Source organism: Nannobrachium achirus (genome assembly GCF_963921795.1).
Source record: "Nannobrachium achirus genome assembly, chromosome: 10".
Taxonomy (NCBI): Eukaryota; Metazoa; Chordata; class Actinopteri; order Myctophiformes; family Myctophidae; genus Nannobrachium; species Nannobrachium achirus.
In genome coordinates, this window is record NC_137819.1 from 45904439 (window position 1) to 45976527 (window position 72089).

A 72089-nucleotide genomic window follows, 5' to 3' on the forward strand; every position below is an offset into this window, starting at 1 on the left:
TAAACTGTGGAACTACAGCTCTGAGATACTGCATGATAGTTTTATTCACCAACTTATGTGAAGCATTGAGCTTGCACAGACATCATATGAACTATGAATCATGCTTTGTTTAAGAAGACTTTTGTTGATAATAGTCATAGTCATAGTACTGGTTCCCAAACATTGGGTCGGGACCCATTTGTTGGTCACAGACACATTTTTGTGGGTCCCTTCATTTTTCGTTTCTTACATTTAGTTTTTTAAATGTTATTATTCAAAACATTTTCAAAAAACATCCAGAAAAAAAGCTAAGCTTTTCATGATTAAAGTCATTTTTTCTAAGATATTTCTAACTAATTACTTTCACTTAACTACAGTACTTAAGTACAATTTTGAGGTATTTGTACTTTACTGGAGTATTTCCAATACTTTTACTTCTACTCCACTACATCTCAGATGATATCCAAATATTGTACTTTTACTCAACTACATTTATTTGACAACTTTACTAGTTACTTTGTATATTGATTATTTTTTACAAAACATACATTAACCACTTCAACCTGGCATTGCGACGCATTGTGAGCTTGTAGATCTGCTATTTTCAATTTTTTTTGTACATTTTATACATTTGATTGGGAAATGTGACATAATGAGTACTTTATAGTTTTGTACTTAAATATATTTTGATACCAATACTTTTGTACTATTACTCAAGTAAATTTAGAATTCCAAACTTTTACTTGGAACAGTGTTTCTACATTTCAGTATTGATAATTTTACTTAAACAAGTACTTTTTTCCACCACTGCTAGCTATAATCACAATTCAAAGACTGAAAGTGGCTTTCATTTATAAAAAGCGTACTTTGATAATATTTTCTTTAATGGTCTCCGACACTCTCTTTGTTCATATTACAAATTCTGGGAGAGCACAAGGCAGAGGCAATCTAACTTAAGAAACACTTCAAAAAACACGTCAAAAAACAGCTATTTAAAACTTCAAGCCCTCATGCATATTTTTGCATAGCTCAATTCACCTTCTTATTTCACCCACTGTGAAAGATTCTCATAATGTGTACAGAATATGTAATAGTAACAATACCGAAATGGGAATATAAGAATAAAATAATGTTTATTTTGTACTTTTAAGGCCTTGTTGAATCTTTATAAAAGAAGTTTACCATCAACCTCTGATACCTTGGATGTAGTTTGCATGTAATTAAGAGTTATGTGATTATACAAATTCACAATTTAACACACAATTTTAAACTGAGCCAGGTGAAATATTCAGAATATGCAAAATAATTCACATGAAGAAATCTATGTTATTGCAGCTGAAACAAATACATAATTGACATGAAATGTCTGTGGGTTTAGTCTTCACAAAGCAGTACCCAGACAGAAATGTCTTCTTTCAGAACTGTTTAGTGCATTTCAATAATCTTTCCTTTAGACTGCCTGGGGTTGAAGGCAGTCTGCTTTCAGACCACCAGCAAGTTGGCTGGGGGAGGCTTCAGAGGGATCTGGCCCAGGGTGAACCTCTTGGCTCCAAACTGAATCAGTTCCTCTGGCGTCAACTCGCTCTGCGGGGTGAAGAGGCTGTCTGATGCCCCTCCCGTAGAACCTGGCGCCGCAGCGGTCGCCCCGAACCCTCCACTTGTCTGTCCAAAGACACTGGTGCTTCCTCCTGTTTGCGACGCCCCAGTACCAAAGCCGCTCCCGAATCCTCCGCCTGGGGCGTTGGCCGTCGAGGAGAAGCTGAACCCAGAAGCAGAGCCAAACCCTGAAGGGGCAGGTGGTGCTTTGTCTGTGGACGGTGCGGCGAAAGAGAACCCAGAAGCAGAGGGAGTGGAGGAGGCCACCGGGACGGAGCCGAACCCAGAGGGAGCCAGCGTGGGAGCCGCTACGGCGCTGCCAAATCCTGTTGAAGCTGCTGCTGGGGCAGCTGTGGTGCCAAACCCTCCACTAGGAGCAGCGAAGCTGAAACCACTAGCCTGTGCAGGCGCCGATGACCCAAAGCCTACATGGACAACAACAAACCAACAAACGCTTTGATGTATTGGATTTTTGGTGAAACATTTAACCCATTAAGACCTGAGGCTGATTCGGTCTTAATGGGTTAAATAAAACTAAAAGCACTCCATATGGGAATCATCAAATCAAAATTAAACTAACTACCAATATCACCAAAATAGGATGATTTTGTTTTATTCTTACTGTTGATATGAATAATACACCTTTTTCAACGACAACCAGTACTTAAATCAATCACTGATGTTCTCCTACGTATATGGAATTCGCTCAGAACATTTGCACAATAAAATAGCAGTTCTGATTCAACAGAATAGTATACATCTTCAGGGAAAAGATCTTAGTTTGGGAAAACGTTTAAACCAATATATCAGCCATGTCTGCACATCCAGACAGGACCGTTAAAAAAATCAAATTAAAATCCTGCTTCTTGGAATGGAATAAGTCCATTCCATGTTTTATTAACTGCTAAAACCTTTTTCAAAACACCACCTCCTTTAGCGATAAAAGCACTTACTCAATATTGTTGGCAGTTGACACATGGCTATACAATCAGGTCTATTAACACTATGGTATACTGTATTCAGGTGTGAGATGACGGTGGAACTGTGTGGATCGCCGTTCCACTACATTTACACAAGCGCGTGCACGCGACGTGCACGTGATGTCATGAAAATAGAGTCCAGAATCCACATCACACCACTGACTGTATTTAAGCCAAACCGTCTCTATTCTGTTGGCGAACATTCAGCAAGAAATAGCCAAACTACAAGCTCAAAATGTGAAGCGTTGTTGTAGATATTTATATTTGTTTACTGAGTGTACAGCACTTTGGTTCAACACAGTTGTTTTAAATGTGCTCTCTATAAATAGAGTGGATTGGCTATTCTTGGCAAAGAGAAAGTGTAGAGCGAAAAGAGGAGGGGGCCCAATATAGAGCCCTGGGGGACTTTAGTCAACTAAGTATATAGGGTTTAAGTGGTTAACCCATTTAACATGATTATAATCAACACAAACCTCCAGTCCCAAAGCCTGATGTAGAGGATCCAAAACCAGCTGCTGTTGTTGATCCAAACCCCCCGGAAGATTCCTGAGGGACTGGGTTGTTTAACTCTGCAATCTGAGATACAGGAACAAGTATCACTGTAACAATTGTTTTAATCTTAGCCTTAAAAAGATATACTTTGAACCTTTTAGCACATTTTTTGTATTTATGCTTCGTTTTCCCTGCAATGTAATGTAACATACGTATGTCATGAATTGGCTCTAGGCCACAACAAATAAAGGGGAAATGAATGATTAAAAAATAGCAGATGCACAAGCTTGCAGAGCAGCACGAATTAACAGCCAACGCTAAAATCTAAAATGCTTCCCCTTTTTTTCCTTTCTTTTTTTTTTTTAATGATTTTTGGGGGGCTTTTGTGCCTTTATTGCGATTTATTTACAGCTTGTCCACGTGTAGACGTGTGTACACATTTTTACAGTCTATGGGTTGGTTCCCTTGACACATCACTGTGACACAGGTGATATCACAGGTGACATCACCTATGTAAAAGTCCATATATGGGTATTCCCCAGAATCCCTTTTATGCCCATATATGAAGATCCCTGAAGTAATCGGTATACTGTATATCACTGGCCAGATGGCCAAGACATGGCCCATATCTGGGCCATGTCTGTGTCGCCCTGAGGAGTCTTACTAGTAATAAAGGAGGGAGAAAGATGCTATGTGTGTGTGTGTGTGTGTGTGTGTGTGTGTGTGTGTGTGTGTGTGTGTGCGTGCGCGTGTGCTCATGCGTGCGTCTCACCAAAGCAACCTGAGTAGTTGCATTCATAGCTCTCAGCGCCTGGACCCTGCTTCTCCATTGGTTGACTAGTTGATTAATACCATTAGCCTAATGTGAGAGGGGAAATACGTATACATTAACATAGGATCAGCTGTCCCTCCTAACATGCTTAATATCAAAGGGTGTCTAGCTAGCTAGGTATGCATCATCACTCGTTCACCAAAAGTTCCCAATCAGTTTCTAACACTGTGATATGTTATATGTTTGCTTAACAATATGAACTGGAGTCAATCTTTTCTCCGCTTATATCGTCCCATCCCTACTGTGCACCTGGGTGCCATTAGACTCACATAGCTCTGCAGGTCTCCTGAAGCTCTTGTGTTGTAATACTCCAGCCGAAGTTCTTCTGGAGACAGATCTGAAAACCCTGTAGGGGAACACAAAACATTACAGTTCGCCATCGGTGTCTTAGTAACTATGAATGCTGTATTCCGTGACTATGATTAAAATTAAGTGATTCACATGGCCTAAGTCATACATGGCGGTGAGGGATGCTTAGTGTGTAAAGTGGTTATTTTTTTGTGTCAAATACCGTCAATAAAAATATCTAACTTATCTTCCTGCAGCTGTGCCTCCCTTCAGTGTTCATCATGAACTGCCACTATTGGGAAGGGTTATGGAAACTAAGGACTGTATGCAGGGTCGGTTTGGGAAAATGCTTCATTTGCCACTGGATTGTCGGTCAGTGCACAATAAGAGGTTGCAGATTTAAATGCCATTACTGGCAACGTCATCAAAATTTGTTACGCACAGACAGGCAAGAGTTGTGAGATGATTTTGTACAGCACTGTTAGTATGTTTGAGTATGATTTTTAGTCAAAGACGCAAACAAGCACAGCAGTGCCGAACATTGAAGAATGAAATCGAGGAGTTTGATGGCATGTCACTGTTCACTTACTGAAGCCTGACCCATAATGTAGCACAAGTATCATTAATAGCAGCAACTAATAATGTTCTTGGTCAATTAATATATACAGTATATAAAAAAGCATTAATATTTGGAGCCTTACCAACTGTATTTGATGTAATAACCCAAATCTTGCTTTTTTTATTTATATTTTGTACATTGTTGAACTGTTGTTTATCCAGTTGTTTGAGTGTTGAATGTTTCATGTACCACAATCGACACTTTTACTTTTTTGTTACTTCCATTCTGCATTTTTAGCTTATTGTACTGTTATGTTATCTTTACTGTTTTACTGTCAATACAATATAAAATGAATACAGAACTTAACTGGATATTATTACAGGCATACATATATGAATGGTTTGATGCAAAATATTCTCTGACTGTTAATTTGTCTCGCTCTCTCTGTGTGTAAAGACCTTAATATTGCAGTATAGGATCACTTTGTTGTCGGATGGAAACCTTTTATGTCCAAAACTGTTACTTTTCAGGAAATGTTCAAATGAAACTGTTCTAATCTGTATCCATTGTAGTTATTATTTAGTCACAAGTTCTTGATAACCGTTTTCAACAGCAAACACAGATGACTTGATAAACCAACCTGATATGTTCGCCTTGTGGACAGCATAACATGAGAAACCCCACTGGGCTGAAGTCTCCCAAATCTCCATGTCACATTGAATGACCTGCCTGGTGAAATCAACACATACACAGTCAAATCACCATTAACAACCGCAAACCATTTGAAATGAATGTGTTCATCATCATTATGAACTTGTGATCTTATAATCAAGATAACACACTGCTTGACAGATTCCAAATTGTGTTGTAAGAGCAAAAATGCAATAGAAGCTGACAGCTGTAATGCATTGTGAATACACCAAATATACCCAGCCTGTGGTATAGTCAGTACAACCGTCTCTCGTATGACTGCTGACGTGTTGAGACATGTTGTGATTATTACTTGATATCCCTACTGCACCCCCTAAAACACACACACTCAGACTTACAAGGTTTTCTCATCCTCCTCCCTGTTTTCTTTTCCTCTCCCACCCTTGTCAAAGGTGTTGGGAGTGCTGGTCAGTGTCGAATATCTATTCTGTGAGGAGAAACTGAAGTCGTTGCTCTTGATGTTATCTCGTCTTCCTCCTCCTCCTCCTCCTCCTCCTCCTCCTCCTCCTCCGCCTCCTCCTCGACCCCCCCAGTCATCACCACCCTGAGACGAGAAGGCCGATGGCTGTATGTAATTCCCTCCGGATCTTTGTGACGGGTTCACCCAAACTCGGTTCCCAAACCCTGCAACGGAGAGAGAGATCAATTAACACACAGCAAGGAAAGCAGCGACGCTGTAGGTTTGGGGGACTAGCCAGCCACACTCATTAGAAATTAAAACAAACTAGGCCGGCGCCCTTTTTTTATATATTTTTTTTTGGGGGGGGGGGGGGGGGAACAGGGTGAGAGAGATGGGGAGAGACGTGCAGCAAAGATCGTCAGGAACGGGACTGGAACCTGTGATGCACTGTCAGGCTACATTAGTGCCTGGAACGCTAAGCCAACGATCCAGGCAGTACTAGGCTATTTAACAGCCACTAGGTGTCCTACTACCTGACACCAGGAAATACTTTTACCTCAAATTACATTCACAAATGAGGCACAATTTGAGTTAAAAAGTATTATATGGCATAACAACTTTGCCAAACATTAAAGCTGCAATCAACATTGGATGTCCCACTCTGGAATTTAACTCTAGTGTCTCATATGGGAGACCAAAGGTCTAATCTAGGAAGAATGGTCGTGGCATGTAAAGTTATGTCGCTGCGTGTGTAATCACCCAATTATTATTGCTGTGACCTGGAGTCATATATTGTCCTCTAGTTTCGTATCCATTATGGCAGAAAACGTGTGTTCACAGACACACTCAGACATGATTCTCTGGACTCATGAAAACTTAGCACAAACCAAACGTAAAATGGGGCACAGAAACTTAGCCTAGTTGAGAACTTCACAATTAAAGTAGGTGACACTGTGATAGAAAGAAAAAACTACATCTGCTACCTGGGTTGCATCCTGGAGGCTAACCTATCCAGTGAAAAAATGACCACCAAGGTAATCAATAAAGTCAACCAACGAATTCGCTTCTTGCAAAGGGTTGCCCCGCTGATCAATATTAAATCCCGAAAGACACTAGGAGGTGCTCTTATTGGGCCCCTCATTGATTACGGAGTCCTTGTCTGGTATCGCGACGCCCCAGCTGCCTTAAAGTTAAAGCTCCAAACAGCCCAAAACAAACTAATTAGGGTTGTGCTTGGTCTCCCTCCTCAGACCCACCTTACCGATCATCACCACGAAAGCGTGGGATGGCTCAAAGTAGCTGACAGAGTACAGCATCTTGCAATGGGCCTGGTGTACAAGATACACTACACCTCCAAGATTCCCATGTACCTGACAAACTACTTCTTAAAGGTCAAGGATGTTCACAATCACAACACCAGAGGCAGTTCCACTAATCATCATCAACGTAGATTTAACACTAAACAAGGGAGAGACAGCCGCTGGCCGCCGCGTCCACGTCCATGGACGCGACCGTGGACGCGTCCATGGACGCGGCCGCGAAAAAAACGTCCGTGGACGCGAGGCCGCGTCCACGGACGCAAACGGCCGGCCGTCCCGGCCGTGGACGCGACCGTGGACGCGGCCGTGGACGCAGACGGCCGGGGACGCGGCCGTGGACGCAAACGGCCGGCCGTGGACGCAAACGGCCGGCCGTGGACGGGTCCATGGACGAGGCCGCGAAAAAAAGGCAGCGAAAAAGAAAAAAAAAGGTGTCTATTGTATGTATTTTTTGATGGAGAATTCAAATATGACCTTCTTTTTTGCATAGGACAACTCTAACCTGCATCAATTGGTATTTTATAATTGCCAATTGTACCCTATCCATCTAAAAAACAAATTGGATGTCTATTGTATGTATTTTTTGATGGAGAATTCAAATATTACCTTCTTTTTGGGATAGGACAACTCTAACCTGCATCAATTGGTATTTTATAATTGCCAATTGTACCCTATCCATCTCAAAAACAAATTGGATGTCTATTGTATGTATTTTTTGATGGGGAATTCAAATGTTACCTTCTTTTTTAGATATGACAACTCTGACCTGCATCAATTGGTGCATCAACCTACTTACTATCTATCTATCTATCTATCTATCTATCCATCTATCCATCTATCTATCCATCTATTTATTTATACTTCACCTTTAGTCCAGAAGAGAGTTCAGCCTCAGGAACTTGCACACATGGAACTGTGTCATGACTGTGTCATGGAGCTAAAACAGAGCCATGTTAAATACTCACAATGACTCTGATGGACCAATCAGGGTGGTGGTGGGGGGAGGGATCAACAATAGACAGAAACTGGATAATGCTTTGTTAACTGTCCCACCTAAGTCCCTGCTAGTCTGAACAAACATCACCTTCCCTCTCATAACACTACTACTACTACATTTATATAAAGCTGCTCTTGCATTTGAATTCAAGTCTGACACAAGTTAAGGTTAACTTAGGTAGTATTTCATTTTGCTGGCTTTTAGGGTCTGTGTGAGTGTGTAGGCTCACAAATTATTATAATTGTCATTAAGTGACTCTGAGATCTATCCATCCATCCATCCATCCATCCATCCATCCATCCATCCATTTATTTATACTTACTGTTTACATTTTCTATAAATATTTATTTCTATATAAAACTCAGTTGTGTGGAGTTATTGTGTGCCTTTTCTTGTTTTCTTGTTGCTAAAGAGTCCATTTGTTCACTAGACATTAAGTCAAGGTTACTATTTTGAGTTGAAGCTAAGTGTTTTATTGCTTTGTGGTTTAACATGATTTAAAAGGCAAATTCATTGTTATGGTTACTTTAGAAGACTGCTTTTGCATTCATGAGTTAAGAGAGCCAAGCTAATTCAAAGAGTTAGGTTAAAGGAACACAAAACATGACCTAACTCACAGCTGCCATTGGACAGACAGTTACAACATACTCTTATCTTTCACAGAACAGACAATTATCATTTATTATCTATTTGAGACTATGTAGCTGCTCTAGGGGAAATAGAGCATTATATCAGCCTATTCAATTGATAATGACCAATGGGTGCCAGTTTCTAAGTAGTTAAAGCATATTAACATAACAATATATGTGGCCTAGACATGGACATTGCCCAATCAACTCGTAATCTACAGAAATGTCCACCACATCACACAGTATAAAACCTAGTAGGCTTAGTGGATTACCTATGTTAAATCATGTCAGGTTAGTTTGGTTCAAGATTCAAGTATAATAATTTATGAGACAAAAATGTAAACAGCACAAATGTACAATCACATCTAGGCTAGAATGATAACATAAAGTCCTGACTACTCCTTGTTATTGTGGTCCTAAATACTACAATGATTAGTTTGGATGCATTGCTTCTATCATGTCCAATTAAAAATAAATACATTACATACATACAGAAATCTGCCTTCTCCTGTATTGTATTAGTGACATTCATTATAAATAGTAAAATAACAGGACAGAGCAAAAAAGGCCTCTGTTGTGTCTTTATCTGATCACATGCAATCAGACACTCACACTGCACAGCAATACTTTATTACAGGCTCAAGGCCCACAGGGTAAGAAGACCATACATTACAAAGATAATAATTAAAAAAACAACAACAGAGTACATTCTCCAAGCCCCACCGGAGCTAAAGAGGCACTCATGCCAGTGGCCTCTAACGGTAGACGTGTACCTGACAGAGTTTTCCCCACATTGGTTACAGATATAAGGTTTCTCTCCGGTGTGAATTTGTTGGTGTATTTTGATATGTTCCAGTCTAGGAAAGCTCTTTCCACACTGGTCACAGCAATAAGGTTTTTTTCCAGTGTGATTTTTCTGGTGTGCTTTGAGATGATGCATATCACTGAACCTTTTCTCACACTGGACACAGCAGTATATGGCTTCTCACCAGTGTGGATTTTCAGGTGTCTTTTCAGAGCCGTCTTCAGAGTGAACCTTTTCCCACATTGGTGACAGCAGTAAGGTCTCTCTCAAGTGTGAATCTTCTTGTGTTGTACGAGGCTAGATTTTACAGTGAAACGTTTGCCACAGTGTTCACAGCAGTAAGGCTTTTCTTCGGTGTGAAATCTCTGGTGTACTTTCAGAGCAGCCGTTAAACTGAACTTTTCCCCACATTGGACACAGCCGTACGGTTTCTCTCCTGTGTGAATTCGTTCATGTATTTTGAGATAAGACAATCGAGTAAAGCTTTTCCCACACTGGTCACAGCAATAGGGCTTCTCTCTAGTGTGAATTCTCAGGTGTTCTCTTAAAATCCCCTTTTGAACAAATCTTTTCCCACACTGGTCACAACAATCTCTCCAGTATGTGAACGCTTATGATCTTTTAATTGTCCAGACGAGCAAAATACTTCCCACATTGTTCACAGCTGAATGGCTTCACTCCGGTATGAATTCTCTGGTCTACTTTGAGATAATAAATTGAGATGAAGGCTTTTTCCACATTGGTCACAACAGCACTGTCTTGGTTTAACTGAGGACAGCACAGGACAGGGAGAGAAAACACACACCTGATAAGAGCCAGATTCACACATTGATCAGCATTTAAGTAACATCATCATTATTATTGTTGTTGAGTCTGAAAAGAACAATACAATGTGATAGATCTTTACACATCTGACCCATAACATTATTAGCAATTCACATGGTTACTATAATAGGTGAGTCTTCTAGCTTTTTAAAAAAATAATATTTCATTAATTCTTTCTCTTACTAAGTGGAACATCCCACTTCTTAATTGTATATTATTTGGAAAGGGTTGAGTAGCAAAATGTTTGCCATAAATTCAATGCTGAGTTGCATTTGTTTTTCTACATTTCCCCTTCAATGTATTATTACAATGTATTTACTATTTCTTACTTAGGTCTACTTAACTTTGTATTTTTACATTATTATATTGATCAACATTAACACATAGTGTGCGTTAGGTTAGGTTAGTTGCAGAGTGTCCATAACTGTCCAGAATACACTGTACATCATTTCAAGACTCCAGACTTCAAGTGAAGATGAAATCTCTAGACGGCACCAGCGGCAATTCTGATGAACAGGTGGAACCCAAAGACCATCAAGATCTCTGTAAGTCACAGACTGAGTAAGTCTCCAGATGAACTCACACACATCAAAGTGTTTAAACATTACTTTTATCATTCATGACATAATATCATGTTACTGTTACCTACATGCCTTTATATGGGGAGAACCAAGCAACAACTTTGACCCAGTGATGATTTTGCTTTTAATAGAAAGGAATCCCGTACATTGTTGTATGTTAAATTACTTTCTGATCTGTTTGTGTTCATTATAACAGCCACAGGAAAGATACATTGTTTCAGATTGTTCCAGAGACTGATGACAGACCCTGGATGTAGCTCTGTCAGGTACACGTCTACCATTAGTGGACACTGGCATGAGTGGCATGAGTGCCTATTTAGCTCCGGTGGGGCTCGGTGAATGTACTCTCTGTTGTTGTTTTTTTAAATTATTATCTTTGTAATGTATTGTCTTCTTACCCTGTGGGCCTTGAGCCTGTAATAAAGTTTATATATTGCTGTGCAGTGTGAGTGTCTGATTGCATGTGATCAGATAAAGACACAACAGAGGCCTTTTTTGCTCTGTCCTGTTATTTTACTATTTATAATGAATGTCACTAATACAATACAGGAGAAGGCAGATTTCTGTATGTATGTAATGTATTTCTTTTTAATTGGACATGATAGAAGCAATGCATCCAAACTAATCATTGTAGTATTTAGGACCACAATAACAAGGAGTAGTCAGGACTTTATGTTATCATTCTAGCCTAGATGTGATTGTACATTTGTGCACATTTGTGTTACATTTTTGTCTCATAAATTATTATACTTGAACCTTGAACCAAACTAACCTGACATGATTTAACATAGGTAATCCACTAAGCCTACTAGGTTTTATACTGTGTGATGTGGTGGACATTTCTGTAGATTACGAGTTGATTGGGCAATGTCCATGTCTAGGCCACATATATTGTTATGTTAATATGCTTTAACTACTTAGAAACTGGCACCCATTGGTCATTATCAATTGAATAGGCTGATATAATGCTCTATTTCCCCTAGAGCAGCTACATAGTCTCAAATAGATAAAATAAATGATAATTGTCTGTTCTGTGAAAGATAAGAGTATGTTGTAACTGTCTGTCCAATGGCAGCTGTGAGTTAGGTCATGTTTTGTGTTCCTTTAACCTAACTCTTTGAATTAGCTTGGCTCTCTTAACTCATGAATGCAAAAGCAGTCTTCTAAAGTAACCATAACAATGAATTTGCCTTTTAAATCATGTTAAACCACAAAGCAATAAAACACTTAGCTTCAACTCAAAATAGTAACCTTGACTTAATGTCTAGTGAACAAATGGACTCTTTAGCAACAAGAAAGGGCACACAATAACTCCACACAACTGAGTTTTATATAGAAATAAATATTTATAGAAAATGTAAACAGTAAGTATAAATAAATAGATGGATGGATGGATGGATGGATGGATAGATCTCAGAGTCACTTAATGACAATTATAATAATTTGTGAGCCTACACACTCACACAGACCCTAAAAGCCAGCGAAATGAAATACTACCTAAGTTAACCTTAACTTGTGTCAGACTTGAATTCAAATGCAAGAGCAGCTTTATATAAATGTAGTAGTAGTAGTGTTATGAGAGGGAAGGTGATGTTTGTTCAGACTAGCAGGGACTTAGGTGGGACAGTTAACAAAGCATTATCCAGTTTCTGTCTATTGTTGATCCCTCCCCCCACCACCACCCTGATTGGTCCATCAGAGTCATTGTGAGTATTTAACATAGCTCTGTTTTAGCTCCATGACACAGTCATGACACAGTTCCATGTGTGCAAGTTCCTGAGGCTGAACTCTCTTCTGGACTAAAGGTGAAGTATAGATAGATAGATAGATAGATAGATAGATAGATAGATAGATAGATAGATAGATAGATAGATAGATAGATAGATAGTCAGTCACTTATAGACAATTATAATAATTTGTGAGCCTACACACTCACACACAGACCCTAAAAGCCAGCAAAATGAAATACTACCTAAGTTAACCTTAACTTGTGTCAGACTTGAATTCAAATGCAAGAACAGCTTTATATAAATGTAGATAGATAGATAGATAGACAGATAGATAGATAGTAAGTAGGTTGATGCACCAATTGATTTAGGTTAGAGTTGTCATATCTAAAAAAGAAGGTAACATTTGAATTCCCCATCAAAAAATACATACAATAGACATCCAATTTGTTTTTGAGATGGATAGGGTACAATTGGCAATTATAAAATACCAATTGATGCAGGTTAGAGTTGTCCTATCCCAAAAAGAAATTAATATTTGAATTCTCCATCAAAAAATACATACAATAGACATCCAATTTGTTTTTTAGATGGATAGGGTACAATTGGCAATTATAAAATACCAATTGATGCAGGTTAGAGTTGTCCTATGCAAAAAAGAAGGTCATATTTGAAATCTCCATCAAAAAATACATACAATAGACACCTTTTTTTTTCTTTTTCGCTGCCTTTTTTTCGCGGCCTCGTCCATGGACCCGTCCACGGCCGGCCGTTTGCGTCCACGGCCGGCCGTTTGCGTCCACGGCCGCGGCCTCGTCCACGGCCGCGTCCACGGCCGCGTCCCCGGCCGTCTGCGTCCACGGCCGCGTCCACGGTCGCGTCCACGGCCGGGACGGCCGGCCGTTTGCGTCCGTGGACGCGGCCTCGCGTCCACGGACGTTTTTTTCGCGGCCGCGTCCATGGACGCGTCCACGGCCGCGTCCATGGACGTGGACGCGGCGGCCAACGGCTCTTGCTGAAACAAGGCTCTAACTCGTTCTCCTGCTACACCATCAACATGTGGAACGCCCTTCCACAAGCCCTAAAGGAGAGCAAATCCCTAGCCTCCTTCAAAATTGGTATGAAAAGTCACCTTCAGACAGCTGCTACCCGTGACTTGTAAATAGACTAAGCCCCCATGCTCCCCCCCCCCCCTTTTCTCTTTTTTTGTTTTTGATGTTATGCTTTTGAAACTGATATTATCCTAGATAAAGTACTATGTTCTATCCGTCTGTCTTTCAATGTTATATGAGATACTTAAAGTGTGGTTCCTGTGGAAATAAGCCTCGGCTTTCTAGGATCTCCTTTTAGTTGACCTTGTACCAGTGATTTGTACTGTCATGAAACTGTACTTTTTTCTATTGCAAACTTCTAATAAATTCTTCAATCAATCAAAACACAAAATTGACAGTGAGGATTAATTATTACTACCCCACAGCAATCACAACGCTGACTCCAAGTCGCAGTTTATTATTGAGTGAGTAAACACGCAGCGTCATAACGTTTCTACCCGGGCGGGCGATATGATATCATATGTGGTATTACAATTAGTAATTACATACAACATCAATGTATACTTAGTTCTTACCACCACCACCACCACCACCTCCACCTCCTCTGGGCTGCTGCTGCTGATAGGAACGGCTATTGTCATTGTATCCATTATATCCACCTCCTCCTCCACCTCTATATCCTCCTCCACCACCACCACCACCACCTCCACCTCCTCCTCCTCCTCCTGTGGGGTGTTCATTCCAACATTTGTCGCCGTAACGACAACGGCCTTGAACGAAGAAGTTGCACACCGGCATGGTGTGACTGGAGCACTCTTTATTTCAGTTAAGTGTTGTCAGGCAGGGCACCGTTCCTCTCCAAACGCCTCCATGTTGGATCAGCAGCGTTGTTGTTGTCGTCGTCGCATGGTTTTTACGTCACCCTGCCGCCGTGCTGCAGTCATGTAACATGCGCTCAAAAATAACATACAGCGCCCCCATGTGTTAGTTCTGGAGCCTTCGTTGCTGTTGTTAGAAAGATGTTTGACTGTATGTGTATTATTCATATTTTATATATTTGTATGTTTATTGTCTCCACCAGGCACCAGCCGAAGGCAGGGGGAGAGTATGTTTTCGCCCCTGTCCGTGCGTCCGTCCGTCCGTGTGTCCGTCCTCCAAGTTTGTTACCAGCTAATCTCCGGCACCGTTGGCCCGGTCGCTGCTAAAATGAGCACACACACTCCCTGGATGCCAATTCAGAACCTCTGCCCCACATTTTTCAAATGGCCCTGTTCTAGCGCCACCATGAGGCCGATGTTTGCAAAACACATTTCTGTACACTACTCCTACAGATTTTGTCCAAAAATCACGCAAATCGGTAGACAGCATCTCTACAGTCATGTGATCAAAACGGATCTGTCTGATTGTCCATATTCCATCCTGATTGGCTGATATTGACTTTCAAAGTTTGTAAGATTGGTCCATTTTGGACAAAATGCCTCAAATCACAAACGCAGAGTGCAATTAACATGAAATCGCACACACACGTTCCCACTAGGCCGAGGAAGAAATGCCACTTCAAATCAGCCTCATGGTGGCGCTATAACAGGCCGATTCGTGGTTTTACCTATAACTCCACCGATCAGTTTCAAACTTTGTAAGCGCACTCCCTATAGGCCAAGGAAAAACCCTTTCCTTGCATTTTTCACATCAGCCTTTTATAGTGCCACCAGGTGGACGACTTATGTAAGACACATTTTTGAATATTACTCCTTCAGATGTTACCCAAAATTAACACAAATCAGTACACAGTATCTCTACAGTCATATGATCAAGACGGATCTGTCCTGTATTAAATATTCCATCCTGATTGGCTAAGATTGACCTCCAAACTTTGCAGGATTGATCAGTTTCAAACAAAATGCCTCAAATCAAACCCAGCGTGCAATTGTAATGAAATTGTGCACGCACATTCGCAAAAGGCCAAGGAAGAAATTACACTACAAAATGTTCAAATCAGCCTCATGGTGGCGCCATGCAAGGTCTAAGATTGGTGAAGAACACATGCCACTCTTTTTACATTTGCCTATTATAGCACCACCAGGACGCGGCGTGGCTGGTGGAGACACCTGTGCTCGGAAGAGCACTTCTTCTAGTTATTGTATGTTTTCAGTATATTACACGCATGCACGTCACACACGAATGCATTGCACACAGCACACACACACACACACACACTTTAATTTATAAGGTAGGTTTACACTAGTCTCGCGAGGCCAGACTGTTGCCTCCGCGATTTGGGCAAATGCTCCCATGCATACTATATAGCATTCGGAGATTGTGGAATAGTTGTCTGGCTACGCGAGACTAGGTTTACACAGCTCCTGTGTTTTGACCCTTTATGCTTGTGTGAACCTGTCCATGTCAGGATAGGTATCTCCTCCTTGTGGAATGTAGGAAGTAAGAGATCAGTCAGTGGACAGGAGAGATATGGAGAGAGAGTCAAAAGATATCTAACATTTCTGGTGCGTTGTGGGTACAAGATAAACTGACAAGTCCCCATACCACATACCAGAAATGCATTGAATGCAATTCACCATAATTAAACTGGGTCATCACATCACCTGTATACCGCTGCAAACCTTTGACAGGTGACACATTGTCCAATAATGATTCAACATATTCTATGGCTATCTAACAACTATTATCAATTTGTAGAAAGGAATATTATGGATGTGACTACTGTAGGTGATTATTGCACACTGTGCATATGGAATGCCAAACCTCGTGTTTCAAAGTTTAGGAGGTGATCCAGTGGGAGCAAGTAGCAGTGTGTCATATTTTATTTATTGTATAAAAATCCAGGTCATGTTACATTACAAATCAAAGGCACACAACAAGCTATTTCAGATGATCTATCTAATATAGCCTATTCATAAATGATCTTAAAAAAATATATAATAAATATATATATATATATATATATATATATATATATATATATATATATATATATATAAGAATTAGCTTTGGTTAGGTAGTTAAACATTTATACAACAAAACAAATAATGATCTTCACTGTTATAGCAAGTCAGTTAAATATAATAATAAAAAAAAAATGTATCATAAGGATTATCATTTTAGCTTTTAAGTCCATTAATCTTGACAATCTTTAACCCATTTAGGCCTAACCTATAGAATAGGGCTAAATCAGAAATTAGCCTACAAAACAAATATGTTGCTACATACTGTACATGTACTGTAACTTCTGTAAGCCCCTCCCAAACAGCAAAATGTGTTCCCGGCCTGAATGGGTAGAAAATATACATGTGAATGCAGCAGGCACACGTTCATGCATGCATGTGGGCTGCAAGCACGTGCTCGACACGCGCACACCAACACAACTTATTTAGTTCTGCTGATCACACAGATAAGACAGGCCTTGTACTGTGATACACAGGACCAGTGGCAGCACTCCTGCATTACTTTCTCTCTCTGCTGACAGCCCTCCAGCCTCACTCCTGAAGTTCACATTGCATGTGATGAGCAGCTGTTGCATCCAATCGAAAGCCTTGTCATCCTGTAGGGGGAGGGGCAGCGACTCCAGGGGAAGAGGAGAGCAGCTCTCCTTCTGATCCTTTAGATCTAACATGTTCAACTGTGGGAAGGATATGACAGACCAAGCAAAAAAGATAGACAAAGAGACCAATCAGTAACTTCCACAGATTATATACACTCTTATAGACAGACTGACAGATAGACAAACCGACAGACAGACAGACAGACAGACAGACAGACAGACAGACAGACAGACAGACAGACAGACAGACAGACAGACAGTGTTAGACTGACCAGGGTATTGAAGGCCTCCAGAACATCAGGAGTGCTCTCACTCAGCTGGTTCAGTGCTTCGTCTGGTAATGCTACAAAAAATATGCGATACAGAAGTAAGACTACGTGAATGTAAATATGCAGAAGTTGAAGTGTAAAAACACTTAGATACCAAATGATTTGCATGAAAGTTGGACTGAGGTCAGCTGCTTTCAATAAAGCCTTACAAGCTCAAAGAGTAAAACCCTTTTGAGTGGAAATTAATAGGAAGATAGGACTCCCCAGGCTCACTTATATTACATTTAATTAAGTGTGTGAGTCCTGTCTTCGTGTTTATGTCATTTCTAACTCTAACCTTCCATGGCGCTGACCAATAGATGAACAGCGGTCAGCGGGCTCCCTGGGGTGACAGCGCTCCCAGGCCCATCACTCTTAATGTGACAGTCTGTGTGGGTTCTGAGTAGGTAGGGCCTGAGCATGTCCAATATGGCACTTGCAGAGCAATCAGAGTTCCCAGAGGTAATTTCTTCCGCCACTAGGGGGCGACTTGCAGAGTTGCTGTGACAGACTGATGCATCACCAGTGCACCACTCCTCCAACTTAAAGAAAGACAAAAAAGATAGACAGGTTAACTGAGAGACAAGTGACAGTGACACTGACAGACAGGTGGACAGACAGATGTTGATGGAACTACAGAAATAGACAGGACTTTTACTATACTACTCACAGTATCCTCTACATCCGAGAGAGCATCTCTGTCCTTCATCACTTCACAGAGCATCTGGAACAGAGCAGAACGACTCTCCTGGGGAAGCTCTGCCAGCGGAGACAGATATACTTGCGGGTTTTGTAACTCTGTGGATTCAAAGATGACGTCGTTATTAATACATTTAACCTTTTGCATCATTCAACATCTTCTGCAGCAAGATAAAAAGTTAAAAGATAATTTCAAGTACACAAAGAAATTACAAAACGTATAGGCCAAAGTGTATTTTGGACCTTGGAAATACATTCTCACACATATTATACTGTACTTTAGATAAGCCTAAATAAATTATACGTTTGCATTATTCAACGCCTTCCCTTTTTTCAACACCACCTACAGTATGTCATAAATCCAGAAGGGGGGAAAAGGAAACAAAACGTGCAAGGTTGTTTCGCTTGCCCCATACACAAATGTATATTATTATATTATATTGCCTAGCAGTGAATAGTCTGTAACTCTGTGTTGCTAGTTTGAAGTAGAGAGTTGAGAGCATGAGCCTCAAACACAGTTGCTGATAAGCCCAGGATGCAGGGAGTAATTAAGGTTGGTAGGTCACAGCTGCCAGCAAGTCAGTGGCCCCTTTGTTTAATGGCTGTGCAGAGGAGATAATGTTTTAGCTCAGGAGAGAAGATCAAATATATTATTGTTTTCCTTTAGCCAATTATGAACTGACCGTCTGGGTAGAGAAAGTCAGTTTATCTGTGTGCTTTACTGGCGTAGGAGGATGTATCTGTATGTTGTGTGACTGTTACAGCGCTGTGACAAAATCTTTCTATTATCATTAAATATTGTATCTGAGTCAAGGTTTGCTGATCTTTTGAGAGTTTCCATTCCGCTAGACTTTTAGACTGGAGGCCATAAATGAAGCAAGGACCACCACGCACACAAATACACAGCCATTCATAAGTAGTTCAGTTCGTTGTGAAGTACTACAATATAAAATGCATTGAAAGACTAGTGCCTCTTCTGATAAATCAGGAGTCATTTAACAATACTACCATGAAATGGCCACCAAGAGAATATGGTCTATCAGTGAGTGAGTGAGTGAGTGAGTGAGTGAGTGGACACGCACCAGGTGTTTTGTCTGGAATCTGTCCATCCTTTTCAAAGAAGCAGTCAGACTCAATGTCATCATCATGCAGGCCTATCTCTGAGAAAAATACACACACAAACCCACATAAACACACATGTTAACATACACATAACAGGCACACAGAAGCACAGACTCACATACACATACTGTAGATACGAACACATTCACATACACATAGCATAGGCCTGGATATGCACACATTCACAGACACGTATATGCACACATTCACAGACGCATACAGTATAGGATGCACATGTACAGTAGTACCATATAAAGATAAACATAAACGAGAATTCATGACCAACAGAATAAATAAAAGGACAGTCATGCCTCCTATGTAACTTTGTGAAAGGCTACAAACAGCAGCGAGGGCCATCTAATAGCAGCACCCACTGCATCCGACCGGGGCCCGCTGCACTTGAGATTTCAGAAAAGTTGCGATTCTCACACACACACACACACACACACACACACACACACACACACACACACACACGCACGCACACACGCACGCATGGCACGCGCATGCACGCACACATCCCACTGAGCATGTGCACCCAATCTATTATGAATCACCCCATTCAATGGGAAGGAATTGCAGAAACCCCCCCCCCCCCCCCCCCCCCCCCCCCGCCGTGTACAGTAAACATCTCCCGTAACGCTGCTCTCAAAATCCACCGCACGTAAGCAATAATGGAGTCCCAAATCACTTCCTGGCTGTTTTCTGTGGATCTGATCTAGAAAATGCATTTCTATACTCTGAATGGATGGCAAGCAGAGTGGCCCAATTCACATTCATTCTTTGCATAAGGCTGTCCTCTGCCGCCAGCTTGGCTAAAGTACACATATGAGCGTCCATTGTAAAAAGAATTAGTTTGGGAATAATCAATAGATAATTTTCTATAACATCGCAAAGGTAAGCTGCTTTTTGCTGGCACCAGTCCCAATAAATAAATAATACATCTGGCAGTAGAACTGTTAATAATGTCCTTAATATTGACAATATAGGAATCTCCATATATGAGCATAAAACGTATGTTAATTAGTAATGCCAAGCAGGGCCTTGGTGAGTTAGGGCCTTCGTTTGATGCCTGTGGATCTCCATATATGGGCGTAAGGGGGTACCCTAACATTCTAATTTTCGGCCTGGGATTTATGACATCAGAAATCTCCATGTATGGGCATAAAAGGTTTTTTTCTTTTTCTGGGAATGACTATATATGGACTTTTATACCCTGAGAAATCTCGTAGCTTGTCTGACTGTCAGTACAGGAAGTGATGTCACGTGACATCCTTTTTATGCCCATATATGAGTCATTCTGTACCACATCACTGTGACTCACTGACATCACGTGACATCACTTCCTGTACATACAGACAGTCAGACAGACAGACAGACAAGCTACAAGATTTCTCAGGGTAAATGCGACCTTTGGTCGCAAAAATAATCATGTTGCATTATAAAGCATTCTATGGTCACGTACATGCAATGTAATAATATGCTTGCACTATAATAACAGTTTAATAGCAAGAGCCTCAGGGCGACAAGCGAGGTTGTGCCATGTCTTGGCCATCTGGGCAGGGATGTACGGTATATCGGACCAGTTAACCATATATGGAGACCCCTGGTAGGCTGGTACCCATATATGGAGATCCATTACTGTATATTGAGATATGCTGTGAGAGCCCAAACATGCTTACTCAGTTATGGAGATTACATGGAGATCCCTGTCTGTAGAACAAGCCACACAGATGGGCTGTCTTGGCCATATGGATTCTGTTAGTGTGGTATGTGGCCAATATGGCCTCCATATATGGGCATTCCCATATGAAGTCCTGTTAGATATGGGCTTAATATTGATGACATCAGGGAACTCACGAAAGGGATTCTGTTAGTGTGACATCACAGTGAAGCCAGAGCGTGATGTCAAATGGGTTCATATAGAGCAGTGGGTGTGGTTTACTGGTGCCACTCAAAAATCTCCTGTTCATTTCCTCATAGACTTTCACGAAAATATTTATAACAATTATGTTAAGCCTAGAACCAAGCCATCCAGGATGTCAGTGAATCATGACCATGAAACCTTTTTTCTGTGAAACAAATCTTTTGAAGATCGCTAAACAAAGGGTATTTAGTATATCAAATAATTGCATATTAAATATGTTTGTATAGAGGATCAAAGCTTTTATGGTCATGACTCACTGAGATCCTGGATGGCCAGGTGCCATGGCATTGGTCCGAAGGTTCATTAGTCCGAAGGTTCATTAGTCCGAATTTGTTAAGAATACTATGCCTAACCTCAGTAACCCTAACTAAATTCGGACTAATGAACCTTCGGACTTATGGGCAGTCCCCCTAGGGTTAACATAATTGTTATAAATATTTTTTGTAAAAGTCTATGGGGAAAATGAGCGAGGGATTTTTGTTGGTGTAGTGGTTAGTGCATACCGGTATATGCCCTTCATGCGGAAGGTGAGTGGTTCAAACCCTGACTAGGCCGACGTCAGCAAGGGGGAGATGACGACAGCCATCCGGATCCCTGGCCTCCCCTAAGTAACAAGAAATCTTGTGAAATAAAATGTCACCAACCAATCATCAAGGATGATGATACACGAAAGAAGAAGAAGTGGAAACCACTTCCGCTGCAATGCTTTATTGGAGTGCACTCAGGGGAAATGTGTCACACCTGTGGTGGAACAAGTGGGGGTGGCCAACAATGGGGACTTCCTGCAATAAAGACAGAGCTTTTGTGTGTATGATCATGACCTGATGAATATCAACAAGATCGAAACGTTGTCCAAATAAAGAAAGTATTTGTTGTACTTTATACCTCGGTGTGCAGGCTCTATCCATCTTGATACATTATAATTATGGTCACTCACTGACTTTTTTTTCTTTTGGCTAGGATCGAAAAAAAAAACATCACAAGGATGCAACAAGGACGCATCATCAGTGATGTAGCCTGGGGTCGACGGGTGTTTCGGGTCTCGCAACATCATACACCCTCGCCCAGGTGACCCAGCCGGGGTTGATCAAGTCCCGACTTACGTCCCAGTAGCTATCCACGATCAGTCCTATTAGGGAAAGACAGGGTCACTCAATGTGCTGCACCGGAACTACTCTGCCGGGATTGGGGGTACTATTCTGGCGCGTGGAAGAACTAGGCTCTATGGGTTGACTCCTGGCCGGGCTCCTCCTACGTCTCACCAGGTCCTCTCCTGCTCTCACCAGGTTCAGAACCTGTGCGTTGCACCAGACCCCAATCCAAACATTACATTCAGCTGCTGCAGTTGAATGGCCCTCCTAAAGGCCTGACCGTGGATTTGTTGGGCTTCTTCCTCACGGAAGACACAGGCTGGGGCGCTAACCCAACCTGCTCCCGGGTGCCGTCTAAATTCCGGCCGTCAACCGAGTCTCCGGTGGTCACCAAACTATTCCTGGTTGTCACATAGTCTATTCCTATGAGCCACTATAAATAGAACTAATAATGAAAAAAAAAACATCACAAGGATGCAACTGGGACGTATCATCAGTGATGACTTAATATTAATCTCTATAAATCTTTCAAATCAGCCTCATAGTGGCGCTATAACAGGCCAATTTGTGTTTTACTGCATCGATCTGGGCAACACCTTTTATGGGCACTTCCTAGAGATCCAGGGCCGGTTCTAGGATTCTGGTGGCCCCACGCAAACATTTTTTTGTTGGCCCCTCAAAACCAGGGGTGAATGTGGCTTGAAGTTCTTGCCAGAACTCCCAGAGATTAAAATCAGGGATACCTCTTGGCTGTGGCTGAATACAATTATAAAATATTAAAATGAATGATAATGATTCATAGATGAGCACTACTGATTTTGACAGTTTAGTCTGTTAAAAAGCCTGTCAACAAAACCTACAGTGGCAAGTTCACACTTTTGAGTGTTACTTGCATAATCACCTACAGTATAATGTAAACCACACTTCACACCCAAATATGTCTGAGAAACGTTAACATTTCCTTTTTCTGCTGCGTGTTTTTAAAATTGTTGCATAGCGAGTGCTGACAACATAATTTAATATTTTCGTGCCTTTTATACTCTGGTTTAAACAAGAAACAGGGAGACTGCCATGCTCAACTAAAACGTTTTCAGACTTATCAGGATGAGCAAACAAAGCAACAACCTACAGACATTGTATTGAATGAGAGCAGGGTGGGCAGCAACTGTATATGTTTTTATATTTTTATGTATCTTATCTTTTATGCTTCGAACCCGGGTCTCCCGCATGAAAGTCCAATATCTTAACCATTACTCCAAAGGGATATCCCTATGGAACGAGAGCAGATACTAGACTTGTGAGGCTTCAGGCTGGGGCTGCGACTCTCTCCACCACACTCACCCCCCTTTGACCTCCTCCTACGGGGAAGCCCGGATCCGGGTCAGGGCACCAATGTAACGGAGGTGATCCAAACCTCCCCACCCGGCTTCGAACCCGGGTCTCCCGCATGAAAGTCCAATATCTTAACCATTACTCCAAAGGGATATCCCTATGGAACGAGAGCAGATACTAGACTTTTGAGGCTTCAGGATGGGGCTGCGACTCTCTCCGCCACACTTATATGGACCCCAGGAAGATTATCTGGATAGATAAACAAGGACAATTTCTAAAGCAAACAGGCAGTTGCTCGAGCACTGGTTGGCTCCTTCCGTATGTGCACTGATATAGGCAATACTGTACAGAGACAAACCATTAAATGGAGTTTTGAGAAAAAAGTCTGTAACCCCGGCCTCCAATACCACTAAATGGGGTTTTGGGAGTAATTCCAGTAACCTGGGTCTGTAAGAGGTGGGCGGGGTGCCCGAGACAACAGCCAATGCAGAAGCCTTACCATTCAATGGGGTATGGGGAGTAATGTCTGCAATCTGGGTTAACTGTGTCGCAAATCTATATTTACTTTAGCTATAAACATTCACTTTTTGACCAGTTATAACCCGACTTTAGACAGACATCTAATAGCCGACTATGGCTCACTGGGATCATGCAAGCACACACACACACACACACACACACACACACACACACACACACACACACACACACACACACACACACACACACACACACACGCACACACACACACACACAGACACACTAACCAAAGTCGCCATTTTCCTTGTTGATCTCTAGTTCCAGAAGGCTGTAGGCGATTACTGTGCCGGGAGGGATCTCAATGGACTCCAGACTGGCCTTCTGAACATTGTTCTTAATCTTCACACAAACCTGAGAACAGACATGCACAGGCACACACGCACACGCACACGCACGCACACACACACACACACACACACACACACACACACACACACACACACACACACACACACACACACACACACACACACACACACACACACAAACTGAACATTAATTTTGTGCACAATCAAAGCATCCACCATCACAAATGTTACAGAACATGCATGTTCACATATCCAACATCCACTATTCAAAGTCTTCTAGTGCTAATACCATAATGATGCATCATGCTAGTTCAGGTAGGCATGGCAAGCGAGAGGTGTACACACTCAGCCTCACAGCTCGGATCTCGGTCCCATTGGTTCCTGCAGCTGGACAGCTACCATACCAAAAATGTGTTTTGGATTGGTAAGGTAGAACTGGTAGAACTTGATCTCCTCCTGACCTCAACTGTCCTCTGAAAAGCCAGCAATCTCTACAATAACCATATGACACCCACTCACCTCTGCACCTAAATGGCCGTGGCTCATGTAATGTGCGACTGAAGCACTGTACTGATCCCAATTAATGAAATCCCAAATACAGAATAGACTTTCACCATGCCACATTTAATGCCTGTCTAAAGGGGAGCACACACTGGCCGCGGGCGGCTGCGCAGCGTCGCGTCGCGGTATCGACGCACGTTAAATGCCGCGCGGTAACCCCAACTGGATGCGCCGCGCTGCCATAGCACATCCATTTCCCCCGGTGGGGAGAACCATGGGAGAACATGTTCACCGCGCGGCAAAGCTGGAAAAATAGAACAGCGGCGTATCGGCGCAGCAGGCGGTGCGGCAGACCCGCGGCTGCGCGCGTCTGACGGCGCCGATGTGGGTTAGTTCATCTATCTATAAATGCGACAAATCTCTGTCTGTCTGTGTGTATGTAATCCGCGTATCTCGAGAACCGTTCGTCCCACCGGCTTCAGATTCGGCACGCACGTTCCCCGCCGCGGCGCGGAGTGCAGTGCCGGGCCTCGACCCGACCCGACGCACGTTTTTTCCGAACCGGCGCAAAACGTTCGGAATCTCCTTATGCGGAGCTGATTGTTGACATCAAGCTGTTCCGGAGGAAATCTGCGCAAGCGCTGACTCATTGTGACATCACTTCATAAAAGGCTCTGACATCACGCCACATGAGTCAACAAAAAATCTCTGCGAATGTGTATGTATGTATGTATTCCGTGTATCTCGAGAACCGTTCTTCCCACTGGCACGCGCGTTCTCCAGATATGGGCATAAAATGAATGCCCGAATGCGGAGCTGATGTCTGACATCAGAGTTTTCCGCAACCGGTACTGTGTGTGCAGAGATCTCCATCTCCATATGGGCATAAGGGGACAAAGGCAAACAGATGGTCAAAACGGGTCCTATGACAACAGGTATATTGGGGTTTGCATTAAAGGGTGGGGACAAAGGCAAACAGATGGTCAAAACGTGTCCTATGACAACAGGTATTTTGGGGTTTGCATTAAGGGGTGGGGCATTCATGGGGTCCGCTCCAAAAAATAAAATAAAAGAGACAAAGACAAACATAAGACAAGCAACAAAGCGTGGGACTGGGAGGATGACTTGAATGATGCAGATTTAAGCAGGCTGTGTATTCTGCTTAAAGAAGAAACAAACAAAAAGCGACAGAGATCTCATATATGGGCATAAAATGGACACAGATAAACAGATATCTCCATATACAGGCATAAAGGGACACAGACAGACAGATACAGAGATCTCCATATATGGGCATAAAATGGACGCAAATAGACAGATATCTCCATATATGGGCATATATGGGCATAAAATGGACCCAGAACTATATCTGCAGTGATCTCCATATATGGACATAAAATGGACGCCGACAGACAGACAGATACAGATATCTCCATATATGGGCATAAATGGACACAGGCAAACAGATGGTCAAAACGGGTCCTATGACAACAGGTATAATGGGGTTTGCATTAAAGGGCGGGGCATTCATTCCCTATTTACATCGTTCCCGAGTTGGCCAGGTTGCCGACTAGACGCTGGGCCGCCCAAACCCAGCTTCTAGTTGAAAATAATGGGGCTGTATGTTTTGACGCGTCGCTTCCACGCCGCCTCCGCGTCCGGTGTGTGTTCCCCTTTAGCCTCCTGGCAGTCTTATGGTTTTCTTCCGAATTTAACCCTGGCATCCCCCAGTTTGGGCATGTCGTTATAGGCCAAATAAATAAATAAATACATAATTAGAAATATTTCTGAAATGTTTTTAAGATCTACAATCTCTCAACATTTCATTATGTAATGTGTTGTGAGTTTATAGATGGCTCAATACAATGGCTTTTGTTTCTTTGTGGCTCAGTGGTTAATGCAGACATGTGTGAGTACAACAAATATTGATCACTTATTTTACATGTCTGTGTGAAAATGATGAAAATGTCCATCACAGCTGGTATGGTGATGTTCTTAAGCCTTTCTTGAAAATGCAACTGTTGGAAGCTTGAATAACAGTGAATGTTGCCTACTTTTGTCAAACCTCTGACGTGACAACAAGGTTTAATCTTTGAACGAGACTTTCGCACACTCAGGCTCCATGCTCACCGACACGGTGTTGGCCATCTTCCCCAGGAAGCCTTTACAGCTGCGCTGTTCAACCACGCAGGTGCTGGTGGTGACGATTCTCTCCGTCAGCAAGGCCAGGACATGTCCGCGTTTCAGCCGCCGCACCAGCTGATGTTGCAAGTTCACCGACCTGCAGTGTGGGAAAAAGTACTCACACATTTTACTTATAGTCAGGGACCCACAAGTCCAAAAGCTCAAGGAATAGGGGTGATACCTGTGATGTCTTGCCGTACTTTTTATTTCTGTTTTATCTATTAGTTTGGTCATTAAGGTCCACAGAATGACAGGCCTGCTCTGCCGGAAACATCGCGAAAAAAAGTTATGGCCATTTGTATATTCACTGTCCCATTGACTTCACTCTACAGGAAAATAAAAATATAAAAAAATAAAAATAAATGTGCTTTAAGTAGCATGTGAGGGGTTCTTCATGATTCTGAATCCATTGCAAGCATTTGTTTTGCATGAAAAGCATTCCTAGGGCAAAATATCGGCCCCCCCAAACTGTGAAAAGTGAAGATTTTTTGATGACTCATCACTTTTTACAATTCTGGGGGGCAAAAATCTAGCCCAAGGAATGTTTTTCATGCAAAACAAATGCTTGCAATGGATTCAGAATCATGAAGAACCCCTAGTTTGACCCCTCACATGCTACTTAAAGCACATTTATTTTTTTGTATTCTTTTCCTGTATAGTGAAGTCGATGGGACAGTGAATGGCCATAACTTTTTTTCGCGATGTTTCTAGCAGAGCAGGCCTGTCATTCTGTGGACCTTAATGACCAAACTAATAGATAAAACAGAAATAAAAAGTATGGCAGAACATCACAGGTCCTCTCCCACTAACAGGTACTGGGTCCCTGACTATTAAGTAAAAGTCTCAATAAGGGTGCACACACACCAAAATACCTATGAGAGTGGAATCCGCATTCCGCCAATGCATTTCAATGAGAATGGAGCGTTTTTTCTTTTTTGCAGAAATCCTCTACTGGCATGAAACTGCTCCATTCTCATTGAAATACATTGGCGGAATGGGGATTCCACTCTCATAGGTATTTTGTTGTGTGTGCACCCTAATCCAATATAGAAATACTCTGTTACAAGTAAGAGTCCGGAAAAAAAAATGTATGCATCAAAATGTACCAAAAGTAAAAGTACAACATCTTTGAAAATAGCAGATCTATAAGCTCACAACGCGCCGCGATGCAACACGTTGATCGATCGGCTAGTTTTAAATAGCCAAGGTATAAAATATGGCTTAAGTGGTTTATGTATGTTTTTTAATATTATAATCTATCCACGGGTTTCCAACGCCCCATAGTGCATTGCGCAGACGTTGTACCGAGCTTCCGGCGCCGCAGCCGAGTGTTTACAAGCTCACAAAGGGCTGCATCTGCGACGCGACGTGAGCTTGTATGTCTGCTGTTAAACCGGAAGTGTGGTCCAAATAATCTCCAGTAAACTCCCGCGGAAACAGGTGGATATCTGCAAAGTAACTAAGCTAGTAACTAAAACTTTCAAATAAATGTAGTGGAGTAAAAGTACAATATTTGGATCCGAGATGTAGTGGAGTAGAAGTAAAAGTATTGGAAATTGGAAATATTCAAGTAAAATACAGATACCTGGAAATTGTACTTAAGTACACATAACTAAATGTAGGATACTTAGTTATTTTACACCTTGCGTGTGTGTGTATATAAAACAACAAAGCAACATTTACTGTGACTCTAACCTGTTCTTGGAGTCACGGCGCAGCTTCTTTGCGTCCACTTTCTGTTTCTTGAGCTTGCCGAGATCTGATTGCAGCCGGCTAGTGATCTGCCCGTCCAGCTGGGCACTGGCCACGCCGACGTTGGCCCCCAGGTGCCCGCTGAAAACCTCCCCAAAACTCCCCTGGTATGACAGGATGTCCATCTCAGAAACATCTAGTAACAGAATATCAGTAGGGGCGTCACAAGGGGGGGGGGGGGTGGGACTGAGTTACTAGGGCCCAAGGTGGAGGGGCCTTAATTATTTTATACTTTAGCTATTGAAAAATAGCAGATATACAAGCTCACAGTGCAGCACATAGTGAAAGTAAAGCTGTTATTTTTGAAAGTTATGAAAATGTGTGGAAAAACTTTGAATATATGTATTTTTTAAACGAACATTTGTAACTCAAATTTTGCTTCTGGGGGGTCCCTGGAACTAAATATTTTGAGATGGGGGTCTGTGGCCAAATACATATAATTTTGGGGGACCTTCACATGAAAACGTTTGAGCACCACTGATATAGAAACAGGTTTTTCAAAAGACCTTGGAAGGATTTGAGATATTCCAAGACTTGCACAAATTTTTACGATTTTTCAAAAATAGCAGATCTACAAGCTCACAGCGCGGCACTCGGTGCCGCGCTGTGAGCTTGTCTATCTGCTATTTTTCAATATTTCTCGTAAAGTAACCAGGGACCAGAATTTGGTTAGACAGTAGACACCCCTGATCATCAGGCATCAAGTAGCCTATCAATACTGGTCAATTAACAATAGTTCTTAAAGTTATAACACAGATCTATACAGTTGCAAAAGATCAGTAGGATGTAGCCTACGGTAGTCCTACCTGCATTTAAAGGTGTTTCACCCAGGAATATGTCACTGAGAGTGAAGTCGTGGGGCTGGTACTTGTACTTTGGCCTCTGCCACCAATAGCGTCGACCTTGCCTGACGACAATCGCCATGGGAACCAGCTTGTCTGCGTCATTAATACGCGAGACGTGGATGAGACTGCCGTCTGGGTCGATCTGGCGGACGAGCTTGGCAGTTAACTTGGAAAACGTTGACATCGTCTCAAGTGGGGAAACTGTAGATGGATGGCAGAGAATAAAAATTATGACAAGGGTTTATGTTTTAGGTATACTTAGAGCAAAGAAAAGATGAGTGTTAAAATGCTTTCATTTAATGTGGGAGTTGACCTGAAGCTGACCATATCCATATAGGCTCGAGCCATACACAGTATAGCCTACTGTGTAGAGTCAATGCACCTCCCACTTTCCAAAGATACCCCCTGGACTTTCATCGGATATTGTGACTTATTAGGAGGATGTAGGCCTACAGTAATTAGTAATAAAGAAATCGCCGGCTTTATTGTGTCTAAAAATACATAAATAGCTACTTGTACGCATGCCCCCACCCACTCAAATAAAAATCGGTAAAATTGCTAAAATGATAGAAAGCAGTAAATGAAAATATTTTAACACTCATCTTTTCTTTTCTCTAGATCATACATGGGCAAATGGCGGCCCGTGGGCCACATGCGGCCCCCACCTTCAGTTAATGTGGCCCCCAGGTTAATATCGGAATACTGATATATTATTGATTTCAGCTGTTCCAATTCCAAACATGCACACGCCTGACCTGTTTTAAATACTATATTAGTAGTTGAATGACTATTATTAAAATCTTAGTCTTTTTTATGTCCAACATATTTGTATTTAAGTTCTTAGTTAACTTAACTTAAGTTAACATACTAAATGCATTTGAAATGAAATCAAAATGTTACATTTCAGGATTCCAATTAAAAAATTAACAAAAATAATTCAGGATTCCAATTCAAAAGAAGTAAATATAGTTCAATAAAGGTAGTGTGTGTGTGTGTGTGTGTGTGTGTGTGTGTGTGTGTGTGTGTGTGTGTGCGTGCGTGCGTGCGTGCGTGCGTGCGCGTGCGTGCGTCCATGCGTGCGTGCGTGGGTGTCACTATAAGGTAACTCTTAACCGCAGAGATTCGATATAGGTCAAACGTGGGAAGCGGTTTGCACAGCTCAAAAAAGAAAGAAAAACTATAAAAGTGCTCTTCCAAGCACAGGTCTCTGCCAGGTCAGGAATGTCAATAAAAAGTGGAAATGTTTCTTTCATGATTTGAGGCATTTTGTTCATAAAAGACCACACCTGCACTGCAAGCTTTAGAAGTCAATCTTAGCCAACCACGATAGAATCACACATGTAAATCCAGGCGTCGCTTGTTCCAAATAAGGCTCTTAATCAATCAATGGCTTTTACACAGTTAAAACGACTGGCAAAACACTCTATCTGTCCATGCATTACTCCTTATCCCTAAACGTCTTTGACCTTTTTTATATAGCCTGCATTGACACGTTGTGAGCTTGTAGATCAGCTATTTGAAATATTTAAAAATGTTTTTTCAAAGTTGTAAAAAAGGGCAAAGAAGTTTAGGGATAATGGGTAAGGCAGGGACGAAAAGTAAATCGAACTAGTAAGATGCCCTAAGCGACCTTGCATCTCGCACATGGGCGCGTGCACATGGGCACGTGCACATGGGCGCGTGCATGCATCCGCCTGGGTGACAGCAGACTGCTGGGCGAGCGCTGGCGCTTTGGCAAGGGATCAACTTTGACCAAAAATGCAGAGATCTTGTTGGTTGTTTAAGTTGGACAAAATGTGGCCAAAATGTGGCCATATTTTCTCAAATATGGAGATGACTGAGACCACATGAGACTGACACAATATGTTCATATATGGGCATTCCCAGATATGGGCTTAACTCATTTACTGCCTCACCCGATAATCCAGAGAAAAACCCTATATGTTCCTCTCCGCCAGGCCCGGTAAACCCGAGAATTCTATATGTTTTTATCGCTATAAAACATTTAAAAGTATAATCGCTGTTTATCGCAAATCGGGCTCTAATCACCCGCGAAAAAGTGCTTCCGGTCTAATTTCCGTATCATATCCAGTCGGGGTCGGAACCAAAGCGCAGCTACCGTTAGCTATCATGTAAACAGTATATGGAGCTCAGTGATGGAAGCGTCAACGGGATCTTTTTCTTTGAAAGCTGTGATCGGGTGTACACACGCCTGGTGCATGATCCGTCACCGTGCACAGATCGTGCGTGATGTGCACGCACGGACCCACATTAAAAGGTAAGGACAACGTGGCAGACAATCCCGAAAGTTGACATTTTAAATAGCGGTAAATGAGTTTGACATCAGAGATCTCCATACACGGGCATAAAAGGGACGAGGACGTCATGCCCCATATATGGAGCATGAGGTGTCAGGTGTGACAGACGAGCTGCAAGTTTTCATACTAAATAATTACTTGACTAGATTCACTTTGATCTCAAATTAGATAGACACAGATGTGACCACAGTGTATACAGATTTACAGCATTCTTTTTCTTTTTTTAAAAGTCCCCTTTTGCTGTTGTTAGTTTGAAGTTTGTTCTTCAGAGTTCTACTTCTAGAGAAACCCCTGCGTGTGTATGAGTGAGTGTGTGTGTGTGTACGTGCATGTGTGCTTGTGTGTGTGTGTGGGTATATGTTTGTGTGCAAATTGGTGCAGCACAACACCATACAGTAGGTAACAACCCTAAAGACACTCTTAAATACCAACGAGGGAAGTGGTTAAGCACCCCCTCCCCCTCCCCCTCCCCCTCTCACACACAACCACACACACACACACACACACACACACACACACACACACACACACACACACACACACACACACACACACACACACACACACACACACACACACACACACACTCATAGGGGGTTCTTAGAACTCTGAACTCACCACAATCCACACTTCGTACACTTCAGGCAGCTCAGTTTTCATTGCTAGATTCTTTTTTTTTTTTTTTTTTTTTTCGTGGCGATACTTTTATATTATGTGTGAAACATTCTTCAATATTTAAATACAGTATAGTATTCATCCATAGTATGAAGTGGGAGATTACTCAACAAACACTGATTCTGTGATGTTTTAAAACAATCCCTCCAAAGTCTTATATCGTAGCTGTCCAGCAGAAACCAGTTAACTGGTAACTATTAAACCTGGCCTAAACTCACCCTCACCACTCTATTGAAAATACTTTTTGCACTGTTTTTTTTTGTTCTTCTGTTTACAAGTGCTTCCTTTTTTTGCTGAAGATATCTACTGCATAGTACTGTGTTCTATCCGTCTGTCATTCAATGTTATATGAGTTAAAGCGAAGGATCTCAACGGAAATAAGCTTTGTCTTACCTGAGTTTCCTTTTAGTTGACCTTGTATCAGTGAACTGTACTGTCATGAAACTGTACCTTTTCCTATGCAATACTTCTAATAAATACTTCAATCAATCAATCAAACTCCATTTTTCAGGTTTTAGGTTTTCTTTTTTTCTTTTCTTTTTCATAAATCAGTGCTATTGAACACCCTTTATATCTGTGTGTTGGTTAAACAAATATTGAATCAATAAAGAGTAGTAAAAAGTGCTTCGGCCAAACCATCTAACTCCATTGCATCCTTATTCCTTACACTGTCTGCCAAACCATCTAACTCCATTTAGCCCTCTATTTTTCATAAATCAGTGCTATTGAACACCCATTACATATGTGTGTTGGTTAAAAAAAACATTGAACCAATGAAAAGTCAAATTTATTCTATACTGTATACACATAGATGTCTTGAAAATGTATAGATATGCATATATATAAAGACACAAATAAAGGATTCACAAAAATAAACTTACCACAATTGAGCTAATCAGCAATTCAGAGTTGTCGTGTGCTTCCAAAATAATGTCAGCTCAAAAAGCAGAGAAATAGCAGTAAGGCACTGTACTCTGTAACACCTTTAACAACACGCAGCAAAAGGAAACGGATGTGTCTCCTCAGCGTTTCAGATACATCATTTGGGTCTGACGTCTCCTCACACCTCAAGCCCATGCCCCAAAAGTGTGAACTTCTTCAGAAAGATTATGTGCCCACTGGCCACGCCCAAAAGCAGTGGTGGGAAACTACCATAGACTGTAAAATATGGAAACTACTCACATTTTTTAATGAAGTGAAAGTATCAGTACTGCAATGCATAAATACACTGTTACTAGCCTCGTAAACCAGATCCTCCGGAAATCTACATTTCATTTGCTTTCTAGGAAGCAAATCCATTCCAGGAGGAGCCTGGTTTACGAGGCTACACTGTTACAAGTAAAAGTCCAGAATGTACTGGAGTAAAAGTACAAAGGTATTGGCATCAAAATGTACTGAAAGTACCAAAAGTAGAAAGTACTCATTATGCACAAATAATTGTAGTGGAGTACAATATTTGCCTCTGAGATGTAGTGAAGTAAAAGTACAGAAATTTGGAAATACTTCCGTAAAGTAAAAATAGCCCACCTCAAAATGGTACTAGTGCTTGAGTAAATGTAGTTACTTTACTTCCCAAAAGTGTAAACAACTTCTTCTTTGTGGTCACCACAACAGTCTGTTTCCATCTGGTTCTATATTCTGTGTCTTCCTCTGTCACTTCTGCCACTTGCATGTCCTCTCTCACTGCATCAATTAAACATTTCTTTGGCCTTCTGAGAGAATATTCTCAGAGTTCACTTTTTTCTTAAAAATAAAATTGGGCTTAATCGGTTAATATATGTTTTGTAATATAATTTAAATCTAAAAAAAGGGAACTTGTTTTTCAAAATTAGTTGAGTAAAAAGCACAATATTTGTCTCTGATACCGGTATGTAGTGGAGTAGAAGAATCAATTAGCCAATATCAAAAATGGAAATACTCATTTTAATTACCTCACAATTGTACACTACTTAGTTATTAAGTACAGTAGTTACAGTATTTACAGCCTTTAGTGTAGCTAAAGGCTGAAGTATATGCCTTGACTGTAGCCAAGTATGTCTGTGTACTACTTACAACTTATTTCTGAATTGTTCCCTGGAATGTCAAGCCACATGCATGCTCCTCCAACTGCCAAGAACATGGAAGTTGTCCAGGACAGTCTGGAAAAAATAATACAGAGGTAGTGTGCACTGTAGCCTGTAGGCCTGCTTGTGGTCTTCCATGCATGGTTAATACATGTTTTGGTTCTCTATTCTCAATACAATCTGTGGCCAGGACAAACCCATCTACTGTATCAGTTTTGTTTTTTGTTATCTCTGCCAGGCCAAATGCCCGGGTGAAGATTAATAATAATAATAATTTAGCTCCCACTCCTTGGGGTGTTTTTTGTCACTGTATACCGGTATGTTATGTTAGGTTAAACGGTCAATATGTATTTTATGCTGAATTATTGGCTGATGAGACATGACATAAATACGACTCCTCATGTATGCCACACTCATTTTCACATTATGTGCTATTCCCGGCATTTTCTTAACAATTAGCAATGAATTGAGAGAGCAGAGACAATGGGAAAGAGATATAACTTTTTTAGTATTTATATTCTTGGATTCACGCACGCACACACACACACACACACGCACGCGCACGCGCACACACACACACACACACACACACACACACACACACACACACACACACACACACACACACACACACACACACACACACAGCAGTGACAGTTTGCCAGCATGTCAAAGACTTTATACTATATATTGAACTCAGTTAAAAGTATCTCAATATTTACCTTGAAGCCTATACTGTAACATAAAGCACAGATGGTAAAGCAAATAACAAACAGTTAAGTCATTATATAGACAGCATATCTTTTGACACATTTTACAATGATAATCCAATCTACACTATATCCTCCTCAATAGTTTTTTATCAGCATACACGTTGAATATGTGCTCCAGCCTATGAGACATTGAACCAAAAGCACAGAACAAACTGTACTGCAATATTACATTCAAGAGAGTGATTTAATCTAAGATTATCTATTCTATCTCGTATATCTAACAGGTATCTTAAGATAAAATATTTATATCATGTACAAATGACATAATGGTATTAACAGCACTGTTATACCCAATCAGAAAAATATAAAGCAATTATTATAAGAATTATGGCTTTCATTGTAGGTCAAAAGATCTTGTATTGCGGTAGGGCATTATAGCTGAGGTCATATGACATTAGAGTGCAAGTAGACGTGATTGTCATGTTATGTCTTTTAGACTACTTTCAGGTGCCCATACTGTAGGCATGAGAATTATGTGGAGTGAGACGATGGGGAAACAGTTTCAGTCATTAGATATGTTTCCATAAACTTATTCGAATATAGGAAGCAAATGATCAGAAATGTGCATTAAGGCAAAGCAAATTTAGCCTGTTTCCATTTGCGGGTGTCATTCGAATTAGCGACGGTCGCATGAGCCGACTCAGCGCCTTCGCACGGTCCAGCTGAACGAAGCAAAGCGCTCCCTATCTCCTTGCCCACAACTGGTTCTGTCGGAGGTTGTCTTTGCACAACAGTCTGTACAGAGCTACAGCTGGCACGTTGTGAAAACGGGAGGAATTTACACACGGTCCGTGTCACTCCGTGTGTAACAACCGGTTTGTTTTGTGGGCCAACGCTATACAATGGACGTTAAGTGGCGGGGGAAAGTGTTAACTTGGAGGACGATGGACCACAACGTCATAATTTATTCGCATTTATTGGCTGACCCGTTTCCATTCACTAATGCGCATTTAGTTTTTTCGATAAAGCCTCAAAATCCACCTCCTCCAAGCGCATAAAAGTTTTTGCGGATAATGAAAGTCTTAATGCGCATTAAGAGGCTTAATGGAAACGCCACTACTGTGTGTGTGTGCGCACGCGTGTGTGGCAGGGGGGTTATTTTGGGTCCAATTGGCAATTAACTTCTGAACATCAATTTAAATTTCACAATTTGAGCAATAGAGCATGTATTCTAGTTTGACACATTCTAATACTAATCTAATCTAATCTAGTCTAAAAGGCTGAAATCATGCAGTCTGGGAGACTGACAACTTTAGTTAGGTAAAGTTTGCGACACATTATGAGCTTGTAGATCGTCCATACACGGCACAAGACACAATGCGCAACCAAGTGCAAATCACTCTTATACATGTAGTACTGTATGTAAAGTATGGCCGGGATGGAATTGTATATTTTGTAAAGCCGGAAGGGACAGCATGTAAAGGTTCAAAGCGATATCATAAACAGTATGAGTGAAGACATGCATACTGTAGCTCTCTCACCCACAAATAAAGTAATAATAATAACAATATTATAGATACAGTCGCAGGTCCATGATAATATTGTGACAGTTTTTTCTGTGATAACAATAATATTGTTACATGTCTAGTAGCCTATGTTGTTCAGTGCTGTATAAATGTTTTCCACATTCTGCATCTAGTGTAGGGTCAGGTTATCTTAGTGGTACAGTATTTCCTTAGTTCAGGTATAGAGTTACTACTTTGGAGTTTGACATCGACGGACTGAAGTCTGTTCTTGAAATTCTTCTTAGGGGCATGAAACGTGAAACTGTTTGGATGCCCATAACACCACTGTTGAGTTTGTCTGAGATATTGTACCATGTTCTTTAGAGCAGCGTTCATTGTAAATACTGAATACAATATAAAACTAACCTACCAATGAGAAGGACGCCATCACAGAGTGACAACGCCAAAGAAGACACAGAAGACCGAGCTGGCCTGACGTTATATGAAATGCGAGGTTTCACACCAACTGTTTCCTGGACCAAATGTTAGAGCTTTATCTGGTTATCTGGGTGGAGTCAACATGTCACAGTTATGTATGTATGATTTGTTATTAAAGCCTAGACATGATACGAGCTGATCCACATTAATGATTAATGTATAAAGTAGAGCTCAGGCCTGAAGTGTGAATGTGATACTTGACAACCTATAAGGAAAAAATCGAACCTCTGTTCGAAGTGGAGCTGTGTGTGTGTGTGTGTGTGTGTGTGTGTGTGTGTGTGTGTGTGTGTGTGTGTGTGTGTGTGTGTGTGTGTGTGTGTGTGTGTTGCAGTTGATGCTCAGGGCAGGCTAGACTCAACAGCACCTCTCTGGTCACCCAGGGTTACTACATACAGGCTACATACAGACCCACAGACCCACCCACCCACCCACATACCCACATACCCACATACCTACACACACGGCCACGTATAGGGGAGCTTGTGTTCCACACAGCTCCAAAAATAGAAAGCCTACATGTGAATGCAAGCACATTCATGCAGACGTGAATGCATGCATGAGTGTGTGCTCGAGCGCACATACGCTCAGAGTTCCTCCTTAGTTCTGCTGATCACACAGAGAAGACAGTCCTTGTACTGTGAAACACAGGACCAGTGGCATCACTCCTGGTTCACTTCCCGTCTCCACCCACAGCTGTCCAGACTCTCTCCTGAGGGTCACGTTGCATGTGATGAGCAGCTGTTCCGCCCAATGGAAAGCCTTGTCATCCTGCAGGGGGAGGGGCAGCGACTCCAGGGGAAGAGAAGAGCAGCTCTTCTTCTGATCCTTTAGATCTAACAAGTTCACCTGTGGGAAGGATATGACAGACCAAGCAAAAAGACAGACAAACATACCAATCAGTATACTCCTACAGAATAGGACAGACAGACAGACAGACAGACAGACAGACAGACAGACAGACAGACAGACAATGTTAGACTGACCAGGGCTTTGAAGGCCTGAAGAACATCAGGACTGCTTTCACTGAGGAGGCTCAGCGCTTCATCAGGCAACGCTAGAAGAATACACAATAAAGAAGTTAGATTAAATTGTGCAGAAGTTTAAGTATAGAAATCACATGCATAGAAGCAGAACGATGTGCATCAAAGCAGAGCTGAAGTCATCTGCTTTTACTGTAACACATGTGTTAAGAAAGTGATCAATCAAAGCCTTACACGCCCCAAAGAGTAACACCCGAGTTGTCAAACAATCTCAGCTCCTGCTAAAAGGATTCTTTAAAAAAAATAAACATTAATGAGAAGATAGTACAGTGTGAGTCCTATCTTCTTGCTTATGTAGTTTTTGCACCCTAACCTTCCATGGCGCTGACCAACAGATGAACAGCGGTCAGGGGACTCCCTGGGGTGTCAGGTCCTTCACTCTCCATGGGACTGTCTTGGTAGGGTCTGAGCAGGTCCAATATGGCGCTTGCAGAGTCGCTGTGATTGACAGATGCATTTTGTTCAGTTTCCACTGGTGCATCACCTGTGCACCACTCCTCCAGCTGAAAAAGAAAGACAAACGATAGACAGATTAACAGAGAAACAGGTGACAGTGACAACAACAGACAGATGGATAAGACGGATGTGGATGGAAATACAGATGGACATCATGTAGAGAGACAAATAAATAATAGAGTCAACAAAAACAGATAGATGATAGATGTGTAGACTGAAAGAACAAACCAGTAAGGAATTAATGGAAGATGGAAAAGGGGAAACTACAAAATCAGTTGAAAGGTGAATAATAATGACTCACAGTGATCTCTACGTCTGAGAGAGCATCTCTGTCCTCCATCACTTCACAGAGCCTCTGGAAAAGAGCTGAACGAGTCTCCTGAGAAAGCTCTGCCAGTGGGGACAGGTTCTCTAACTCTGTAGAATAAAAATGCCATAATGTTTTTGATTGAATACTTTATTAACAAATACAGTACTGTAAGTGAGTGAGTGAGTGTGTAAATAGAAACGCACCTGGAACCACTCCTTCGTCCAACATCATCGAATCCGATTCGATGTCTCCATGGGAACCATACAGGCATAGCTCTGAGAAAAAGGTCACACAAATGCACACACACACACACACACACACACACACACACACACACACACACACACACACACACACACACACAGCAACCACACAACAGGAACACACATGCACAGACATGAACACATAGACAGATAGAAAAAACTTACACAAAAAGTACACTCTTGACTCTGCAATAAGCTGAGAGATAACCAGTATAACACTTTGTGAAAGGCCACCAACCCCAGAGATGGCCATCAATTCCATCTGATAGAGGGGCCAGCCCTGGCGGCGGGACTCAATGGCTAATGGGGCCGGGAGGACGCGACCACTATGTAAATGTGTGTTTCGCCTTTGTTTTCGAGTATTTGACGGTTTCACAGATGGGGCCGGGGGGGTCCGTGTGATGGGGCCTGTCCCCAGTAGTCCCCCTCGTGCGGCCGGGCCTGAGAGGGCCCTTGCACCTGAGGCCTGTTGCATCTTAGATGTCAGAAAGGTTGGTCAATGTGACCACAGAAAAGTTAAATTAATTCCAGATATACATATCCACCTGTTTCCGCGGGAGTTTACTGGAGATTATTTGGACCACACTTCCGGTTTAACAGCAGACATACAAGCTCACGTCGCGTCGCAGATGCAACCCGTTGTGAGCTTGTAAATCACACTCGGCTGAGGCGCCGGAAGCTCGGTACAAAGTCTGCGCAATGGGGCGTTGGAAACCCGTGGATAGAGTACCAGACCAAAAGATGTCAGTTGCACGCGCACGTGCATTGCGCACACACACACGCACGCACGCACACGCACACACACACACACACACACACACACACACACACACACACACACACACACACACACACACACACACACACACATACACACACCCACCCCACTTACCAAAGAAACCACTTCTCTCAATGTTTAGTTCCACAAGCCTGTAGGCGATTACAGTGCCAGGCGGAATCTCCATGGAGACATCTCTGTCCTTCTGAACATTGGCGTTGTTCTTTATACATGCCTGAGAACAAGCACCCATAGCCAAAACACACACACACGCGCGCGCGTGCACACACACACACACACACACACACACACACACACACACACACACACACACACACACACACACACGCGTGCACACACACACACACACACACACACACACACACACACACACACACACACACACACACACACACACACACACACACACACACACACGCACACACACACACACACACACACACACACACACACACACACACTGAACATTTAGGCACCGTAGAATCAACACAACCACCACACATGCACATACAGTAATTACTACAGTAACTCTAGTCCAGATCTCTACTGCCCTACGTAGTAGTGTAGTACTTGCGCCAAGTACTACAAGCTCTGCTGGCACAAGTAACTAATTCGCTACTCACCTAAACCAGTAAGACTCCCTAATTGGGAGATAAGAGACCGTCACGTCGCATACACAAACTTTAGAAGGCAGTCGTAGCCAATCAGGAGGGAATATGGGAAATGGGACAGTTCCATTTTGATGACATGACTTTAGAGATACTGTAAGAAGGGAATATTGTCAGACATAGTGTCAAATCCTGGAATAAATTCCTTACCAAAATAATTCTTCACCAATGTGTTTGTAAAGGTGTCTACTAACACATCCCACAAAGACTGAAGTTTCCCTAGGAGAATCCGTTACAACTGTTGAAAGTTGAGTCCCATTAAATTAACTATACAGGATAAAACACACCAAAATAAATATGCTTTAAGTAGCATGTGAGGGGTCAAACTAGGGGTTTTTAACGATTCTGAATCCATTGCAAGCATTTGTTTTGCACAAAAAACATTCCTTGGGGTAGAAACAGCCCCCATTCAATTATTGTTTAGTGACTTTTCAAAGTTTTGTGGGAGCTGCCTTGACCCCAAGGAATGTTTTCCGTGCAACTTTCATCAGCTGTAACAGATTCTCCTAGGGAAACTGAATTTCAGTCTTTGTGGGATCTGTTACTAGACACCTTTACAAACACATTGGTGAAGACATTTTTGGTAAGGAATTTATTCCAGGACATTTTACAGTATTCCCTTCTTACTGTGTACCGCTTTGCATGATTTTGCTCCATGCTCACCGCCGTGGTTTTGGCCATCATTCCCAGCACGCCTTTATGGCTGCGCTGTTCAGAGATAGTGCAGGTGCTGGTGGTGAAGATTCTCTCCGTCAGCAAGGCCAGAATGTGTCCACCCTTCTTCAGCTGCTTCACCAGCACGTGGTGCATGGCCACCTTCCTGGCACAAAGATGTGAGATGAGGTGATGTAGTGTGTAATTGTGTGGTATGTGGAGGAGAGACTGAAGGAATTCTTAGTTGACTATTATTAGTCAATATAAATGTATCAACAAGATTTAAATATTGACTCCAACCTGTCGTTGGTATCATACATCAGCTTCTTTATATCCACTTCCTCTTTCCTGAGCTTGCCGATAGGCGTTTGGATCTTGGTGGAGCCCTGGCCCTCCAGCGTGACACTGCCTATGCCAGCGGTGGCACCCACTGTCCCACCGAAAATGTTCCCGGATTTCCCCTGGTAGGACAGTAAGTCTGTCTCAGGCAGGAATGCTGCGCTCCCACACACACACACACCCACGCACGCACGCACACGCACGCACGCACGCACACGCACGCACGCACGCAAGCACGCACGCACGCACGCACGCACGCAAAGAAAAGAAAAGAAAGAAAAAAGGTTTACATTAAAAACATATATAACAAAGTGAAAAAAGATGAAGGCAATCAGACAGGTGCTCAGTCATTGGTTGGTTACTCTGTGTGCATGTGCCTGCATTAAAGCAATTTAGTATTTTTTGTAATATTACTTTATAGATGATGAAATCATGTACTAAAATATAGAGCCTACAATATTTCTCATAACACAGATTTACTGCATATATATACTGTACATGATCACTTCGGGAATGCCTTCACAAGTACAGTCCATCTCGTTGAAAGACATACCTGAACTTAGCGCTCCACCTTGCAACAGGTCACTGAGGTTGAAGTTGGTAGGCTGGTACTTGGGCTTCTGCCAGAAGAATGATCGCTTTTGCTTGACGACTAGCCTCATGAGAACCAGCTTATGCGAGTCGTTGATGCGGGAGACGGGGATGAGACTGCCGTCGGGGTCGATCTGACGGACGATGTTGGCAGTTGCCTTGGAAAAGGTGGACATCGTTGCAGTAATAGGCGAGGGAGCTGTAAGGATGGCAGAGAATGCTTTGTAAAAGATTCCCCTTGATCTTGTTGTTTAGTACCTTGCAAGATAGAAACAGATGCGAACACAGTTCTTATAGTGCTAAGAAACCTGTCTGTGTGTGTGTGTGTGTGTGTGTGTGTGAGTGGGTGTGTGTGCGCGCGCGCGCGTGTGTGCGTGCGTGCGTGCATGCACACACACAGTTACATGTCTAGTTTTGATACATGTGCGTAACCCAACAACTCCCCATCTCCTCTAGAATGAGGTGACACACATAACTAAGTGGTTAACTCACACACACACACACACACACACACACACACACACACACACGCACGCGCGCACGCACGCGCGCGCGCACGCACGCACATGCGCACACACACACACACACACACACACACACACACACACACACACGCACGCACGCACACACACACACACACACACTTTACACTCTACCTTCAGGCAGCTCAGTTTACATACGGTAGCTTAAATTTTTAAAGCAATCAGGGGAAAGAAGGATGTGAGTCATTGAGTAAAATACGAGCAGGAAAAGGGAAGTAGAGAGAGAGAGATGCAAATCTGACCTCTCCATATTGACATGTGGAATGTCCTATGGGGCTTTTAAGCCGTGACATCATTTTGTAGGCAGAGGAGAATCTGCCCCCAGAGCATTTTCTGTCCCTCGCTATTTCAAAAAACGACTAAAAAAATAACGACTAAAGTATAATTCTAACACTTTCCTTTCAACAACAAAGAGAAGAAAAATGTGTAAATAGTAAAAATAGTAAAAAGATTCACGGAAACTGGGGGCAGAAATTCTCCTCTGCCTACAAAATGATGTCATAACAGCCCCATAGACGGGTTTCTGGTCCACGTCACGTTTGATTCGGTACCAAAATTAGCCAATGAAACCAGGCTTAACCAGCGCTCCCCAAAACAACAGGTTTGGGGATTGAACGGACTGATTACATGATACAGTCACCTGTGCATTTAGTCTCAATGTTTGTAAACAAGAAACCCGTCTATAGGGCCCTCTTTTCGTCCATGCCCTCTTTTCATCCCTTTTACTTTTTTACTATTTTGAATATTTCAAATAGTTGATCTACAAGCTCACAACGTGTCGATGTAGATAGGCTATTTGAAGTATTTAAAAAGGATTTTCAAAATAGTAAAAAGGGCAAAGAAGTTTAGGGATAAGGGGTAAGGCATGGATGAAAATAGCAAAAAAAAAAAAAAAAGCAGAGTGATGGAGAGAAAGAGGAAAAAACTCTGAATAAAGCAACTTAAAACTGTCTGGGGTGTTCCCAAAAGCTAGCCTCGTAAGCCAGAGTAGAGAATATCACTTCAATATTTCTTACAAAATGTTGGTGACTCAGAGGGGACTCCAACTTGACAGTGGGGACTCAGAGGGGACTCACCACTTCCCAAAGCAAAACTTCTATATCACATCATCATGAGCGTACAGCAACAGCCTATATTAGTTTCATTAGTCAGCAACTGTAGCCGATATTAATAGTTTCATTGAGATGTGTGTGTGTGTGTGTGTGTGTGTGTGTGTGTGTGTGTGTGTGTGTGTGTGTGAGTGAGTGAGTGTGTGTGTGTGTGTGTGTGTGCGTGCGTGCGTGCGTGCGTGCGTGCGTGTGTAAAATAATAAATACACATAAATAAAACACAATACATTATTAATGTAGAGCAAGCTTGACTTGGTAACAGAAAGAGTGGACACATTAGGCCAGTCCACACCAATGCAACTACTTGCAACTCTTCACAACATGCAAATGCAACTACGACCCCAATGGCAGTTGCAAGGAGTTGCATTGGTGTGGACCGGCCTTAAAACTGTTTTGCATTGGTGCAGTCTGGCAGGAAGAGTGGGCACCTCCATGTAAAATTGGCTTGGTCCAAATGTAAAGAAAATATATAAATATTATTGGAAAACAGTAAACGTGAACTATACAGAACATGATTGTACATTTTATAATTAACAACACCTGTAGCGAAATGACTTCAAAAGTAATTTAAAATCTTTAAAGGAGTGTAAATCCCTAACATCCTTTAAAATCGCCCTGAAAAACCACTTATAGCCCAGCCTTACCCTCCTCCTGACCCTTCAATAGTAAATATCTACTATAGCCTAGGCTATATCCTTTTTGCACTGTTTTTATTTTTTTATTTTTTTACGTAAAAAAAAAAAATAAGAATTCTGACAATATGACATTCAATGTTAGGCTATATGAGATACATAACGGTTTCATGTGGAGCCTAAATAAGCCGAAAAAGCTTACTAGGATAATTTTAGTTGACCGTGTACCAGTGAACTGTACTGTCATGAAACTGTACTGTTTCCTATGCAAACTAGTCCTACTAATAAGTCTTCAATCCAATCAATCAATCAAACAAACAACGGAATGGATGCCAGCCTTGCCAGGCCATCCCATATGCATTGTTTTTGTTTGTCAGCTTTTCTGACGCCTATTTTCTACCTCATGAACTATCCCGATTCCCGAAGCATACATTACAGAGACCTGAATAAAGAAGGATGAAGAGGAATTAACTTACCCGATTGAGCCAATCAGCAACTTTAACTTTGAGAGTCGAAAATGTTTCCAAAAATAACGGTCCTCTCTCAGTCGTATGGAATGTCTCTAAAGCCTAGTATGAGGATAGCCAAATGGAGACGCCTACGCATGTGCCGTAAAGAAAAGGAAACGTGAAAATCCTTCTATTCCATCCTCACACAACTTTACGCCACAACTCGAGTAGTAGGCCTATACTTTGAAGAAAATACAGTTTATCTGCTCACGATATCGTAAACGGAGAAACGCAGCGCAGATCCCGAACACGCTTCCAGGTCTAGAAACTTTCAGTTTCAAATGAATCTACTTCAGATACGATCTAGAAACAGCAGGGCAGGATAGCGCCCTGCCTGGTTCATCCGTTAACATAAGAGTACAGAGGGAAGCCTCCCACAGAGGTAATATGGTGGGAGATTTCCTGTGGAAACTCTAGTATAAACTGCGCAGTGAAGTCCATGTAGCAGCAGCAGACGGACACGGGGTCTTCTGCCCCGCCTTCTGTAATTACTATCATATGATATGAATAGCCTACCGTGTGTGTGTGTGTGTGTGTGTGTGTGTGTGTGTGAGAGAGATACATAAAGTGGTTCCTGTGTAAATAAGCCGAAAAGCTTACTAGGATCTCCTTTTAGTTGACCATGTACCACAGTACCAGTGATTTACTGTCATGAAACTGTACTTTTTTCCTATGCAAACTTCTAATAAATTCTTCAATATGTGTGTGTGTGTGTGTGTGTGTGTGTGTGTGTGTGTGTGTGTGTGTGTGTGTGTGTGTGTGTGTGTGTGTGTGCGTGTGTGCGTGTGTGCGTGCTTCTTGAGGCTACCTGGTGGGGAAAGGCGAAACAGGAGTAGCCCCATGTCCGAGGTCAAAGGGAGTCTCAGGTTCAAATCCCCCTGGTGTCATATGAATGCACTTGTACTTGTATTCATCATAACCGTCAACATACCATTTTAAGCACTTCCACTTTCTGAAAAAGCGTGGTTCCATAATGCATAGTTTAATGTCGAGGAGAGAATTCATATATAAAGTTGAGTTAAATTAACTCATAACTCAACTTTAGAGTTGCATTATATGAAGTTTGAAGTACTGTATGTGTGAACTATACACATGTCACGAAGGTGATGGAGATGCTTTGGACATTTCAGACACCCATTTAGTGGAAAATTGCTTAGCGGAATCACGGTTGGTGTTGTTACTTGTTATATTTATAACTTAATGCTTGCAACAAATGAAAATCCACACTGGTTAAAGTATCAAAATGATTTTTTGTTCAACTAAAGAGTCGAAGAAAATTACATAATTATGCATTGTATAGTTGTGGACCATAGACTGTAAAATATATGGACAAAGCGAAGCCATTGGTTTCTATGCAGCGCAAATGACGCATTTTGGGTCCTTGGCATGGGTGTCGCCATCATAGATTGTAAAAGCACCAGAGGATGCTATTGGCTGCCAACGGTCATGTGCAACCGCAGAGATACATGGGAGAATGTGGTCGGAGCCTCCCGAAATACAGCACACGAAGAAGAACACAGCCGGCTGGTATCAGTTTAGTTGGCCCTGCAACTTTATCATAAATTTTAACATAAATGGGACCTTATTTTCACAAAACGCATATCATCGTGATTGAAAGGCAATTTTAAACTAGTTATATGAACCATAAAGTATTTATGAAAATGTTAATTAAGGTTAGAAAACGAAAGGGGAAAATGAATGGGATCCAATGGAGAACAATGCTTTTTGCGATCGGCCGGGGAGGAAAACAGCGCAACTAGCGGCCAATCATAGGAAGTTTTAGTTCCGTATTGGAATAATTTTAAATCGGCGGAACTATGCCCCTGTTGTGGACGCAAAAAAGAAGCGAACAATCTAAATAAACAATCTAACAAGTAAAACGCCTCAGGGCGACATGCGACCTCGAGGTCACGCCATGTCTTGGCCATCTGGCCAGTGATGTATATCAGACCAGTTACCCATATATGGGGACCCCCCCCCCTGGTACCCATATATGGAGATCCATACTATATATATGGAGATATGCTGTGAGAGTCCAAACATGCTTACTCAGTTATTTGTTATGTGAAAGTCCTATGACATCTGACATCATACATACAATCCATTTTATGCCCATACATAGAGATCCCTGTCTGTAGAACCAGCCACACAGATATGGGCTGTCTTGCCATATTGATGACATCAGGGATCTCCATGTATGGGCATAAAAGGGATTATGTTAGTGTAGTTCCCCTGACATCACAGTCAAGTCAGAGTGTGATGTCAGAGCGGCAAACCCATTCTGTTAGAGTGGTTCCCCTGACATCACAGTGACGTCAGAACATGTCTGATGTCAGAGCGGCAAACCAAAGTGTCAGGTGTGACAGAGATACGAATAAGATATGCCGGTTTTCATAGTTATCTGTGACCTACGGTCGCAACAAAAAGCCATGGGGAAACATGGTGGCTGGTGGAAGAGAGAGAGCGGCTGCTTATATAGGGGAGGAGGCTAGAAAGCCACTCCCTCCTCAGATGGCCACCATATGCGGTCCCCAAAATGGACACTGCTGGAAACAGACAGACACCAGCAGAGACACCAATGTGAATAGGAGAAGGAAAGAGAGAAAAAATAGAAAGAAAAGAGAACTAATAGGCCCGTCACAGTTTGAACTAGACGTTATGGTTTGGTACTATAAAGTACAGTACAGTGAACATTATTTAGAATGAATGGGAAATCAATGTGTTCAGCACTGTGTGTGTGTGTGTGTGTGCGTGTGCGTGTGCGTGTGCGTGTGCGCGTGCGCGCGTGCGTGCGTGCGTATGTTGCATGTCGTCATGTGTTTTAAAGATAAGCTATTGTAGCAGAGTGGCCAGGGAGTGGCCTCAGATCCACAGATAGTGGCCCACTTTTCCTGTTTCTTCAAAGTTTCCTCCAAGTACCCCGAACTGCACACTGCAGTCAGCTGCGTCTCGTGTTGGAACAGTACATAGTACATATAGTTTGCATGCACCGTTTGCACCCTTGCAGGTGACTCCAAAATCAGATGTGGATAATCAATTTAAACCACTGCTTTAGGCAGTTTTTGTGCATGAGAACCTAATGCACCACAAGCCTAGTAATGCAGGTCTGTGTAGCTGAAGTGATGTGACTAGCAATTGTGGGAGACGAGAGACTGAACAGGTTTATGGCAAATGCCATTTAAGAGAAAGGCCTCACGCTTACAACATTTTCTCTACAGACAAAACAAAACGTAATGTAAATGCCTTTTTGTGGCGGTAGAACTTTGAACGGGTCTGTTGAATGCAGCTATACTGGACACTCAACACCACCATGATCGAACAATTAGGCAAGAAGCATTTCACTAGTAAAAGATCACACCTCTGAAACTGAATGATTTATTAACACGTGAATGCACAATGCAGGTGCAGGTGAGGTGATCCACCCAGGGAAGGATGAGAAGAAGGATGAGATGGGGATGTAATCTCAGGAGCTGGCAGAACTCGTGCCCCCCGTCCTCCCCCCTCCTCCTTCCTCCTCCCCAGTCCTGGAAAGAAGAAGTGAGAAGACGATATTGGTCTGGGGCACCCTGACACAGGGCAAAGCCTCCTTTGTTGTTGAAGGAGCTTGCTTTAAGCTGACCGTAAACATCTTTGGTTTGAGGCCAAAGAAAAGGTCACCACAGCACATAGAAATCTGTTTAACTTAAGCCAGGGTGTCCATTCGCTGTTCCCAGTATGTGTGGGTGCTGCTGGTCCACACGTCATCTTTGCACTTCCTTTGAACAGAAAGAACACAGATGTGACAAAGCATTATACTTCTCTTTTCCAGTGTAGGGATATACCGTACTAGATGTTTCCAGCCTGAAAATCCAGTTTCAAGTGTTCTCCATATTTGGCCATATTGCCTCTGATGCATTCTCCCGAGACAGTGTCATGATAGCTTACGCTTCTGAAAGGAAGGGGGACACACCGAGTGGGCGTCCCCCTTTCCTTGATGATGGCTTGCCAGATTGCCTCTGACGTAACCCAAGACAACAACGTCACGTTTATTGTCATACCTCCAGACAAGGTCCCCCTATGGGATAACAGCGCCATCTGGCGGTGCAACAGAGTAAAACTCAGCCATATAAGTATTAATTCTGTAAAGTTTAGCCTAAAGCGACGGCTAGGAAGTCGGCCACTGGCCTTTATAGAATATCTCCCGTACGTTTCTCTTCTATATTCTTCCTACAGTTCGGTGTTTTTCTTCGCTTTCGTCTTTGAGTCTTTTACTTCTTCTCTGTACGTTCTGCCACGTGTTTCCCTGCCCTAGCTTAGCTTCGCTTAGCTTCGGTTAGCTCACGATGGCGGCTCGTCGGCCCACAGTTAGCAGCCTGCTAGCCAGGGTACCGAAGAAGTGCGGCCTTCCCAGCTGCAAAGGGCTCATCGCCAATGAAGATACTCACCCGTTCTGCATTGTCTGCATGGGGGTAGGACACGCCTTGGCCTCTCTGTCCCCTCCGGCCCCGGCCACGGGGGTGAACTGTACTGACTGCCTCCAGTATGATGTTCCAGCCCTCGAGGCCCGCTGTGAGATCGCTGGCGCTGGCTACGGCCTTCACACCACGGTCTCCGCCGGATCCCTCCCAGACACCTCTCCTCGTGTGCCGGACAGCGCTGTACGCCACAGCGCTGCTTCTCGCCACGTGGTTAGGCCTCCAGCGGCCTCGCCCTCAGCTAGCTTCGGTAGCCCCGAGGCTAGCGGGTCTGCTGCCCCTGCTACCCCTGCTGTTTCTCCGACGGGCTCGACTGGCGTGCCCAAGAAGAGAACATGCAAGACCACCCACGTTGCTCCACCGCCAGCTGCAACCTTGGCCGTCCCCTTCAAAGAATTCCACCCTCTAGTCGTCGGTGACATTCCTCTCTCCTTCTCCGTCCCCCAGCTCCGGGCCATGCGGCCACCTAGCCCCGTCTCCTGGCATGCTAGCGACGGAGACGAACCGGAGCAAGAGGACTACGACATGGATGAGGTGGACACGGAGGGTGAGTACTCGGAGGAAGACGAGTCCACGCTCCCCTCCGGCCATGGCGGAGGCGCGGCCAGGGTGGTTCCTCATGCCGAGGCTTCCACCTCCGCCGCGTCCTCCCCAGCCCCTTCTGCCTCTCTCCCCCCTTCCATGCCGGCTGGGGCGAGAGGGGCAGCGGCACAAGACCCAGACTCCATCCCCATGGACGAGCTCTCGGTGCTGGAACGTGCTACCATCCGTTGCGGCCTGGAGCTGCCGCTCGGAGACGCGCCACTCGGACCACGGGCTAGAGTTCCCCTCCTTGGCCAGGATGTGGAAGCCTCTCCCCCGCTACGAATGGAAAAGCTCCCACTGGTCCCAGGCTTTGCAGAGGCCCTGCATTCAACCTGGACTACACACAAGGACCCCCCCAATCTCCCCTTCTTGGTCGACTGCCGCGACGCAGAGAAGGCGGGAATCCCCTTGTGCCCTCCCATGACAAACTGATGGCTCAGTCCCTCGTCGGGAGCCTCAAGCCAGGTCATGAGCGGACCGGTCCTGGAGGCCGCAATCCTTTCAACTTGTCCGTGGGGAAGAAGCCTCCTGGTTTTGCCATCCCCTACGACGACAAGCAGTCTTCCAGGGTCAGGAACTCTTACAGAGCCTCCGCGCTGGCAGCCAGGACGATGAACGCCACCCAGCTGCTGCTCTCCTCCACCAGGCGCCTCCTTAGCGAGATGCGGGAGGTGCCTGACGAGACGGTGGAGGAGGTGGACAAGTCGCTGCGCATGCTGATGGACCTGAATGTCCACGCCATCGAGTGGCTTGGACACGGTATGGATTACTGCATCCAGGCGGAACGTGCCAGGTGGCTTGAAAAGGTAAAGTGTCCTGGCAGTTCCGGAGAGGAGACCGAGAAGGTCCTGCAAGACCTCCCCGGCCACCCTACCTCCCTCATGGGCGGTGGACTGGAGCTTCTCCGCCAGGAGGTGGCGGATAAGAAGATCACTCTGGAACTCCTGGAGGCCACGACGGACCCCCAGGCACCCAGGAAGGAAAAGAGGCAGGGACGAAGCAAGGCCCCTGGTCAGGCTGACAGGGGGCGCTCTTCCTCCAAGCAGGGGAAACAAAACAATCCCCCTAGGACCCCCTCTTCTTCCTCCGCGGGACCCCCTCGCACTGCAGCGGGGGCTCAGGCCCGCTCTCAATCCCGCCACCCTCCCAGGCACGGGATACCGGCTGGCACCCACAAGGCCCGTGGGAAGCCACCGCGAAAGTGACACTGGACTCAGGCGGGGTCCCCCTGATCATTCAGGGGACCCCCCCTCTCAAGCGCAAGCGAGTGAAATGTATGAACAATTTTTCTTATGCCAAGAAAATGTCATTGTCTCCTCCTCTGTGCTCTCCTCCAGTGCCTGTATTAAAAAGTGTGTTGATAAAACAATGTCTGTTTCTTTCAAACCCACCTGCTTTAGTACAGACGACCCCATTTTGCATGAATTTAGCCAGTGTAGAGAAGTCCAGGCTGGAATTTCTTTCCACTCAGAAAATATCGCTTCCTCCAGTCATGCAGACAGGTTACAAGCAGAATATTTCTCTTTGCAAAATGTTCCCAGACAAGCTAATTCCTATTCACAATGGTATGGTTTCACTAGTGTGCAATACCCCTCTGTCTCCACCGAGCGGCACTGTTATGCCGACTCTAGTTCAGGACAGGAGTTTGGTCTTAGCGTCAGGGAAGAAGCCAACACATATCACCCAGGGTCGGCCTCGTCTTCCCGTAAGGAAGCATATAAAGGCCTTAGCACAGGTTGTAAACGTAAATACAATTCCCCGAGCCGGGGATTATGTTACTTATGCGATGAACCCTGTCCCCCGGGCTCCACGTTATGTGCCGCCTGTATTTTTAACAAGCGAGGCTTCTCGGAGGTCACGTGTCCGTCTCCCACCGGATACGGAAATAAGCGTACCGGAAACGGAAACGCTCTTTCCGCCGGTGTCTCCGCGCCTTCCGGCCCGGCGTCTAGCGGATACGGAAACGTGCCCGGATACGGAACCTCTCGGTCCCGTCCTTCCTCTCCCTCCCGGCCCAGTAGTCCCGCTCAGGCGGTACAACCCCAAGGCTTCTCCGTTGCTCAGCAACACGTTAGCACAGTGTGCAGAGCAATGGAAGCGTTGCAATCCGAATCACTGGGTGTTTCGGACGGTGACACGGGGCTACAGACTACAGTTCGCGGAAATACCCTCCCTATCCAGCAAGGTTATTTACACTCGAGCCCGCGGCTTGAAAGCGGATGCCTTGAGGGAGGAGATAAGCTCACTATTGCGCAAGGGCGCTATAGTGGAGTTATCACGCGACCAGAGCCGTTTAGGCTTCTGGAGCCGTTATTTTCTGGTTCAGAAAAAAGGAGGGGGGCTGCGTCCGATTATGGACTTACGTGCTCTGAACAAGCACTTGAAAAAGTTCAAATTCAGGATGCTGACGTCAGAGTCACTGATGAAATCAGTGAGACAGGGGGATTTCCACTGTTCAGTGGATCTGAGGGACGCTTATCAGCACATCCTCATTTATCCCCCACACAGGAAGTTCCTGCGGTTCGCCTTCGAGGGGTGCCTGTACGAGTACACGGTCCTCCCTTTCGGTCTTTCCCTGAGCCCTCGGGTTTTCGTGAAAGTGACCGAGGCAGCCATTGCTCCACTGAGGCATCAGGGAGTCAGGCTGGCGAACTACATAGACGATTGGATGATTTCCGCCGCCTCCTGCTCAGAAGCGGCGCGCCATACCAATCTGGTGTTATCACACCTGAAGGCCTTGGGTTTCAACGTCAATTTTGGCAAAAGCATGTTGTCACCCTCCCAGCAGATTTCCTTTATAGGAATATCTCTGGACTCGGCCACAATGTCCGCCCGCCTCTCCCCGGAGAGGGTGGACAGGTTTCTGACTTGTCTCAGCTCCTTCCGACTGAACCAGGTGGTCAGGTACAAGGAGTGCATGAAGTTGGCTGGGCTGATGGCATCAGCGGTGCAACTTCTGCGTCTGGGCAGGTTTCATATGAGACCTTTCCAGCGGTGGTCACTGGCGCTCAGGATTCCTTCCCTGCAAGGGTACAGGAAGGTGACAGTCAGCCAGGTCTGCATGGACGCTCTGGTCCCATGGAGGGACCAGGCGTTGTTGACGAGTGGGGTCTCCATGGGCGAGGTGGTGTCACGCAAGGTGATCACCACAGACGCCAGCCGCTCGGGGTGGGGCGCCACCCACGAGGGGCGTTCGGCCAGGGGTCTTTGGACCCCGGCCATGTTGGAGCGCCACATCAATTATCTGGAGTTAATGGCGATCTACTTGGCGCTCAAGCATTTCGAGCCATTTCTTCAGGGTTGTCATGGTCTGGTCAGGACGGACAACACGGCGGCCCTGTATTATCTCAACAAACAGGGTGGCCTCGCCTTGCGCGTGCTGGATCAGCTGGCACGCGAGATGACCCTCTGGTGCTTGCCTCGTCTGAGGTCCATCAGAGCCTCCCATGTCCCGGGCCTTCAGAACGGCGGCGCCGATCTGTTGTCCAGGGGGGAGCCTCGTTACGAGGATTGGTCTCTCCACCCTGCGGTGGTGAGGCGGATTTTCTCCAGGTTCGGTCAACCTCGAGTCGATCTCTTTGCCTCCCAGGAGAACGCGAAGTGTCCCCTTTACTTTTCAGTGAGGGGACCTTCTCCTCTGGGGACGGACGCGTTTGCTTACGAATGGCCACAAGGTCTTCTCTACGCGTTTCCACCCCTGGAACTGATCCTTCCCACTCTGGAGAGGATCAGATGTTCCAACCAGGAGGTTCTTCTGGTGACACCATCCAGGGGAGTGTGGAGGTCTCTGATCACCCCACTGCTCTCTCGACCCCCTTGGCGGCTCCCTTTGCACAGGGATCTGCTGCGCCAGGCAGGGGACGAGATCTTCCATCCAGACCCACGGGGCCTAGACCTGTGGGTTTGGCCCGTGAGAGGGAGAACCTGCTCGCAGCAGGCTTCTCACCGACGGTTGTAGCCACTATTCAGAGTGCTAGAGCCCCCTCTACTAGGGCTGTGTATGATGGAAGCTGGAATGCCTTTTTGGACTGGTGTGAGCTACAGGAGCCACCTGTGGTGGCTCATTTAGCTTCGGCCCAGAGGGTGTTAGATTTCCTGCAGGACCGCCTGGACCTTGGTCTGGCGTTCTCTACACTGAGGGGTTATTTAGCGGCTATTGATGCCTGCCACCTGGGGGTGGCAGGTAAAGGCCTTTCTAAAATCCCTGAGGTGGTCCGGTTCATGCATGGTGTTGACCATTTGAGACCTGTGACCAGAGCCTTGTTTCCTGTTTGGGATCTACAAGTGGTTCTTGAGGGCCTTTGCAAGGCACCCTTTGAACCGATTGGGAGGACCTCTTTGAAACATTTAAGTTTCAAAACAGCTCTTTTGCTTGCCTTGTCTACGGCTAAGCGTGTGAGCGACCTTCATGCGCTCTCTGTGAGCCCTGATTGTATGAGGTTTCTCAATAATGACTCCAAGGTTCTTCTTAAACCTCATTTGAGTTTTATTCCTAAGAACCGAGTGGTCCCGAGGGAACCTGTTGTTTTGACGGCTTTCCATCCTCCTCCGTTTGCATCGGAGGAGGATAGGCGTCTTCATTGTCTTTGTCCAGTTAGGGCCCTGAAGGCCTACTGTGACAGGACGGTGGACAGCAGGTCTACTTCTCAGCTTTTCGTGGTCATGAATGCCCGTCAGCGAAAAGCGGTGTCCAAACCCACTCTGTCGAGATGGCTTGTGGATGCGATTAGGTTGGCTTACACCCGGTCTGGGTCTGAAGTGCCGGAAGCACTTAAGGCCCACAGTACTAGGGGTGTGTCTACCTCTTGGGCTTTGTCCAAAGGTGTCTCCATTGAGGAGATTTGTGCAGCGGCGAATTGGTCTTCGCCGTCCACCTTTGCGACCTACTATCACCTGGACGTTGCGCCTTCTGCTATGGCGCATACGGTTCTGGGTGCTGCTGTCCCTCCTACTATGTAGTGGGGCGGCTCTCTCCCCTTCCTGAGACAGCATGCTACTGTTTCTAGGATACATGGGGGGGGACCCTGAGTTTTCCCTTATATTACTGCAGTTTTATAAGGCGGACCTGTGTCTGCCCTTAGTGCATAAGGCAGGCCTCGGTCTGTCAGGGTCTCTTTTCTGTCTGAACACGCCCAGGCCCTGTGGGCCTGGGTCGGATCAGTCCTGGAGGGGGTCACGTCGGTTGACGAGACCTCCTTCCGGGTGTGGTCGGTGTGCACGACAGTCTTGTCGGTTCATGGCTTCTCGGGGAGTGTATGAGTCCCATAGGGGGACCTTGTCTGGAGGTATGACAATAAACGTATAGGTTCCGGACGGAACCATGTTTATTTAATACCGGAGGACAAGGTCCCCCGAATAAAGCCCCTCGGTTCGCTAGTTGCGGGCGCAGAGGTGCGGCTTTAGAGGAAGTCATGATAGCCCAGGGGGCTTATATACACTCGGGGGCGGTGCCCTCGTTTGTGATTGACAGCCCTTCCGACAAATGACATTTTTCGTACGGGAGTAGATGAGTTTTACTCTGTTGCACCGCCAGATGGCGCTGTTATCCCATAGGGGGACCTTGTCCTCCGGTATTAAATAAACATGGTTCCGTCCGGAACCTATACGTTTCAAGACATTTTGCACCTGTTAAAATGACCCGCACAATACACTTTCACAATAAGGACACCTTTATTTAGGCAACGACTCTGTCAATAGACAATCTGACGCAGATGCCTGAAGAAGGTCTATTGACCGAAACGTTGCCTAAATAGAGTTGTCCTTATTGTGCAAGTGTAGACGGTGTGTTATTGTATTCTGACGTCTGATCCCTGCATAATGCTTATGCACCCTTTAACATAATTAATATAACTAGAAGCTGGGCCGCCCTTTGGGCAGCCCAGCGTCTAGTCGGCGACTTGGCCAACTCGTAACAATGTAAATAGGGAATGAATGCCCCGCCCTTTAATGCAAACCCCATTATACCTGTTTTCATAGGACCCGTTTTGATCATCTGTCTGCCTGCCTGTGTCCATTTATGCCCATATATGGAGATATCTGTATCTGTCTCTGTCTGTCGGCGTCCATTTTATGTCCATATATGGAGATCACTGCAGTTATAGTACTGGGTCCATTTTATGCCCATATATGGAGATATCTGTCTATCTGCGTCCATTTTATGCCCATATATGAAGATCTCTGTATCTGTCTGTCTGTGTCCCTTTTATGCCCGTATATGGAGATCTTTGTGATTCTTCGTCCATTGTATGCCCATATATGCCATATATGGAGATATCTGTTTATCTGCGTACATTTTATGCCCATATATGAGATCTCTGTCGCTTTTTCAAACAGATGGTCAAAACGGGTCCTATGACAACAGGTATAATGGGGTTTGCATTAAAGGGGGAACCGGCACTGTGTCTGCAACACAGTCGGAGGCACAGACAGATACAGAGATCTCCATAATGGGCATAAAGGGACACAGACAAACAGATGGAGGAGGAGACAAACTTAATGCAAACCCTGTTGTCATAGGACCCGTTTTGACCATCTGTTTGCCTGTGTCCATTTATGCCCATATATGGAGATATCTGTATCTGTCTGTCTGTGTCCACTTTATGCCCATATATGGAGATCTTTGACCATCTGTTTGCCTGTGTCCATTTATGCCCATATATGGAGATATCTGTATCTGTCTGTCTGCATCCATTTTATGCCCATATATGGAGATCTATGCAGACACAGTGCCAGTTCCGGAAAATCCTGATCTGATGTCAGACATCAGAATCCGAACCTTTCGTGCTGGTTCCAGAAAATCGTGTATCGGGTCGGGTCGAGGCCAAGCACTGCACTACCTGCTGCGGTGGGGAACGCGCGTGCCGAATTTGAAATAGGTTATGAATTCCCCACCCTTTAATGCAAACCCCATGAATGCCCCACCCTTTAATGCAAACCCCAATATACCTGTTGTCATAGGACCCGTTTTGACCATCTGTTTGCCTTTGTCCACTTATGCCCATATATGGAGATCTCTGCACACACAGTACCGGTTGCGGAAAACTCTGATGTCAGACATCAGCTCCGCATACGGGCATTCATTTTATCCCCATATATGGAGAACGCGCGTGCCGGTGGGACGAACGGTTCTCGAGATACGCGGATTACATACATACATACACACTAACAGAGATTTTTTGTTGACGTGATGTCAGAGCCTTTTATGAAGTGATGTCACAATGAGTCAGCGCTTGCGCCGATTTCCTCCGGAACAGCCTGATGTCAACAATCAGCCCGCATAAGGAGATTCCGAACGTTTCGCGCCGGTTAGGGAAAACCGTGCGTCGGGTCGGGTCGAGGCCCGGCACTGCACTCCGTGCCGCGGCGGGGAACGCACGTGCCGGATCTGAAGCCGGTGGGACGAACGGTTCTCGAGATACGCGGATTACAGACAGACACGCAGACACGCAGAAACGCAGACACGCATGCACACACGCAGAGACTTCTCGCATTTATAGATAGATAGATGATAGGGATATATATATGTAGTAATATTATTAGTTGACAGGCCAAACCTCTTGGCCACATAATGGTCAGCTATTGGTTGGTTAATGTTATCTTGTCATTAATTTCGCAGCGTCAACAGCTTTCCGGTGAAATACATAGGAGACTTCTAGGATAGTTTCCCTACACCATTACTGATCTCCTCACATCAGAACAATCTGATTTAGGTTGAAATGAGTGGTTTTCTTTAATTGAGAGGGGAAATTACTTTGGCTGCTCAGATGAGTGCATGTGGGAAGCTGATAGGGATAAGACAACTGTGAGCCGAGGGTCAACTCCACAACCTTCTGATTCCCAGAAGGATTCTCTACTTACTCAATTTTACTGTATCAGTCAGGTGTGTGTGTGTGTGTGTGTGTGTGTGTGTGTGTGTGTGTGTGTGTGTGTGTGTGTGTGTGTGTGTGTGTGTGTGTGTGCATTTCAATTGATTTCCAAAATAATCCTCCTGAGAACCGGCCTAATACCATTTGTGTCAACTCCTGTGTAGTGGACATTGTTTTTATGTATCTAAATTTATCTTTTTACTCATGGGAGTAAAAATAGTAAATCGTGATGCACTCTGAAGAGGACATCCTTTGCTTTCCAATGACACCACATTATGTGGGGGTGGGGTCATGCTGACAATTTCCTGTTTCTTCTCAAGATAAATAGGAGGTATGGGTATCACGTGACAACAGGGATGTGCCATGTCCGGCCATGGGTGCCAGAACTCGCACCGGAAGTGTGATGAAATACGTATGGAGCCGGCTAGATCAGCTGAGATCACCTCATGAACAAACCTGGAAGAAACACTATTCATGAACGACTGAGACCTTTGTCATATAATCTGTTCAGGAATATAAAAGAAGATATATCAAAGGTATCAAGGTATACAATCACTTGCTTTTCGATGTGCACAGTGCATAATGAAATAATAATAATAACAGTAAATAATAATCGTTTCTGTCTCCGAAGTAAGATTTGGTTCCCAGACAGGAAACGGTGGATAGCATCGCGATACTGGCACCCATGGTGAGCTTCATGGCCGGACATGGCGCATCCCCGTTGTCACGTGATGTCCCTACCTCGTATTTACCTTAGCCGTTTTCCAATCCGAGAGATTCACACTTTGAAGTGCGCATTTCAAGGGCTATGACGTCACTGGGCCGCACCAAATAGCGTATCTACAAGCTCACAATGCGTTGCGTTGCGACGCATTGTGAGCTTGTAGATCTGTGACCAGTGACGTCATAGCCCTTGAAATGCGCACTTCAAAGTGTGAATCCCTCGGATTGGAAAGCGGCTATCCACAAGTTTCCGCGGGAGTTTACTGGAGACTATCGGGACCAAACTTCCGGGTTTAACAGCAGACATACAAGCTCACGTCGCGTCGCAGATGCAACCCGTTGTGAGCTTGTAAATCGGCGCCGGAAGCTCGGTGCAGACGTCTGCGCAATGCACTATGGGGCGTTGGAAACTCGTGGATAGTTTCTTCCGAAAACTACACACAGTAGGCTAGTCACACCCACTCAAGCAAGTCACCTCTGCCCGCTAATGGTGCTCCATATTGGGATACATGGCTCTGGTGTTCCCATTTCATATTAAATCTTAAATCATTTTGTAGGCGGAGGAGAAATTCTGGTGCCCAGCGCCCGTGAATCTTTTTACTATAAGCTAATTTTTCTTCTCTTTCTTGTTGACAGGAAAGTGGTAGAATTATACTTTAGTCGTTATTTTTGTCTCGGATCTGTTGAAATAGCGAGGGACACAGCACTGCCCATATTGACAATAAATCTGCTTGGCACCAGACTACAAAATGATGTCACGGCTTAAGAAGCCCACAGATGTGTGGGGATTTCATTTAATTTTTTTTTAATATATACTGAATTTAAAAAAGAAAAAAACACTCTCTCACACCTATGCCAGTGTGCCAGTGATCCCCTGTGCCAATATTGGCACCCGTGCCTAAGGTTGCCTAACCCGATGTAGATAATCACAAGACGCCCTGAATTGGAATATATTAGAATTTTGTCTCGGGACGATAAATAAAACATTTCCCAGTCGGCTCGGGGCCAAGTCATATGGGCACAGCCTGGTTTGGCTGGGTAGAACATGTGATCCTACTGTAACGAGTGGCAGCTGATCTCTGACTGTGTCTGTGACTGTGACAAACATTACATGGAAACAAAAACACACACATGCATAGTCACACCAGGTCTTATCTCGCACTCAAAGACAGATACACTCACAGTCACATTCTATATGTACGCGCACACACGCGCACGCACGCACACACGCATGCACACACACACACACACACAAACACACACTTTAATTGTGTCTGGTACATCAAGTTGCTGTCCTGTAGAAGAGAGAGAGAGAGAGAGAGAGAGAGAGAGAGAGAGAGAGAGAGAGAGAGAGAGAGAGAGAGAGAGAGAGACTGAATGGTGTGTTGGTGTCACATGAATGAATGACATCATGATCTTACAAAAGCTTCAAACAACCTACTTGTGGAAGAGATTTGAACTAAGTAGAATAAGTACACGTCTAAGTATTTAGTACTGTATAGCTTAGACTGACTGAGAGGAAACAAAGGAAACTTGAAATGGATAATGATTTTTAAGAGGGTTAACAGAAATGGACAGAAAACAACAAACAAGGGACAGAGTGAATAATCACAATTGTTGTAGTGCTCCATCACACATTTTCTTTCGTCGAAACCAAGTTATTAGCTAAACCATGAGGAAACTGATACTATTATACTGAGGCTGTCTGTATTCAGGTATGTATTATGTATGCATGTCATTTTGACCAAAATGACTCAAGACTCTTCATCAAATCACAAAACAAGACAAGACAAGAAAAGGCTCGGGCTCCATTTCACATAATACTGTAGTATTCTTCAATGCATCTCCTGTCTCCCTACATGTCCTCTACCTTTGTCCTGTATCCTTGTCCGTGTTATGCGCTTCTGCAGCTTCACCTGTTTTTCTTTTTAGTTTTTCATCAAAAATCTCCCTGTTACGACCTTATATGGTGTCTAGAGGCAAGAAGCACTAACATAGTCCCAAAAGTACCACAAACAAAAGTAACGAAAAAGTGTACATTTATTATTGGGATCAATTTAAGTTTACAGGGAATAAATCATAGACTGTACAAATATAGGAATAAATCAACAGGGAAAGCACAAAGCATCAGGGTGGCCAAAGCCAAAATACACCTGCCAGAAAATAAAACAAGCTAAACTACACCCAAAAACAAAGATTACAATCTTAATCTACACTCCCTACCAAAACAAAAACATGGTCAGAAGGGGAAGGGGAATTAAAATAAATGGTGGCACACCCCTATACAGAGCTTCCCTGCATGGAAAATGTTTGTAAATGCAATAAAGTTCCTAAGGATAGCTTATATTAGAGTTTCTGTACTTTAGAGCACTCAGTATTAAAGTTACCTTTGTACTAAGCATAAGGGTTGGCTTACAGACTCAGATAACAGCTGGCTACAAACAAAAAGGGTTCAGCACAGGTGACGGATGGTGCAACTTATGCAAGGACTCAAGTGGTGTTCATCTCAGGCTTTTTTGCTGGCTGGTTGATTTGGGGAATGATCGGCCCAACTTCAGACTCCTCTGCCACTCCCACCGTCAATCGTCATGCAACACTGAAAACACTGAGGCCATATAGAGCATCGCAGCGGAAGTGGTTTACTGGTCCCACTAAAAAAATCTCCCATTCATTTTCCCCATAGACTTTTACAAAAATATTTATAACAATTATGTTAAGCCTAGAACCAAGCCATCCAGGATTGCATTGAATCATGACCATAACACCTTTGATCCTATGTGAAACATATTTTAATATTAAATTATTTGATATACTACATTTAATAACTACCCTTTGTTTAGCGATTTTCAAAATCTTTTCATAGAAACAAAGATGTTATGGTCATGTTTCACTGCAATCCTGGATGGCTTGGTTCTAGGCTTAACATAATTGTTATAAATATTTTCGTGAAAGTCTATGAGGACAATGAACGGGATATTCTTTAGTGGGACCAGTAAACCACACCCACTGCGATGCTCTATATGGCCTCAGTGTTTTCAGTGTTGCATGACGATTGACGGTGGGAGTGGCAGAGGAGTCTGAAGTTGGGCCTCATTCCCCAAATCAACCAGCCAGCAAAAAAGCTTGAGATGAACACCACTTGAGTCCTATAGGGCCGTAACACTCCCAATCAGGCACGTGCACACATGGACATGAAAGACTTGGACTCACTTTAGGTGGACTCGACTACAACACTAGAACAGACCTATCAACCTAGGAGCCACTAATGCTTCCCACTCATTAACACGGTTGGAATGCACGGTCAAGCCGGATTCACTGTGGAGGATTTGAACACCAGCAGTCAGTCTCCATGGTGGTGGGCAGGAACTTTACCTCTGCACTATCCGGACGCCCCGGGCCTGTTTAATCTTTATTAATTGCTTCCAGACATTGTCTGTTCCTGTTATTGTCTCTGCCAGGCTGAAGGCATGGGGAGTTTTGCACCCTGTCTGTCTGTCCGTTCGTCTGTCTGTTACCAGCTAATCTCTGGCGCCGTTGGCCCGGTCGCATTTTTTACTCCTACAGATTTTGTCCAAAGATCATGCAAATCGGTAGACAGTATCTCTACAGTCATGCAGTGATCGACATGGGTCTGTCTGATGTTCCATATTCCATCCTGATTGGCTAAGATTGGCTCAAGTTTGCAGGATTGGTCCGTTTTGAATGGAATGCTGCAAATCACAAAGCAACGTGCGATTTTGGTGAAATTGTGCACGCACATTCCCACCAGGCAGAGGAAGAAATGCCACTTCAACTGCTTCAAATCAGCCTCATGGTGGCGCTATAACAGGCAGATTTACCTATAACTCCACCATCAGTGTAAGACTATGCACTCCCTAGACTAGAGGCCAAGGCAAAACCTTTACCCTGCATTTTTCACATCTGCCTTATAGCACCACCAGGAGGCCGACTTATGTAAAACACATTTTGTATATTATTTCCTTACTTCCTTCAGATTTGACCCAAAAAGTACACAGTATCTCTATAGTCATGTGATCAAGACATATCTGTCCAATATTTCATATTCCATCCTGATTGGCTAACATTGGCTTCCAAAGTTGGCAGGATTGGTTCCGTTTTGAACACAATGCCTCAAATCATGAACATATAGCGATTTCCATGAAATTTTGCATTCACATTCCCACTACTGTAGGTCAAGGAACAACTGGCACCCTTTTCATATTGGCCTGTTATAGCGCCACCAGCAGGTCGACTTTTGCAAAACAAATCCGATTACAGTAGGCCACAATAACCTTCCTGACCTGGTGGAGACCTGTGCTCGGAAGAGCACTGCTTTTAGTTAAAAATCTTCGTTTACCGATAAGCCCGGTTGGGAGCATTCTCGTCCAGTTCACATGTTTCCATGCATGAGGCATTTTTCTCACTGAACTCTCATTCGGAATATATTAAGTGGAATATTAGGGTCCATGTAAATACAGTTAACTGCCGTCCTCTACAACATGGGTTATCAACAGGTGCTCCGTGGACCACTTGTGGTCTGTGAAGGTATTGCATGTGGTCCCTGACCATGCATTTAGTAGTAACTATTACCCGTTCAAAGATATGAGCTCCGAAATGATGTGCAGTGTGTGGGTTATGGGGTGTGCACTGTGCACACAGTATATGAGGGATGGAAAGTAACTTTCTGGTGCTTGCATGATAATATGTAGGAGCATCAATGTAAGAAATACCCGTTTCGTTTAAGGCTACAGAGATACTGTGTACCGATCTACATGACAACATCTGAAAGAGGGCCAGCCAACAACCCCCCCCCCCCCCCCCGCCCACACACACACACACACACACACACACACACACACACACACACACACACACACACACACACACACACACACACACACACACACACACACACACACAGAGCTGGTTAAACATGTTGCCCCATGCTAGATGCAGAATAGATATGCCTCATGCTAGATGCAGAATAGATAGTAGTTACACCATAAAAATGCTAATATACAGCATATGATTTGTGAAAGTGACAAACGGGCTTCACAGTTATGTCAGGTGTGTTCATATGCTAATGGTGATGCGATTTCAGATCAATTGCTCCAGCCACTGAGGAGAAACGCTGTGACAGACAGACAGACAGACACTCACTCAGACATTCGCAAAATTATAGTATAGATAGGAAAATTACAAATGATTTTCTTCTTGTTCCACGGAACGTTGCATTAATGACCTGCATGTGACCTATGCTGACATGTCAGTGTGTTCCCCTTTACTGGGAAATCGGAGGTCAAGAAAGCCCACAGAAAAGGGAGTTAGAAATAGAATCTCAAGAAGGGGAAGCGTACCGGATTGCCTGTTTGGGTTATGATTATTAGGAAATGTGCCCATGTACTGTAATCACATGTTTTTGCTCACTCACATACATAAGATACAAATAGATCAGTAATTCTCAACTTTTCTTTTTTCTTTGGCTCTGGACCACTAGCATATTTCAGTTAAATAATTCCTGGGCCTGATATAGGCTAATTTGTTGCACATATTATCATGCAACAAACTAAGTCATTTGTTGCAGTCATTATTTAATTTCAGGCTTTTTTTCTCCCACACCACTCCTATTAATTCTAATATTTTCTATAAAATATTATTTAAACAAAAAATAATATAGTCTCCCCATGCCTGCCCGAAGGCATGGGGAGACTATGTTGTCTTCAGCAGGCTGAAGGCCTGTTTTTACCTATAATAACTCCACCGATCGATCAGTGTAAAACGTTGTATGCGCACTTCCCTGAGGCCAAGGCAAAACCTTTGCCCTGCATTTTTCACATCTTCCTTTTATAGCGTCACCCTTTTTCACATTGGCCTTTTATATAGCGCCACCAGGTCAGGTATGTTATTGTGCCCGCGCTCGCCCGCCATCCCATCGCTGTGAGAGGCCGAAGAAGACATGGCACCCTTTTCACATTGGCCTATTATAGCGCCACCAGGAGGCCACAATACCATACCTGACCTGGCAGAGACCTGTGCTCGGAAGAACACTGCTTCTAGTTAAACTCTGTGTGCCTGTAGGCTATCCTGCGACCCTAGGCTCCTCACCCACAAGCAACATGGATCAGGAACCATTAGTTAAAAAAGGCTATATTTTTAGAGGCTTCAAGGTAAAGATTATAATACATTCTTTGAGCAAATAATATGGCTGATTTCAAATGTGTCACATTCCTTGACATGCTGGAACAATGTAGGCTTCGGGCACTGCTGCTGTTGTGTTGTTGCACTTGCAACAAGTTGTCCCATTCCTTGACATGCTGGAACAATGCAGGCTTCTGGACAGGAGCCCTCCTGGCCATCCAGGAGAGCTACACCAGGTGGTGCAGGTCAAAGACCAAACGAATACTGGAGGACAATAGCCACCCTGCACATGGGCTGTTTGAGCTGCTGAAGTCTGGGAAAAGATACAGGATACTCAAGGCTAGATGCAGAGATATATACCGGTATGGGCATGAAAAGGGAATGGTAACTGGAAAGACGGAACACACGTCCCAGCGGATTCCTAGCGACTCGCGTCAGGGCAACCACACTTTTCCAACCACAATTTCCCCAGAATTGCATCTTTCTAGTTCTATGGTAGTGAAATGGAGGGACTGACACAACCAACAGAGCAGAGCACTGACCTCTGGTCTGGTGTGAAGTGTGTGCCTCTAGGTGGCAGCAGAGCTCTCTCTGCAGTCTGCACCATCCACCTCATTTAGCTCCACTGAACACTGAGAGAAACCATAGTACTGCTACTGATCCACTGGGTCTGCATTATATATATATATATATATATATATATATATATATATATATATATATATATATATATATATATATACACACACACACACACACACACACACACACACACACACACACACACACACACACACACACATATATATATATATATATATATATATATATATATATATATATATATATATATTTCTTTTTTAGTAAACATTTCCACAACAAAGACTTTGAAGTAAATTATTCATATAATAATGTATGTATGTAGGCTATGTATGTAAGACTTATGATGATGTGTACCTTTTGGCAGTTTCCAAGAGACAGCACATTCATTTTGGTACTTCCTATTGTGAAACGTTTCTGGCGAAGCCTGTTTTGTGTTGTTACTGTTGATGAAGACTTTGTAGAAACATGTATTGTTTGGTCTCTTGGACAATATATCTATGAGTGACTCCAATGGAAGACAAGAACAGCTCTTTTGATACTTTAGATCTGGGATTCCCAACCTATGGTCGTGCCTATGGGTGTGGGCCACAAGGGTATTGCAAAATGGGCCCCTATAATTGCTAAAACACAAAGAATATTACCGGTAATAGTAAAGAATTAATGTAAAATGAATGACATGTATTTTTTTTTCTTTAAAACCTTGAAAATGTGTTATCATTATGATACCGATAAATGGGAACTTTAACCAAAGTGTGTAGACATTCCACTCACTCATTGAAGGCTCCTTAGAGTCTCGACCGTTGGTGGAATCGGAGGCAAGTACAATCGTGTTTCTATCCCTCAGAATTGTACAACTCCTTGTCTCTGTCTCTCTCTCTCTCTCTCTCTCTCACACACACACACACACACACACACACACACACACACACACACACACACACACACACACACACACACACACACACACACACACACACGAACACACACACACACGCACACACACACACACACACGCGCACACACACACACACACACACACACACACACACACACACACACACACACACACACACACACACACACACACACACACACACACACACACACACACACAGCCCCCCCTCTCCTCTAGAATGAGCTCGGTGACACACATATTAAAGGCCAAACTGCTCCAATGCAACTAGTCACAACTCTTTGCAACTAAGCAGTTTTAATGCGATTTTACAATATGCAACTCTTTGCAACTACCATTGGGGATAATGGCTGTGAGTGGTTGCAAGTATGTACCTGTATGTTGCAAGGAGTTGCATTGGTGAGGGGTGGCCTTTAAGGGAAGTGGTTATCTCTCTCTCTCTCTCTCTCTCACACACACACACACACACACACACACACACACACACACACACACACACACACACACACACACACACACACACAGCCAGGCATTTGCACACACATTAGACATCAAATGGGGCTTGAGCCCTTTAATCCTAAAAAGTAACCTCTCCAGACCACGAATGCAATTTTTACCAGTGGTGGAGAGTACTCAAGTAAATGTAAGTATTAAGTAAATGTACTTGAGTACTGTACTTAAGTACATATTGCATTTACTTGGGTATTGGATTTCTTTGATAACACCTGGGATTCGAACCCAGGTCTCCCACGTGAACCATCTTAACCATTGATCCAAAGGGATATCTTTATGGACTGAGGGAGATACTAGACTTTTGAGGCCATCAGGCGGAGGCTGTTTTTTCTTTTTTTTCCCCCTCTTGAAGGACAACTTTGTTTTTTCTACAACAAGAGTTCGTATTTTACATAGTCATTAGAGAAAAGAAAAGATGAGTGTTAAAATGTTTTCATTTACTTCTTTCTATCGTTTTAGTGATTTTAACGATTTTGATTTGCATGCATGCCCCCAGGTTGGGGCATGCATGCAAGTGGCTAAATATGTATTTTTAGACACAATAAGCCCGTTCCCAAGATGCATCACAATTATTCATGGGCAGATGTGACTTATGGGGGCTAGTGAAAATAGTAACAAAGAAATTACCAGCTTATTGTGTATAAAAATACACATTTAGCCACTTGCATGCATGCCCCAACCATCTTTACTTTTCTCTAATTACAATCTAAAATATGAACCCTTAAAAAAAAAAAGTTGTCCTTTAAAAAGCAATTGGCCACATGCTGTTTGTCAAAAAAGGAAACAGATCATTGTACACGTTCTCCACTGGAATCTACGTAAAAGCGGAAATACGTCATCCCCTAGCCACAGACAGACGGTAGAGACAGACACAGACAGAGAGAAAGACAGACGGACACAGAGTTTGTTGTGGTAAAAAAATGTTGCGGTACTGTACTGGTATGGTACGTGGCTCAAATGCACAATAAATAATGGACCTTGTGTGAGGGGGAGATAGAAGATGCCTTGCCTGATGAGTTTGCGGGGGTGTTTAATAAAATGTGAGAATGACAATCGCTGTGCTTTTTTTAATGATCCCATTAATTTTTTATTTCTGTTTTTATAGGTGTTTCTCGAGGCTTTATATAACACTAGCCCTTACCCGTTCAAAGATATGAGCTCCAAAATGATGTGCAGTGTGTGGGTTATGGGATGTGCACTGTGCACACAGTATATGAGGGATGGAAAGTAACTTTAACTGGTGCTTGCATGATGTAGGAGCATCAATGTAAGAAACCCGTTTCGTTTAATTTATATAACACTAGCCCTTACCCGTTCAAAGATATGAGCTCCAAAATGATGTGCAGTGTGTGGGTTATGGGATGTGCACTGTGCACACAGTATATGAGGGATGGAAAGTAACTTTAACTGGTGCTTGCATGATGTAGGAGCATCAATGTAAGAAACCCGTTTCGTTTAATGGCTACAGAGATACTGTCCCCCCCCCCCCCAGCCCGCCCGCCCACCCGCCTGCACACACACCCGCCTGCCTGCACACACACACACACACACACACACACACACACACACACACACACACAGAGCTGGTTAAACATTTTGCCTCAAGCTAGATGCAGAATAGATGTGCCTCATGCTAGATGCAGAATAGATAGTAGATAACCATAAAAATGCTAATATACAGCATACGATTTGTGAAAGTGACAAACGGGCTTCACAGTTATGTCAGGTGTGTTCATATGCTTATGGTGATGCGATTTCAGATCAATTGCTCCAGCCACTGAGGAGAAACGCTGTGACAGACACTCAGACACTCAGACAGACAGACACTCACTCAGACATTCGCAAAATTATAGTATAGATAGTGGTTCAGTAGCCTCGCGTAGCCAGGCTTACTCATCTGCGAAGAGAAAAGCCTGGTAGAGATATGAGGCAGAGACCGCTCTAGCCTCTAGGAGGTGGGGCTGAATTTTCCCGGAAGTTGTATTTTTTTCACAGTGCGGTGTTTCTGCAAACGCACCGCATGACATAATGTCCGATAAACGCAGCACTTCCGCTAGAAATCTTGAAACCAAGCGGAAGTCATATCTTGCCCATGCAGGGTGGTGGTTCAGTGGTTCTACAAGCAAGCATATCAGTGCAGGTTTCAAATAGTTAATTCTCTGAAAAAAGAGTTAGAAGATTCTAAATACAGTAATCAAGGATCCTTGATGTGAAAAATAAGGAAGTACAGTTACTGTTACTCTTACTCTTAGTTTTAAGTACATTTAAAAGCAAGTACTTTTTCTCTTAAGTAACATTTTGACTGAACTACTATTACTTTTATTGGAGTAAAAATTGGAGTAAAAAGACCAGGAGCATCAGTACTCTTACTCAAGTACTGTTAAAAGAAATGTAAATGCCCCCTTTCCATGCCATAACTGATGGCAGCATTCAAGAGTATTGCCTTGTCCAAACTCTCCTGAACTTGAACGCAGCATTGTATGTTGAAAGAATTGCCCTTTCTGTGTAGAAATCTATGCCGTTACGCCACATCTTCAGTATTGACTTGACTATGCTTAGTTCAGTGTGCTATCACACAGCGAAAACAGCTATTATAACAGGTCATTATTGTAAAGTGCTACCGATATTTCCACCAAAAGGCCCTTTTAGGAATTTCAGCCCCTGCCTCTCTAACATCTGCATATCTCACAGTACCCCATCTCCACTAGATTGAGGTGCCAAACTGCATTAATGCAACTCTTTGCAATACACAGTTTTAAGCCATGTCACAATGCAACTGATAATGGTTGCGATAATAGTTGCAAGTAGATGTATGTTGCAAGGAGTTGCATTGGTGAGGGGTGGCCTTTAAGAGAAGTGTCTCTCTCTCTTTCTCTCTCAACACACACGCACGCACACACACACACACACACACACACACACACACACACACACACACACACACACACACACACACACACACACACACACACACAGACACACACACACACACACACACACACACACACACACACGCGCGCGCACACACACACACACACATAAACTCTCGTCTCAGTTGTGAATGTCAATCCAGTTGTCAGTGTCCCACCCTGCAGCTTCTCCTACTCATCCTTGATTTTTCGTCATTTGAAAGTTTCACTGTTTTTTGCGCTCGTTTGGAGTTTGTTGCTGGTTGACTGAATTAGGGTAAGTTTTAGCTTTTGTTTATTCTTGTTTATTCTTATTTTATTTGCATTGATGTTGATGTATTACCCTGCTTGTTGTAAGTCTCTCTGGATTAAGAGCATCTGCTAAATGCCTAAACTGTAAGCTGTAAACCTATGTTTGTTACATCCTATTCCTATTTATAAATAGTGGATTAAATTCGTTTTTGTGCTTAGTTCCCATTTTATCGTTATTTCCATGGAAAAGGGTGTCGAGAGGGAAAGGAAATCAAACAAATTATACATATTCACACATTGAGATAAGATATAAATGTGCAAGAGCATGTATACTATGCATGAGCAGTGAGCGTGTGTGTGTGTGTGTGTGTGTGTGTGTGTGTGTGTGTGTGTGTGTGTGTGTGTGTGTGTGTGTGTGTGTGCGTGTGCGTGCGTGCGTGTGCGTGTGTGTGGGTTTGTTTGTGTGTGTGTTTGTGCCTGCATCCATGTAAGCATACACAAACAAACTCACACACACACACACACACACACACACACACACACACACACACACACACACACTTACGCACGCTGTTTATATGTACCAAATTACATCAAAGCTCATCTTTGTGGTTGAGTTAGTCGATTCATTCTCTGCCCTCCATCTACAGATCCCACGAACTGCAACAATGTTGTTTTCCAAGACAACTGCCAACTTCGTCAATATGTATGACAACGGTGGCACTCTCATCCATAACAGCCATCTGAATGACTCAGACAAGCTGGTTCCAATGGCGCTGGTTATCAAGAAAAAGCGACAGTGGTGGCAGAAGCCCAAGTACCGGCCATCCAACTTTACCCTCAGCGACCTGTTGAGGGGCAAATCGACTAGTGAACCACTAAGCCCAGGTACAGTATATCCTACACATGAGATGTCAGCTACTGTAATGTGAAGGCACTTAAACATGCTACCTTATAGATCTGTGTTCTTAAAATGAATGTCAGCTTATAGCTCTAATTTAAAAGGTAGATGCATACATATAACCTATACCTATAAAGTTAACTTTTGTATAAATAAAACAAAATATGTAAGATGTGAGAGTTAAAACCTTTTTTACAAAAATTGAGCCCACCATTTGTGGTCTCCATTCAGGGGTACACACACGCACGCACGCACGCACGCACGCACGCACGCACGCACGCACGCACTATTTACTAACATCAATTATCCTATGCAGGTGTCACAGAGACAGACTTTGGTTGCTTCGACGGGAGTGTCACCGCGGAAGGAGGGTTGGGCGCAATCGGTGGCATAGTCGGTGCCAATTGTAATAAGCAGACGTCTTACAGTCTCGGCAAGCTCAAAAAGCAGAGAGTGGATATAAGCAAGCTGCATAAGAACACCAGTAACAGGTTGGAGTCAAACAATTTGAATATATTTTGCTTTGTTGTGATATGTATTCTTTGCGTGTGTGTGTGTGTGTGTGTGTGTGTGTGTGTGTGTGTGTGTGTGTGTGTGTGTGTGTGTGTG

At 43.6% G+C, this 72089-nt stretch overlaps 3 protein-coding genes across 3 annotated transcripts; all 3 read right to left on the reverse strand.

Moving 5' to 3' along the window:
• Positions 1–892: 892 nt before the first annotated feature.
• Positions 893–14570, reverse strand: nup42 (nucleoporin 42; the record flags this gene model as incomplete). The annotated part of the gene is made up of 7 exons (XM_080734968.1): positions 893–2000; positions 3029–3131; positions 3820–3906; positions 4149–4225; positions 5367–5455; positions 5776–6061; positions 14366–14570. 7 exons carry the CDS (start codon positions 14568–14570, stop codon positions 1462–1464), a joined length of 1386 nt encoding a protein of 461 aa, XP_080591094.1. The 3' UTR covers positions 893–1461.
• Positions 14571–17160: 2590 nt separating this feature from the next.
• On the reverse strand, positions 17161–30124 carry LOC308293088 (gasdermin-E-like; the record flags this gene model as incomplete). Its single annotated transcript, XM_080735518.1, has 8 exons — positions 17161–17409; positions 17604–17674; positions 17938–18181; positions 18310–18437; positions 24578–24701; positions 27290–27440; positions 29039–29231; positions 29902–30124. The coding sequence occupies 8 exons, from the start codon at positions 30122–30124 to the stop codon at positions 17161–17163; spliced, it is 1383 nt and encodes a 460-aa protein (XP_080591644.1).
• Positions 30125–38309: 8185 nt separating this feature from the next.
• Positions 38310–45726, reverse strand: LOC308293089 (gasdermin-E-like; the record flags this gene model as incomplete). The annotated part of the gene is made up of 9 exons (XM_080735519.1): positions 45592–45726; positions 42795–43031; positions 42203–42398; positions 41876–42068; positions 40674–40794; positions 39510–39625; positions 39066–39255; positions 38696–38766; positions 38310–38558 (listed from the first exon to the last, which is right to left on the reverse strand). The coding sequence occupies exons 2-9, from the start codon at positions 43006–43008 to the stop codon at positions 38310–38312; spliced, it is 1350 nt and encodes a 449-aa protein (XP_080591645.1). The 5' UTR covers positions 43009–43031; positions 45592–45726.
• Positions 45727–72089: the final 26363 nt, after the last annotated feature.